We start from the raw sequence: 57,163 nt of genomic DNA, 5'->3' as shown, positions 1-57,163 counted from the left end.
CAAAGGCTTCCTTTGTCAGTATGGTAGCCAACATGGCCCTGGCCTCCACACTTGGGGCATCATCTGCAACAGGCCCTTGCCCGCTTAATTTCTTGCTTTCATTTCTTGACCTTCCTGTGCAGCCAAGCCCAAAGCCAGGGCATCCTGTGTCCCACACTGTTTCCTGTTGTCACCCACCTCCACAGCCCCAGCCTTTGAGCTGAAGGCGGAGGTGGACATGGAGTGCCAGCACCAGTCAAAGCCCCTGGGGTCTAAGCAGGCCGAGCACCCTTCCGCCACGCTCTGGTACTGGGAGGCAGCCTCGCTTTTTGCTGACTGGCCTCAGGGTCACCTCCTTGCCGCCCACAGGCTCCTCCATCTTTTTATGTGAGCCAGTCTCCTTAGCTGCCCCTGTGTCCTAGTAATGGCTGGGCTGGTGTCTACAGCCTTGGCCAGTATCACAGCCCAAGACTGGCATCCAGTGGTGCTCAGAGGCCTGCACACAACCCACAGATTCCCCTTGCCCTGTTTCCTGTCCCTTCCAGAGGCTCTCTGGCTGTGTGTCCCTCCTGGTCCAGTAGCTGGAACAGGCCCAGGGATAGAGCTGGCAGATGAAGACTCAGAAGGAGACACACAATGCCAGGGTTTATTGCAGGGCTTGGGGCTCCCCTCCAGCCCACCCTTCAGCCATTTTTAGAAGCCCCCAGGTCACCTCCAGGGTCCAGATATGGACCAGCAACCCCCTGGGCAGCTGGCAGAAAATCCTACTTCTCAGAGTCCTGTGGGTTGGGCCACAGGCTGTGGTGAGGGATAGCAGCAGCAGGTGCTCCATTTTGCTTCAGGGCATCTTGAGGCCACCAGGAAGGTGTAAGGGCAGTCCTCCAGTTCCAGGGTGGGGCCTGATAGCCAGTGGCCCAGACAGGCTGGAGGGTCTCTGAGAGCAGGACACCTGCCTGTGCCCTCTCAAGTGGATCTTCACTGGCCACTCTGCTCCAGGGCACTGGTTTCCTGGCAGGGTGGGAGAAGTAGGCAGAGGCAGTGGGAGCCACAGGCCCACCGAGGTTTTCACGGTCAGCAGTGCGTGTTCTGGCTCCAGGTACAGGGGCAGAGGGATGGGGCCAGGATGTCCTCCACCAGTGGCCCCTAGGTGTGAGTGTCCATGGGAACCTGGACCGAGAGGCAGGCTGGGGAGCAGCTGCACTCATCCACCTGGGTGTAGGTGTGCTGAATGTCGGTGCCGTCGGGACACCGCATGGTCACGGCCTCCTGGTGCGTCTTCCTCTCCTGGCAGCAGGTGCACTGGTGCTGCATGGCCTGGGCCTCCATCAGGTACCTGTGGACATGGCACTGCCCTCAGGACGCCCCCATTCCTGAGGTTCCTCTCAGCAACTGCAGTGTTCATGGGCTTCTGGGTTTTCGATGGCTGCCCCGTCTGGTCAGCTCCCCAAGCACACAGCTTCGCCTTGCTGGGCTCTCTGGGTGTTCAGGGCCATTTTGAACCCTGTTTTGCCTTCTGTAGCCCCTGTGGCTCCCTGACCCTAAACTAGCTCCTCCATCTCACTAACTCTGGGCAGACATCTTTGGACCTTCCCCAGGCCCTGGAGTTGGCCCCTGGCCTGTTCAGCCTCAGCCTTTGTGCACATGGATATGGAGAGCATGGCCCTGCTGGAAGCCCGTTCCCTCCTTCCCGTAGCAGGTGTGGCGTCCTGACCTGCAGCAGGCCAGCAGACAGGCCTGGTGGGGCCCTGGTGACTGTGGATGGCCCATTAGCTCTGCCATACTCTTGGGAGACCAAGTTGCCACTCACTTGGACACTCCAGGACAGGAACCCTCGCAGAAGGTGACATTGACCACGGTCCCCGTCTCACAGCCTCGGTACCGCAAGATGGTCAGGTTGCCACGGACTTGGCACAGGTCTGAAAGGTACAGTCCAGATCCTTCTGCAAGGTCCTGGCTGGGGGAACCTCCCCTCCATGCCTGATCACCCCTTCCATTCCCAGGGATGGAGCTGGGGTCCAGGTCCCACCGCCACCTCACGTGAGAGGCCTGGCGGCTTCTAGCAGGAACCAGGGCGGAGCTGGAGGGGGCGAAGGCAGCCTCGACTCACCCCTTTCCTCACAGGCGTAGCAGCAGCCAGCTTTCCTGAGGATCCCCTAGGGGCCAAGGACAAGGGGTATTCCTGGAGTGGGGTGGACTCCAGGCCCAGACCTCCTGGGCATGGCAGGGGTGGGTTTTTTTGGGGGGGTGGGGCTTCCCTGTGGGTGGGGCTTCAGGGTGGGTAGGGTCTCTTGGGGTGGGGCTTCCCAGATACGCACTCTACAGTTGGACACATCAGGGCAAGGCTTGGGCTGTGGGGTCAGCATGGGGACCCCACTCTTGACCTCACAGCGGTACTCGGTGCAGTTGTCCACCTGGCTGCTGATCCAGCTTTCATTGGGCTGAAATGCAGGGAGGGAAGGCACTGTGGGCGTTAGTGCCTGGGGCTAAGCCCCACTGAGGTGAGGGTCTCCTGGGGAGGGGCCCATTCCTGAAGCCCTCGCATATTACCTGGACTGACTGGCCCTCTGGCGTGAAGCAGGTGATTGGTACGCACTGCTTGACTGCCCTCGAATACTCAAAGCCCTGAAGGACAGGGGTGGTCAGGTCTCTCCTTCAGGTAGGCCTGCCCTCCCACCAAGCCCCAGGGGCCCGCATTGTCTCCGAGGCAGCCACCTTCAGTGAGTCCGCGTCCTCTCTGTCCAGTGCTGTATCCCTCTTCCTCGTTGTCCCTGCTCAGCCTGACCCATCCCGGTAGCCCACAGTTCTTGTCCTCCCAGCTCCCTTCCACTTTTTCCTACTTCATACCCTCCCTTTGGGGAAAGATGAGGCCCCAGTGAAGGCTGAACTGGAGGACCCTCCTGGTGGTCACTGGGAGGCACACTGGGCTGGGTCTCCATGTCTCAGGCTCACCTCAGGGCAGGTAGTGGTGCAGGCGACCTTCTCACACTGCACGGTGGGGGCCTGGGCACCCGTGGAGAGGCAGGCGCAGGTGTGGCAGGGAACGACCCCTGGAAAGGTGGCTCCGACCTACAGTGGGCCGGGGGTGCATCGAGGGCACTCGGGGGAGCCCAGTGCTAGGACCCCCGTGGCCAGGTGGGGCGCACAGGGACTGCTGCTTCCCCAGCAGAACGCGGACGCGTCCCTGGGGGAGCACGGGCCTGGGCGGCCCGGGGCTGTGACGGGCAGGGACCCCAGAGGTGCATCCTGCCCGCCTTCCGCAGGGCCCCTGAAGCTGAAATGTGTGAGCAGGCATGGAAGCCAGCCTTCACTGCTCTCGAGAGCAGGGCGCAAAGCCCCTCTGCAGACGCACCCTCGAGGCAGGACTGTGGAGGTGAGGAAGGGACTGAGGGAGGTAGGCATCCCACCTGCCACCCGGCCCTGCCAACACCTGCCTGGGCCAAGCCCTTACCCCATAGACGGTGCCATTATAGTTGCAGAGCTTAGGTCCTAAAAGGAAAGAGGGCTGAGTGTACCTGGGCCCCTCCCTGCCCTGTCCCCACCCCCAGCAACAATGTCCCAGACCAGGGGGCCCAGCCTGGCCTTGCCCCGCCCACTCCACTCACGGCAGCTGAAGTTGGGGCAGCAGTTGCCCTTTTCCTGGGTGTAGGTCAGCTCCTGTTCTGGCCCACACTCAGGTGGGTCCTGGGGGCAGGTGGTCACATTGCAGACTGTGGAGAGGGAGCCTGTCAGGGGAGCTGCCCAGCAGCCCTCTTCTGTCCCTTCCTGGATCCAGTGCAGGTTTCTAGTTCTCAGGGACTTCTGTGCTCCTCCCTGTCACCCTCAGCCCTTCCCAAGCTGGGACCATCTCTGAGGTCAAGCCAGAGGTCTCCAGCCTCATCTTCAGGTGGAAAACCGAAGCACCCTGCCCTGAGGCTGCCCCACCAAGAGGCCCAGCCAAGGTCCGGCCAGGACACTCATCCCCTCTGCTCCCCGGACCCCAACTCTTGCTGTTGGGTGCTCACCGCACAGCGTCTCAGAGCAGCAGGGGTTGTTGGCCTGGGGCCTGGTCAGGGCCACAACACCAGGCTGCCCGCACTCCGGGGGCAAGTCCTGGGCCTGGCACTGCATTGGTCTGCACCGCACAGATGCTGAGCCCTCATCACACACGCAGGACTGGCAGTTGCTGACCCACTGCTCTCCCAGCTGCAAAAGACCATGCCAGGGTGCCCCCAGGCTACAGAGCTGGCCCCAGCTGAGGTCTCTGCTTCCCCAGCTGCACACAAGCAGGCCAGGTCCCCCTCAGCAGGGCTGGCCTTTTGCAGCCCGAGGAACAGGGCAGGAAGGATGCCAGTCCCAAGATTGTGGCCAAGCTGGCCTCTCGGGAAAGGGTGCCCCTCCCTCCCTCCCTCAGCTTGTCAGGGTGGGGGCAGACACACTTACAAACTTGGGAGACCCATCCGGTCCCACGCAGGCTGGAAGAAAGGGAGGAATCACTGAGGGTGCTAGGGTGGATGGACTGTGTGTGCTCTCAGGACTGGCTGCCCACCCCCTCCAGGCCTCTGTCTTCCCACCAGGATGGGACAGGATCTCTGGGAGAACTCTTGGGCATGGTGCTGCCAAGGCAGGTTTTGGGGTGGGGAGCTCTCCAGGGGCTCTTGCTACTCCAGTCCTGAGCAGCCCAGGATAGGGGCAGTAACAAGCACAGGTACTCTATGCCTTGTGCAGCTGGCTTCAGGAGGCCACCAGACCTCTATAGGGCTCTAGACCTTGCTGTGGCCACCTCATGCTCTGGCCTAGCAGAGTGGGGCCTGTGACACGGAGCCCTGTCTGTGCAAGTGAAGACAGGCCCCATGTTCTGAAGCAGGTGAACATGCTTACAGCATTCGTGCACACAGATGTCTGTGCTCAAGCTGAAGAGGAGCTGGTCCTCAGGACAGAAGCAGCCCTCAGCCAGTCGTGAGCTCAGGGGGCTATGGGTCCTGCAAGGCAAGAAAAGCAGGATTCTGAGCCCTTTAGGGGCAGCCAAGGAAGGGTGGGAATGACAAGAGTGGCCAGTATCAGAGTAGAGGTAGACATCCTCCCTAGTGTCCTGCCTTGCCCAAGGGATTGGGAGCCCTGGAGGAGTTCCAGGGAGTCCTAGAGTTGGGGCTACAGAACCCATGCTCAGAGCCCCAACGTGCTCCTGGCTCCTTTGAACCTTCTGGCTGGCCTTACAACCAGAGGAGACCACTGCCCTGCTGCTCCCACTGCCCAGCCTGGGCTCACCTGGAGTCACAGGAAGCAGGCTGCATGGGACCACATGGCCTGTATACCTTGGTGAGTGGGCAGGGGAGGTCTGTGGGCAGAGACAGGTGTCAGATGGGCATCAGGCAGGCCCAGGAGGCTGGAAGCCTGGGTCTGCTCCACTCACCGCACAGCCCGCTGGTGGCATTGCGCCAGTCCACACATACGCCCCGGTGGCGGCACAGTGCTGCATAGACCTCCAGGTTCCGGCAGAGCATGAGGGGGTCATCCTGGCAGCCATCACTCACACAGGTTTGAAAGAAAGGGCCAGGTAGGATGAGGCTGTGGCACTCAGCAAAGACCCTAGAGACAGAGGTCATCAAGGCTAGGTGCTCCGTGCCCAGCAGAGCCTGGCCCAGCAGGGGTCATTGCCCCAGACCCAGCACACCCCAGAGCCAAGGACTCACGAACTCAGCATCAGTTTGCAGAGGGGCGCTGGGGGGCAAGGGGTGGAACTGGGTGTGCTGCCTGGCAGGGGCTGGGGGCTGGTGCTGACGGGAAGGCTGCCTCCTGCCTGGCAGTCCTCTGTGCTGCTTCCAGGCACCACCCAGGTCTTGGCCATGTCCTGGCAAGTGGGGGCTATGGTGCCATCTGGCCGGCGGCAGTCATCACTCTGGCTGTTGGTGCAGGTACCTGGGGAGTCGGGTAGAGGTCACTGCCCGCTAGAGCCCAGGTAGCCTCTGGCTGTATCCTCCATCCCAACTCCTTCCACTCATCAGCAGAGGTCAGAGATGGCTCTGGCCTAGGGAGGTGGTTGGGAAACCCAGAGCGGGCAGCTGGTAGCCAGGCCACGCCTACTCACCACACTGGCCTTCCGTGTTGTGGCCAAAGTAGCCATAGGGCAGCCGGATCTGGAAGTCATGCCCGTTGAACGTGACGCTCATGCCAATAGCAGGAATATGGACGCCCATCATGGTGGCTGCAGACACTGACACGCTAATGCCATTCTTGCTGAAGCCCCGGCTCACCCGCATTTGGTTGAAGAGGATCTGGGGGGTGTTTGGGAGACCCATAACCAGGGGCAGGTCCAGACAGCTCTTGGGGTTCTGACTCCCAAGCACTGGAGACCATCCTGTATGCCCCCATCCTAGAGACTGGATTTTCCTACAGGGACGCTGGGCCTACAGGGGTGCTCTGCCTCAGGCCTCCCTGCACCCTGGGGGACTGCCTGAGGCAGAGCAGAAGGCACAACCCTGGCCTCCGCATGGGGAGGGCCCACTCCACCTGCCCAGTGACTCACAAGGCTCTCCTCCCCAACTCTGTCGGTGCTGGTGGTGGTGGTGAGGATGATCTCTGTGGATTCATAGTACACTTGGAGGGCACGGGGGCAACTGGTGGTGTTGTGGGCCTTGCAGTGGTGGTTGTCAAGGAGGATGCTCAGGTTCCCATGGCGAGGGTAGATTTCCCTCAGGAGGGTGTAGGTACAGCTGCCCATGAAGGAGTACCAGGTCCCGTCGAAAGTCATGAAGTTCCCATGGCCCCATCTGCTGCACAAGCCTGTGGGACACACAGGCTGGAGACACCGTCCTCAGCCCCTCTGTGACTGCGGGGCAGCCACACAGGTCCCCAGGCCTCAGTTGCCTCATCTACAAAATGGGTGTCTTAGGTTGAATTGTGTCCCCATAAGCCATGTGTCTTGGCACCCGTGACTGTGACCTAATGGGAGAAGGAGTGTTTGTAGATGATTCAGAGAAGGATCTTGAAATGGGATCAACCTGAATTACCTAGGTGGCCCTGAATCCAGTGGCCGTGTCCTTGTAAGTGAGAGAGGAGAGGACACACAGAGGAGAAGGCCATGAGAAGACACAGGCAGAGACTGGAGTTGGGCCGCAGGACAAGGACGCCTGGGGCCCTAGAACTGAGGAGGCAGGAAGGGTCCTCCCAGGCCTCAGAGGGCCTGGCCCTGCTGCCCTGATCTGGGACCTCTGCCAGGCCTTGAAACATCCCTTATGGTGCCCGGTGCCCTCTGTAACAGAGCTACTCGTCAGGACCCCCAGGAAAACCTCCCTGTGCCCCCGGCTGACATCCTCAGCCCTTCCCTGTGGACAGGCGCCTGCAGGCTCACAGCAGGCCTGGCACTGTGTGCGCACTGTCCGTGGTCTGGATGGCCAAGCTCCTCCTAGCTGCACTGCTGACAGGGTTCGCATGCCTGCCTCTGCTGCCCCGCGCCCCACTGCCTGCTCACACTCGCACTCATAGTGGAAGAGGCAAGGCTGGCTCTGGCTCCACACTTTGATGGGCAGGTGCTGGTTCACACAGGTGACGCTGGCCACGGGCATTGGCTCTAGCAGGACAACACGATTGTTGCCCTCACACCTGGCCACTGTGCAGTTCTCCAGGGTCCAGGACTCATTCACCTGGAACAGGAAACAAGAAGGTGCTCACCTGGGGCGGCTGAAAGAGGCCCAGTACCGAGTGGACAGAGAGATGGAGGTCCCAGGCAAGTGAGCCACCGGAAGGAAGACAGCCTGTGCACAACAGCATCCTGGATGTTGGGTGGCTCCTCTCAACCAGGCATACCAGGACAGGATTAGGAGGATAGGCCCTAGGAGCTGTGGGTGCTGGGTATGGCCACAGCTCACCCCAGTGGACTTATTGCAAGACTTGCACCTGCGCAGGCCAGGCCCCAGGACATTCCTAAAACACAGGGTTGGGGGAGGCCCACCTGTCGGGGAGGCACAGCATTATCACATCCCAGAGGCTCTGATGGAGAGGACACAGGGGTGTAGGACGTGGTAGAGGAGGATGTGGGACAAAAGCCAGGAAAACGCTCAATGCCACACGCCTGAGTGCAGACGGCATAGAAGTTGCATCCGGCTCCATCCGTCTCGTTGTAGATGACATCACCTATGAGACAGAAATGGATAAGAGGACCAGAAGCCCCAGATGAGGTCGGCACCTAAAGACAGCGAAACCACCTGGGGAAGCAGTAATGAAGGAGGGAAGGGACGTGGGCAGACAGGACTGAAGAAAAATAGAGGCAACAGAAGAGTGCCCTCAAACCCATGAATAAAACGCACAACAGATTTCTCCAAAGGAACCAGGACCACTACTTACCAGCTGAGAAAATACGACCAAATGCGGAACAGAAGCATGGAGAAGGGGGAGTGGGAGAACTATATAAGCCAGTAGGCCACACAGGAGGGATGTGAGATGGAGAAGAATGCCAGGCCGAGGAGGGCAGAGGAGTGGCCGGGCCGGGGCAGTGGCTGGAGTCGCAGCAGAGAACTCGCACGTTGTAGTTGAAACACACGTTAAATTCTCCCGACTGGTCCTTGTTCCTGCAGAGCAGGCCCACCTGGGGGTTGCAGGTCACCACCTGCCCGATCTGGTCGATGCTGACCTCGGGGTAGCTCTCTGCCCGGCACTCTATCTTCTGGGGCTGCTGGCACATCTTGCCCCCTGCGGCCCTGATGTTCTCGAAGGTCTCCATGTCGCCGCCGTCCACGCCCGAGGTGGGGAAGTCGGAGTCAAACCACTGGGTCCACTCACACTTGGGTTGGCAGAGCGTGGTGGCCTGGGTGGTGGCCGGCGTGGTAGGCCAGGCCGAGGTGGGCAGAGGAGTGGCCGGGCCGGGCAGTGGCTGGAGTCGCAGCAGAGAACTCGCACGTTGTAGTTGAAACACACGTTAAATTCTCCCGACTGGTCCTTGTTCCTGCAGAGCAGGCCCACCTGGGGGTTGCAGGTCACCACCTGCCCGATCTGGTCGATGCTGACCTCGGGGTAGCTCTCTGCCCGGCACTCTATCTTCTGGGGCTGCTGGCACATCTTGCCCCCTGCGGCCCTGATGTTCTCGAAGGTCTCCATGTCGCCGCCGTCCACGCCCGAGGTGGGGAAGTCGGAGTCAAACCGCTGGGTCCACTCACACTTGGGTTGGCAGAGCGTGGTGGCCTGGGTGGTGGCCGGCGTGGTAGGCCAGGCCGAGGTGGGCAGAGGAGTGGCCGGGCCCGGGCAGTGGCTGGAGTCGCAGCAGAGAACTCGCACGTTGTAGTTGAAACACACGTTAAATTCTCCCGACTGGTCCTTGTTCCTGCAGAGCAGGCCCACCTGGGGGTTGCAGGTCACCACCTGCCCGATCTGGTCGATGCTGACCTCGGGGTAGCTCTCTGCCCGGCACTCTATCTTCTGGGGCTGCTGGCACATCTTGCCCCCTGCGGCCCTGATGTTCTCGAAGGTCTCCATGTCGCCGCCGTCCACGCCCGAGGTGGGGAAGTCGGAGTCAAACCACTGGGTCCACTCACACTTGGGTTGGCAGAGCGTGGTGGCCTGGGTGGTGGCCGGCGTGGTAGGCCAGGCCGAGGTGGGCAGAGGAGTGGCCGGGCCCGGGCAGTGGCTGGAGTCGCAGCAGAGAACTCGCACGTTGTAGTTGAAACACACGTTAAATTCTCCCGACTGGTCCTTGTTCCTGCAGAGCAGGCCCACCTGGGGGTTGCAGGTCACCACCTGCCCGATCTGGTCGATGCTGACCTCGGGGTAGCTCTCTGCCCGGCACTCTATCTTCTGGGGCTGCTGGCACATCTTGCCCCCTGCGGCCCTGATGTTCTCGAAGGTCTCCATGTCGCCGCCGTCCACGCCCGAGGTGGGGAAGTCGGAGTCAAACCACTGGGTCCACTCACACTTGGGTTGGCAGAGCGTGGTGGCCTGGGTGGTGGCCGGCGTGGTAGGCCAGGCCGAGGTGGGCAGAGGAGTGGCCGGGCCGGGGCAGTGGCTGGAGTCGCAGCAGAGAACTCGCACGTTGTAGTTGAAACACACGTTAAATTCTCCCGACTGGTCCTTGTTCCTGCAGAGCAGGCCCACCTGGGGGTTGCAGGTCACCACCTGCCCGATCTGGTCGATGCTGACCTCGGGGTAGCTCTCTGCCCGGCACTCTATCTTCTGGGGCTGCTGGCACATCTTGCCCCCTGCGGCCCTGATGTTCTCGAAGGTCTCCATGTCGCCGCCGTCCACGCCCGAGGTGGGGAAGTCGGAGTCAAACCACTGGGTCCACTCACACTTGGGTTGGCAGAGCGTGGTGGCCTGGGTGGTGGCCGGCGTGGTAGGCCAGGCCGAGGTGGGCAGAGGAGTGGCCGGGCCCGGGGCAGTGGCTGGAGTCGCAGCAGAGAACTCGCACGTTGTAGTTGAAACACACGTTAAATTCTCCCGACTGGTCCTTGTTCCTGCAGAGCAGGCCCACCTGGGGGTTGCAGGTCACCACCTGCCCGATCTGGTCGATGCTGACCTCGGGGTAGCTCTCTGCCCGGCACTCTATCTTCTGGGGCTGCTGGCACATCTTGCCCCCTGCGGCCCTGATGTTCTCGAAGGTCTCCATGTCGCCGCCGTCCACGCCCGAGGTGGGGAAGTCGGAGTCAAACCACTGGGTCCACTCACACTTGGGTTGGCAGAGCGTGGTGGCCTGGGTGGTGGCCGGCGTGGTAGGCCAGGCCGAGGTGGGCAGAGGAGTGGCCGGGCCCGGGCAGTGGCTGGAGTCGCAGCAGAGAACTCGCACGTTGTAGTTGAAACACACGTTAAATTCTCCCGACTGGTCCTTGTTCCTGCAGAGCAGGCCCACCTGGGGGTTGCAGGTCACCACCTGCCCGATCTGGTCGATGCTGACCTCGGGGTAGCTCTCTGCCCGGCACTCTATCTTCTGGGGCTGCTGGCACATCTTGCCCCCTGCGGCCCTGATGTTCTCGAAGGTCTCCATGTCGCCGCCGTCCACGCCCGAGGTGGGGAAGTCGGAGTCAAACCACTGGGTCCACTCACACTTGGGTTGGCAGAGCGTGGTGGCCTGGGTGGTGGCCGGCGTGGTAGGCCAGGCCGAGGTGGGCAGAGGAGTGGCCGGGCCCGGGCAGTGGCTGGAGTCGCAGCAGAGAACTCGCACGTTGTAGTTGAAACACACGTTAAATTCTCCCGACTGGTCCTTGTTCCTGCAGAGCAGGCCCACCTGGGGGTTGCAGGTCACCACCTGCCCGATCTGGTCGATGCTGACCTCGGGGTAGCTCTCTGCCCGGCACTCTATCTTCTGGGGCTGCTGGCACATCTTGCCCCCTGCGGCCCTGATGTTCTCGAAGGTCTCCATGTCGCCGCCGTCCACGCCCGAGGTGGGGAAGTCGGAGTCAAACCACTGGGTCCACTCACACTTGGGTTGGCAGAGCGTGGTGGCCTGGGTGGTGGCCGGCGTGGTAGGCCAGGCCGAGGTGGGCAGAGGAGTGGCCGGGCCCGGGCAGTGGCTGGAGTCGCAGCAGAGAACTCGCACGTTGTAGTTGAAACACACGTTAAATTCTCCCGACTGGTCCTTGTTCCTGCAGAGCAGGCCCACCTGGGGGTTGCAGGTCACCACCTGCCCGATCTGGTCGATGCTGACCTCGGGGTAGCTCTCTGCCCGGCACTCTATCTTCTGGGGCTGCTGGCACATCTTGCCCCCTGCGGCCCTGATGTTCTCGAAGGTCTCCATGTCGCCGCCGTCCACGCCCGAGGTGGGGAAGTCGGAGTCAAACCACTGGGTCCACTCACACTTGGGTTGGCAGAGCGTGGTGGCCTGGGTGGTGGCCGGCGTGGTAGGCCAGGCCGAGGTGGGCAGAGGAGTGGCCGGGCCCGGGCAGTGGCTGGAGTCGCAGCAGAGAACTCGCACGTTGTAGTTGAAACACACGTTAAATTCTCCCGACTGGTCCTTGTTCCTGCAGAGCAGGCCCACCTGGGGGTTGCAGGTCACCACCTGCCCGATCTGGTCGATGCTGACCTCGGGGTAGCTCTCTGCCCGGCACTCTATCTTCTGGGGCTGCTGGCACATCTTGCCCCCTGCGGCCCTGATGTTCTCGAAGGTCTCCATGTCGCCGCCGTCCACGCCCGAGGTGGGGAAGTCGGAGTCAAACCACTGGGTCCACTCACACTTGGGTTGGCAGAGCGTGGTGGCCTGGGTGGTGGCCGGCGTGGTAGGCCAGGCCGAGGTGGGCAGAGGAGTGGCCGGGCCGGGGCAGTGGCTGGAGTCGCAGCAGAGAACTCGCACGTTGTAGTTGAAACACACGTTAAATTCTCCCGACTGGTCCTTGTTCCTGCAGAGCAGGCCCACCTGGGGGTTGCAGGTCACCACCTGCCCGATCTGGTCGATGCTGACCTCGGGGTAGCTCTCTGCCCGGCACTCTATCTTCTGGGGCTGCTGGCACATCTTGCCCCCTGCGGCCCTGATGTTCTCGAAGGTCTCCATGTCGCCGCCGTCCACGCCCGAGGTGGGGAAGTCGGAGTCAAACCACTGGGTCCACTCACACTTGGGTTGGCAGAGCGTGGTGGCCTGGGTGGTGGCCGGCGTGGTAGGCCAGGCCGAGGTGGGCAGAGGAGTGGCCGGGCCGGGGGCAGTGGCTGGAGTCGCAGCAGAGAACTCGCACGTTGTAGTTGAAACACACGTTAAATTCTCCCGACTGGTCCTTGTTCCTGCAGAGCAGGCCCACCTGGGGGTTGCAGGTCACCACCTGCCCGATCTGGTCGATGCTGACCTCGGGGTAGCTCTCTGCCCGGCACTCTATCTTCTGGGGCTGCTGGCACATCTTGCCCCCTGCGGCCCTGATGTTCTCGAAGGTCTCCATGTCGCCGCCGTCCACGCCCGAGGTGGGGAAGTCGGAGTCAAACCACTGGGTCCACTCACACTTGGGTTGGCAGAGCGTGGTGGCCTGGGTGGTGGCCGGCGTGGTAGGCCAGGCCGAGGTGGGCAGAGGAGTGGCCGGGCCGGGGCAGTGGCTGGAGTCGCAGCAGAGAACTCGCACGTTGTAGTTGAAACACACGTTAAATTCTCCCGACTGGTCCTTGTTCCTGCAGAGCAGGCCCACCTGGGGGTTGCAGGTCACCACCTGCCCGATCTGGTCGATGCTGACCTCGGGGTAGCTCTCTGCCCGGCACTCTATCTTCTGGGGCTGCTGGCACATCTTGCCCCCTGCGGCCCTGATGTTCTCGAAGGTCTCCATGTCGCCGCCGTCCACGCCCGAGGTGGGGAAGTCGGAGTCAAACCACTGGGTCCACTCACACTTGGGTTGGCAGAGCGTGGTGGCCTGGGTGGTGGCCGGCGTGGTAGGCCAGGCCGAGGTGGGCAGAGGAGTGGCCGGGCCCGGGCAGTGGCTGGAGTCGCAGCAGAGAACTCGCACGTTGTAGTTGAAACACACGTTAAATTCTCCCGACTGGTCCTTGTTCCTGCAGAGCAGGCCCACCTGGGGGTTGCAGGTCACCACCTGCCCGATCTGGTCGATGCTGACCTCGGGGTAGCTCTCTGCCCGGCACTCTATCTTCTGGGGCTGCTGGCACATCTTGCCCCCTGCGGCCCTGATGTTCTCGAAGGTCTCCATGTCGCCGCCGTCCACGCCCGAGGTGGGGAAGTCGGAGTCAAACCACTGGGTCCACTCACACTTGGGTTGGCAGAGCGTGGTGGCCTGGGTGGTGGCCGGCGTGGTAGGCCAGGCCGAGGTGGGCAGAGGAGTGGCCGGGCCCGGGCAGTGGCTGGAGTCGCAGCAGAGAACTCGCACGTTGTAGTTGAAACACACGTTAAATTCTCCCGACTGGTCCTTGTTCCTGCAGAGCAGGCCCACCTGGGGGTTGCAGGTCACCACCTGCCCGATCTGGTCGATGCTGACCTCGGGGTAGCTCTCTGCCCGGCACTCTATCTTCTGGGGCTGCTGGCACATCTTGCCCCCTGCGGCCCTGATGTTCTCGAAGGTCTCCATGTCGCCGCCGTCCACGCCCGAGGTGGGGAAGTCGGAGTCAAACCACTGGGTCCACTCACACTTGGGTTGGCAGAGCGTGGTGGCCTGGGTGGTGGCCGGCGTGGTAGGCCAGGCCGAGGTGGGCAGAGGAGTGGCCGGGCCCGGGCAGTGGCTGGAGTCGCAGCAGAGAACTCGCACGTTGTAGTTGAAACACACGTTAAATTCTCCCGACTGGTCCTTGTTCCTGCAGAGCAGGCCCACCTGGGGGTTGCAGGTCACCACCTGCCCGATCTGGTCGATGCTGACCTCGGGGTAGCTCTCTGCCCGGCACTCTATCTTCTGGGGCTGCTGGCACATCTTGCCCCCTGCGGCCCTGATGTTCTCGAAGGTCTCCATGTCGCCGCCGTCCACGCCCGAGGTGGGGAAGTCGGAGTCAAACCACTGGGTCCACTCACACTTGGGTTGGCAGAGCGTGGTGGCCTGGGTGGTGGCCGGCGTGGTAGGCCAGGCCGAGGTGGGCAGAGGAGTGGCCGGGCCCGGGCAGTGGCTGGAGTCGCAGCAGAGAACTCGCACGTTGTAGTTGAAACACACGTTAAATTCTCCCGACTGGTCCTTGTTCCTGCAGAGCAGGCCCACCTGGGGGTTGCAGGTCACCACCTGCCCGATCTGGTCGATGCTGACCTCGGGGTAGCTCTCTGCCCGGCACTCTATCTTCTGGGGCTGCTGGCACATCTTGCCCCCTGCGGCCCTGATGTTCTCGAAGGTCTCCATGTCGCCGCCGTCCACGCCCGAGGTGGGGAAGTCGGAGTCAAACCACTGGGTCCACTCACACTTGGGTTGGCAGAGCGTGGTGGCCTGGGTGGTGGCCGGCGTGGTAGGCCAGGCCGAGGTGGGCAGAGGAGTGGCCGGGCCCGGGCAGTGGCTGGAGTCGCAGCAGAGAACTCGCACGTTGTAGTTGAAACACACGTTAAATTCTCCCGACTGGTCCTTGTTCCTGCAGAGCAGGCCCACCTGGGGGTTGCAGGTCACCACCTGCCCGATCTGGTCGATGCTGACCTCGGGGTAGCTCTCTGCCCGGCACTCTATCTTCTGGGGCTGCTGGCACATCTTGCCCCCTGCGGCCCTGATGTTCTCGAAGGTCTCCATGTCGCCGCCGTCCACGCCCGAGGTGGGGAAGTCGGAGTCAAACCACTGGGTCCACTCACACTTGGGTTGGCAGAGCGTGGTGGCCTGGGTGGTGGCCGGCGTGGTAGGCCAGGCCGAGGTGGGCAGAGGAGTGGCCGGGCCCGGGCAGTGGCTGGAGTCGCAGCAGAGAACTCGCACGTTGTAGTTGAAACACACGTTAAATTCTCCCGACTGGTCCTTGTTCCTGCAGAGCAGGCCCACCTGGGGGTTGCAGGTCACCACCTGCCCGATCTGGTCGATGCTGACCTCGGGGTAGCTCTCTGCCCGGCACTCTATCTTCTGGGGCTGCTGGCACATCTTGCCCCCTGCGGCCCTGATGTTCTCGAAGGTCTCCATGTCGCCGCCGTCCACGCCCGAGGTGGGGAAGTCGGAGTCAAACCACTGGGTCCACTCACACTTGGGTTGGCAGAGCGTGGTGGCCTGGGTGGTGGCCGGCGTGGTAGGCCAGGCCGAGGTGGGCAGAGGAGTGGCCGGGCCCGGGCAGTGGCTGGAGTCGCAGCAGAGAACTCGCACGTTGTAGTTGAAACACACGTTAAATTCTCCCGACTGGTCCTTGTTCCTGCAGAGCAGGCCCACCTGGGGGTTGCAGGTCACCACCTGCCCGATCTGGTCGATGCTGACCTCGGGGTAGCTCTCTGCCCGGCACTCTATCTTCTGGGGCTGCTGGCACATCTTGCCCCCTGCGGCCCTGATGTTCTCGAAGGTCTCCATGTCGCCGCCGTCCACGCCCGAGGTGGGGAAGTCGGAGTCAAACCACTGGGTCCACTCACACTTCGGTTCGCAGTGTGTGGTGGTCGTGGTGGTCATTTTCTCTGTTATTCTCGGGGTCACCATGCTTGGCTTAGAGGACAATCCCTGAGTCCTCTCTGTTGTCCTACCCTGCGTGGTGGCCGAGGGCCCGGTGCTCTCCTGTCCTGCGCAGTGGCTCTTGGTGCAGCAGAGCACCCTTATCCTGTAGTTGTAGCACATGGGGAACGGCCCCTCCTGGTCCTTGTTTCTGCATTGTAGGCCATAGCGTATGTCACAGTTTACTCGCTGACCCACTTGATCCAGTGTATATCCTTGGTATAGTTCAGTTTCACACTGAATATCCTGTGGCTGCTCACAGATATTTCCCCCCTTCTTCTTAATCCTATCATAAGTCTCCATGTCCCCCCCGTCCTCCTCAGATTTGGGGTAGTCTGTATCGAACCATTCCGTCCACTTGCATCGAGGCTGGCAGGTGCCCTTTGCCGTTGAGTGGGAGCTGAGGGGACTGGTACTTGGGGACGGGGAGGGGCCGCAGGGTATGTGCATGCAGCACAGAACCCGCAGTTCATAATTGTGGCAGAGCTGGGTGCTCTGCTCACTGTTGGCACAGGTCAGACCCCTCCGTGCGTCGCAGGTTACCTTCTGGCCCAGCTCCTGCAGGGTTGTGCTGGGGAACAGCTCTGCACGGCACTCGATGGCAGCAGGGGCCAGGCACACTTGGTACCCCTTCTGCCTCAGGTTCCCAAATGTCTCCATGTCACCACCTCCTGCCCCAGGCTCTGGACGGCTGCTGTCGTACCAACTGGACCAGTGGCACACCTCACGAAAACACAGCGTGGATTCCGTGGGCACTGAGCCTGCATTGGTGTGAGAGCCCCACTCAGCCTGTACCTCACCATGCCTCTTAAGGGCAGGCTATGGGTGGCCCTAGCGCAAGGACAGCCCACGCCTTAGGGCTCCTGCACACTAGCCATTGCTCCACCATTGAGCCACAAGCCTGTCCCACCTGGGAGTCTTTAGGGTGCCCTGGGCATTTCTCTCCGCCATTGTGCCTAGACCTCTGAGACCCTGGTTACATGCAGGGGATGGGATCATGGACCCTGGGCCGTTCCTAGCCAGTAGGTCATGGGTCAGGACCCAGGGTCCTCTACAGTGGGGTCTCCTACACCAAGTGCCCTGCGGTCTCCCCTTATCCGGAAATGACCAAGCCTCACCTTGGCCACAGGCTACCTAATAGCCCAGGGTCAGTGTCTTCTGGGGAGCCAGGTGGGGCTTACTTGTGGTGGAGGGTGTGAAGGTGAAGGGTGTCGTGGATGGGATCCCAGCACATTCCTCAGCCCTTCTGATGATAGTGCCATTTTTTCCACAGATGGCCGTTAAGCAGGCGCCCAGGCCGTCGGTGGTGTTGTAGATGATGTCCTGGTAGCCGTAGGTGCGGCCCTCGTAGGTGCATGTGCAGGCTGCGGGTCACAGGCAGGGGCTCACTCCAGGCTCTTGCCTGCGCAGTCCCTTCCCACCAGCCCTTTCTTACCCGAGGGACTGTGAGAGCACTGGAGGCCTCCAGGGGAGCAGCGACTGCAGGAGGGAGGGAGGTTGAGTGCCTACAGGGGCCACCTGCTCCCTGCACCCCCCCGCAGCCCTGCCTCACCAGCTCTGGCAGTTCTGGGTTGTGGGGACCTGTGTGCCAATGTCATAGTAGTTTCCATCCTCATCATAGCAGCCACACTGGGCCACACACTTCATCTGGTCCTCGTCGAAGAAGGGCTGACTGGGTGGGCACTTCGGGTAGCAGCCTAGGGTGGGCGGGGTTCTCATTGAGTCTCAAGCCCCCTCAGGTCAGGTACAGGGCAGCCTAGCACCCCACCTCTGGCAACAGAGACACCTCAAAGTGGCTGGACTGCCCTGGCAGTGGGTCCTGGACACTGCACTCACCTTCAAGGCCCGGCATGTCGAATAGGCAGTGTGCACTTGGGTTCCGGCAGGTTCTCAGGCAGGGGGCCCCGCAAGGCTGGTAGTGCCACTCACACTCCCCGTGGGGGTTGTAGTAGTCGCAGAACAGCGCTGGGCACAAAGGGTGGAGGCTAAGCGGGTGCCTGCCGGCTGCCTCCCTTGGAATGTCCCCAGGGCCTCTCCTGGGCTGGGCCCAGGTGTACCAGCCTGAGATGCCATCCCCAGCCCTGCCTTTGCAGCTCCTGTTTATTGAGAACCACCTCGTTTTGGAGAAGGCTGTCTAGTTCTGCACTGATTTAGATCTGTGCAGATGGATGTGCACACACGTGCACACGCGCACACATTGGGTGCCTGTGTGCTGGTCAGTCCCAGAGCCTGCCTGCAGATGCAGAGGCTGCAGCCTCCCTGCCCTTCAGCACCATGGACAGAGCCCCACTCACGGCAGACGTCGGGCGTCCTCCAGGACACACACACGCCGGCCTCGTGGCAGGCCCGGGCGTAGGCGGCCACGGCGGTGCAGAAGCACTCGCAGTCTCCCCCTGTGTCACAGGCACACGCGTCGTGCATGCAGGCCTCGTAATACTTGGTGGAGTCGACCTGGAGCACAGGGGGAGGGCAGCATCTGCCCTGATCAGGAACCAGCAGGCCCTGGGCAAGTTCCTGCAGCCAGTGGTGGGTCAAGATCCTGGGTCCTGGGCTTTAAGTGCCTTCAGAGTATCCCAAATGGGAGCTGCCCCAGCACTGCCTCTCCAGCCCACCTGGGCACCTGCCCACTTGGGCACCCTCACCCATGCCTCTCAGATCCTCTTATAGTATGAATCTGCTCATGTGGCCCAGTTTCCAAACCCACCTGGGGCCACATCCCTGGCTGCCCCTCTGCCCTTGTGCTCTGGCTTACTCTGCTCCCACACACAGGCCTCTTGTCCCTCCTCTGCCTTCCTCCTGGCTGACTCATTCCCTGGGCCACTGCTGCCCATGGCCCCTGATGGCTCCCTGCTCAGACTCCTGCACAGAGCCCACCCTGACCACCTGGCTGTCTCACTCCCAAAGGTGAGTTCCCCTTTGCCGGGCTGAGCTGGGCACCCAGGATGTGCTCTGAGGACGTGCTGGTTGACAGCTCACACTACATTTGCAGGTGTTGCTTAGCTCCAAACTGTGTACCTATTGTTCAGGTCAAGAAGGTAGCCCCAACCCCCAGTGCTATGGGCAGTAGACCCATAGGTGGATCCAATTTCTCATTTCCCCCACCACAGGCAGCCTTTGAAGCTGAGGTCAACCTTGTCAGCCACTAAGGATCTTCTAAGCCAATGGCCAGGGGCATGTGGCCTCATGCTCCAAAGGGTGGGCCATGGGGAGTGACCTGGACCTCAGCAGAGGCAAAGGAGTGTTAGCTAGCAACTGTTCCTGCAAGAGCCACCCTCCTCTCAGCACCATGGAGGGTCCTGAAGGAGGAAGCTGTGCTGCTGAGTGGACACACGATCTTCGTTAAAGCCACAGGAAGTGGTCTTTGGAAATCTCCACCAAAAACTACCACCCCTTCTCTAGGAGACTCCCTGCTAGCCTCCTGTTAGTGTTGTGGCCTGTGCAGTTCTGGAGATTGCCAAGGGTCCCTCACTGGGAAGCTTTGATGAGAGCTGTGCTCAAGAATGGGCCCAAAACAGTGGTGAAGATTCCATGCTGGGCACAGAGATCGCTGGAGCCTGCCTGGTGGGACATCCAGCCCTGGGACCCCAGAACGCAGGGCCACGTGCCATGTGCTGTAGAGTCAGGCCAAATTGTCCTCGGAGGCCTGCTGCACCCCAGCCCTACCGGAGGCTGTAACACTGCCACCCCTGCTACCGGGTCCATGCTCGGGGCCTTTTGGAGCCCCACCTGGGAGTGGCAGGTGGCGAAGGTGGCACTGTGGATGATGCTGCACTGCTTCTGGGCCCAGGCCTTGCGGTAAGGGTTGGTGGTGCAGGGGTCCTTGGGCACCAGGGCGTCCGGGCAGGACGGGGAGAACTTCCAGCTGTTGCCAAACTCCAGCGCGTCGCTCACCACGGCCTGGCTCCGTGTGGTGAAGTCATTGAGGGCATTGCCGTCGAAGTTCCCGCACAGGCCGCAGACCCTGCCCTGCAGAAGCCAGGGAGAAGAGCCTGGGCAGCTGGGGCAGGCAGCACAGAGCCTGGCCCAGGAGCAGAACAGGGAGGGCACCCAGCTCCCCTGGGCAGCACCCTGGGAACTTGCAGGGGCACAAGGTGTGAAGCAGGTCTTGGAGTGGGCAGGTGGGCAGCACCTACTCCCCACAGTCCTCTGCCATGGCAAAGGCCAGCGGACTGAGCCAGTGGCCTTCCCAGGCTCCGAGGCACCTGTTGGTGGTTGTGACTCAACTGTTCACTCTGGAACCTGGCTGTGTGGGTGGTCTCTCCTACCAGACCAGGTGAGGAGGAGTCCTTGACTGGCCTTCACTTACCTTGTAATGCTGATGCAGACCAAGGAACACACTGGTCTTCCGGTCCCAGGACACAACCAACCCGCTGCGGGTCTCGATGACCAGGAAGATGCCCATGTAGCGGATCTTGTAGGGCAGATCCCCACCCTGCCCCCTTTCCACCACCTTGAAGGCCCCCTCATGGAGGATCATCTCATAGCTCTGCAGTGGAGGTACACAGGGGCAACAGCTGCAGGTTGCTAGGGGTCAGAAGCCGTCCCGTTGACCCTGAGGCCCCTCTCCAGCCAGGGAGTTCTCTCACAAAGGGGCTTGTGGTGTAAGGGACCCTGACTGGGGTGAGACTGGCCAGAGGATGGCAGGGGAGGCTGCAGGAGTATCAGGCCATATGCTGGCTGAGGAGCCCCAAGTTCCACTCTGTCATGCCCCATGCCCCGTGCCACTCCCTTGCTCCCCTCATCTGTCCTGCTGCTGCCTTCCTCAGCTCCTCCCACCCTTTGAGGGGGAAGCACCCCTGATTCAGCAGCTCTTCTTTCTGCTGCATGAATGCTGATCTCCTTTTTCTGGAAGTGGGTACCCAGGCATGATAGGGTGAATTGCAGCCCCCAGAAAAATTGGTGAATCCCCAGACTATGTAATGGGAGAAGGAGTGTTTGCAGATGATTCAGAGAAGGATCTTGAAATGGAATCAACCTGAATTACCTGGGTGGCCCTGAATCCAGTGGCCGTGTCCTTGTAAGTGAGAGAGGAGAGGACACACAGAGGAGAAGGCCACGAGAAGACAGGCAGAGACTGGAGTTGGGCCACAAGACAAGGACGCCTGGGGCCCTAGAACTGAGAAGGCAGGAAGGGCCCTCCTAGGCCTCAGAGGGCCTGGCCCTGCCGCCCTGATCTGGGACCTCTGCCCAGGACAGAGGCACCGGGTGTCTGCTGTCCTGAGTCTTGGGCTTGGGTGTGTTCATTAAGGCCAAGCACTGTGGGAAGGGTGTGGTGGCTGGAGAGCCTGGGGTTCTGTCCCCAGGCCAGGGTTGCTTGTGTGCTCTCACCCCCAGGAAGAGTCTGATGGCCTTGGAGCAGGTGGTCCCTGTGGTCCCGCAGGGAACGTTCTCAGTGGTGATGCGGAAGGTCCCACTGGGGCTGCCACTGCCCCCACAGTAGTCCTAGACAGGAAGAGATGACGCTGGTCATGGGCCCCAGTGACCAGCCTGGGGGAGAGACGAGGGCACCCACCTGGGCCAGGGTGTATTGACAGCTGCCTTCGAAGCTGTAGCGCTCGCCATCGAAGGTGATAAAGTGGCCGTCCCCGTAGGCTATGCAGGTGCCCAGGCAAGGCCGGCTGCTACACTCCCACCGGCGGTCCCTGCAGGTGCTGTAGGTGGTAGGGCAGGGGTTGCTCCCAGAGCTTGCCTTGGGAAGCCACTGGCCATCCCTGTCCTGGCGGATCTGCCCTCTCCAGGCCCAGGGCACAGTGGTGGCAAGAGCAGCCTTGCTGTGAGCATGCATCTAGTCACCTTGGGTCAGAGACCCAGGACCCTCCTCCAAAGAATGGGGTCCTGTGCGTGTGAGCCCCTGGGCCACCTGCCAAGGCCTCCACCACACCCAGGCCAGTCCAGGCTACTGTTCCTATGGAAACCTCCAGGCCTGTTGCCTCTGAGGGACTAAGACTTACCAGGTATTGCACTCGACCCGGATGGTGGCCCCGGGCTTGTAGGATGCCTCATTGTGGATACAGGGGCAGTCCTCCTTGGCAACGCAGCCCCCACTCCCATCTGCCACCAGCCCTGGGGGACACACGCAGCCCGAGACACAATGTGTGCTGAACTGTAGGTCATAGGGGGTCCTGGTCAGGGACTAGGAGAGTCCTGTCCATTTGCCCCAATTCAGGGTTTTAGGATACCAAGTGGACACTGTCCACCCTAGGAGTGTCCAGGCAGAAGCCATATGCACAGGTATGGTGCATATGGGTCCACAAAGCTCCTAGCCACTGGCCCCCCAGAGGCATCAGGACCCAGGATCATCACAGGCTGCATCCCCCTAGCTCACCACCTGGACTGGGGCTGTGGGCTGGGCTGTGGGCTGAAAGACTCACACAGTCCGTGTCCAAGGAGTGGCAGCTTCGGAGGCACTCAGCCCCCGGGGTGCCTGCTGAGACATTGCTACAGTCCAGATACATCATTGGTGCCAAACACCCTGGAAAAACCAAGCATGTGGGAAGGGCTCAGGGATGGGGTGGCCCTGGACCCCTAGTCTGCTGACCTCATCCTGCTGACCAAGCTTCTGCCCCAGGGCCCAAACTGCTGCCAATGCTGCCCAGGTGGTGCAGCCCAGGACCCCAACTTCAAGGGCACCCACCACACGGTGGGACAGACCCCTTTCTGCACCTGGAGCACTTCTGTGCTGTGCCTGTGGCAGGGTCCAGGCAGGGACTGATGGGCCTTGGGGGTGCTGGAGCAAGGCAGGTCCTTACCAAACGTGGTCTTCTGCGTCAGGGCTCCCAGGCAGCTCAGCTTCCCATCTGCACATGAGCTATGAGGAACAGACACCCTGCCCTGGACCCGGTGTCTCCCACAGACCCCACCCCAGACTTCCTGCATCCCCCAGGTGCTGGCCCTTTCCAGGCCTCACCACCTCCTGAAGAGGCAGGAAGCACCTGCTGCTGGACCTCTGTGAAGGCCCCGGATCCCGAAAAGGCAGGTGCATGTTCAGGAAGGCAGCTGCACACAGGGAAAGGACATGGCCCTCAACTTGTCCTACAGTGTGGACCCAGAATGTCACCCAAAGGCCTGCATGCTACAGACTTGGCAGCCAGTCTGTGGTGCTGTGGGGAGGTGCGGGAGCAGGAAGGTCGCTGGGGCTGCCTCGAAGGTGGCGTTGGGGGCCTGGCTGCTCTCTCCCTCCCCGGTTCCCTCTTCACGCAGGGTGCAAGTTTGCCACAACATGCTGCCTCACAGGGCAGCGGAGCCAGCCCGGCCTCCCAAGCTATGAGCCAGAGGAAGCCTCTTCCTAGGCCGACTGACTTAGGTTTGCCACAGTGAGGGAAACTGACCAAGTCCAGGGAAAGAGCTGGGTCAGGGCACACCCTGCCACCCCAGCCCCTCTCTGGACCCCGAGATCCCCACACAACCTCCAGGACTTCTGGGTAGGGGGCCTGGCAGGTGTCCTCCCCAAGCCTGGACCCCTCATTTCTCAAAGCCCTTGGGGGTGGGTCAGGACACAGAAGTGTCCGGTGTGGACAGACCTGCAGCCAGACCCTTCCTGCCTGGAGGTGGCGATGAGGTGTGGGGTAGCTTGGAGGGTGGGTGGTTTAGGGAGCGCCAGGTCCTCTGGGTCCACGGTGCTTACCACACCATGCCGTGTTCCTGCACAACCTCCCCGGGGGCCACCACAGTGCCGTGCAGGTAGCAGGGGCACTCCTGGGCCGGCACACACATGCCTGCCTCATTCAGGAAGGTGTCCTCTGGGCAGGTGCAGCCGTCCACAGGCACAAAGCTGACGCTGCAGGTGGCATCAGCCTCACTCAGGGCCCGGCAGGTGGGCGGGCAGGTGTCCACCGCGTACTCATAGCTTTGAGACTTGGGGCAGTTGCTCATGTATTTGGCTGTGTGGACAAGGACGAGGCACAGGTCAGTGGCTGGCAGCCCGGCCCGACACCCACCCACCTCCTCTGACTGGAACAGTGAAGGTCCTCGCAAGGTTGGGTGGGGACATGCCAAGCTCCTGGCCAAGAATCCAGTAAGCAATCGCTGTCCCCCACCAGGGCCCCCAAACCCCACTCTTACCAGTGAGGCCCAGATGGCTGTCGAGGGGACAGCCCTCCACTGAGGGGTACCCAGCTAGCACTCACCGCAGACGCCGGCCCTCCAGCCATGCAGCAGTATACCCTCGGCCGCACAGGCCTGCACGTAGGAGGACAGGGCCGCACACAGGCAGTCCTCGCTCTTCTCGCAGTTGCAGGTGTCGAACACACAGTTCTGGGGCAGAACCGCGGGCGTCAGGCCCCCAGACCCCAGTCCCTCATCCCCACTCGTTCTTCCCACCCTCATCCACCAGGGTCAGGACTCAAAGACAGATGGCCATGTGGGGGACTTGACAGAAGGGCCTCCCTGAGGGGTGGCCAGGCCTCATGTTAGGGACAGAGTTTGAGGTCACCTGGAGAAGTGGCAGCAGGCCAGCAGAGCAGTCCGCCCTGAGGGCCAGGTGGGGGCTGGGTAAGGCCAGGTCCATGGGACAGGGACAGGCCCAGCTTGCATGGAGGTACTTCACTCATCCTGAACCGCGTATGGGGAACATGGATAGGTGGGGAGGGGATAGGATAGGCAGGATCTGGTGCGAGGGAATGTTAACAGGATGGGTCTGGAGGTAAGCCTGGCCCTGTCACCCAGAGAATACCCCAGGGCTAGAGTCACGTGTGCTTTGGAACTTTGGACTTAAAAGTGTCCCCAAGCTACCCTTTGTGGGTTGAATTGTCTGCAAAACGATGCCCGGAGCCCCTCCCAGTTCCTGTGCACAAGCCAAGGGTGCAAAGGGGGTCTTTGCAGATGGAACAGAGTAAAGTCAAGGCAACGAGGTGGCCCTCTTCCCATGATGGTGTCCTCATGAGAGTGGAGTTGGGACACAGAGCAGACATCCACATGGAGCCTGAGGCCAGGAGGACCCTCTCCTAGAGCCTTCAGGACTCTTGCTTCTAGCCACATGCCATGTCCTCCGTCAGCTCCAGGGTGGACAGTCCTCACTCCAGGGCCCTCCCAATCCGTGGGAGGCAGTGGTGGGTGGGCCAAGTCCCTGGATGAGGCAGGGTGCTCCCAGAGCCCACCCCAGCAGCTCATGGAGGCTCACCGAGTAGAAGGCTGAGGGGTTGACAGTGGAGTGGCAGGCTGAGAAGGTGCCTGTGCGGTTGGTCAGCAGTGAGCACCAGTGCTGGGCGTAGTTCTCTGGAGAGGGAGGGAGGTGGCCACTGCCCTCACTGGCCTCTCGGCCAGGGAATGGGGCTGGAATGTGGGGCTTCCACTGTCATGCCCCGGGCGCCTCCCTCCCTAGCTCTAACCCCCATGCTGTCCTGCCCGAGGTAGGGCCACTCAGGCCCTGCTGCAGTCCCTGTAGCCAAGGGGTAAGGCAGGGCTGCCCCAGGAGGTCTGTGGGGAAGAGGGTACCATTCTCCACGCTGAGCGAGCAGGGGTCCTCGAAGCTGCTCTTGGCATTGGGGCAGGCAGCCTGGGTCTTCCAGGTGTTGGCAAAGGCAGCCCCCGTGCCCTCCACCACCCCGCTGAGGGCCATGAAGTCGTCAGCCTGGTTCTGGTTGAAGTTCCCACACAGGCCTGGGGGCAGGAGCCAGGCAACAGGTATGGCAGGCTGTCCCTCCTATCCTGTCCTCCCTGGCCCTCAAGGCAGATAAAAGGGAGAGCCCCCCTAGGGTTTGCTTCCAGACCCTTCTGCAGATAAGCTGTGTGGAGGCTGGCCTGTGTTGGGGCAGCACAGCTTGCTCTCTATGCTTTCTGGCCACTTCCCTGGCCACCAATCAGCTGTCAAGTGTCCTGGGTTAACACTGGTCTTCACCACTCCCTGTCCACTGCCAGCCTGTGTCCACCCATGGCCTTCAACTGTGTCCAGACCTTGTCCCCAGCACAGCCCCAAAGCTGCCAGGGCCTCACCGCACATCTGGCCATGGTGGATGGGGTCCAGCCTGACATACACCTGCATGAGAGGCACCAGCTGCACCTGCACCTGCAGGCCAAGGCCCGTCTGCACCAGGATGAAGAAGGATGTGGGTCTGAAGATGGTGATGTTGGCTGTGGTGGAGGGGTGGCTTGTCAGGGGTGCCAGAAGCCTGACTAGCCAGACAGGAAGTGCTGCCTGGGACAGGTGGCAACTGGACCCAGCCATGCCGCTAGCTCCTGAAGCATGTCAGGCGCTCTCATGCCCGTGACCCACAGCATTCACAGGTCATGAGTGACTGCTAACCCCCCTTGAAAGGGCAGGAGTGACCATGCTAGACAGGGTCCCCACAGCATCCTGGGGCAGGACACTTCTCACCCCCAAGTTGTAGATAAGAGACCCTGAAGGACTTGCTGAGGCAGAGCTGGACCCCGCAGGGCTCGGGGACTGACCCTACTTGGGAGGCACCAACCCTGACCCAGCTGTCTCAGGAAGCCACACACCTGCTGACACGGGCAGCTGGGTGTAGATGGAGTTCACAAACACGCCACCACTGGCCTGGATCCGGATGTTCTGGAGGGGCAGGGCTGTGGTCAGTGCCCGGAGGAGCTCTTGTGACAGGCAGGCCCACGGGCCACCCAAAAGGAAGCAAGCTCTGGTCTGGGGACCCCCAGGGATGGAGCCAGGAGGAGAGTTCAGGGTGACAGGTGTGATGGGCCCCAGAACTGTCCACCTGGAAAGTGGCTGCCCTTGGGGCTAAAGTGGGGGATCTGACTCATCTCCAGGGCCTGCCCACCTCTGCTGCTCCCAGCCAATGCATGCTGTTGCACAGGACAGGTCTCTCACCGTGTCCCCGCCGTGGAGGCTGAGCGTCACTGCTCTGAGGCAGTTCTCTGTGTCTGTCAGGCCACATTTCCGCAGCTCGGCCAGCACAGTGAAGCTGCCGTCAGCACATTTCTGTTGGGAGACCATAAGTGTGTGGGCTGGGCATGGGCAGGGGCGTCCCCGTGCCCAGTGCCCATGAGGGCTGTATGTGACCCCATGGAAAAGTGGCCTCGGGCACCAGGTCACCTCCAGGCAGCTTGTCCCAGGGCCTGGGCTTCCCTCCCAGCAGGGGAGTGCCCCCAGCAGATGGCCATCAGGGAGCCCTCCCAAAGGTGGAAGGGCTGAGGGTCCCCGGAGGCCTGCTGGGGGCCGCACCTTGGACAGGATGTAGCTGCAGTCCCCGTGGACGTCATACCGCTTCTTGTCGTAGGTGGACACGTGGGACCCGCCCTGCACGGAGCAGGTGCCAGGGCATGGCTGGTGCTGGCATTGCCAGAGACCCCCAAAGCAGGTGCTGGGTGGGGAGACCATAAGCAACAGGGGTGGGGAAGAGGCATGCCCACCCCTCACACCCTGTCGAGGCCAGGGGCCTACCAGGAGCTGCAGGTGGTAGTGAAGGAGGTCCCGGGCATGTAGGTGTGGCCGCTATGGGTGCAAGGGCACTGTGCCAGAGGCAGGCAGCCAGAGTGTGTGATGTCGTCCAGCACCATGCCTGGGGAAGGGTGAGGGGCTGGTGAGCACAGATGGGGACAAGAGGCACAGAGAACCATCACCTTCCCAGGGCGTGGGGGCACCTTATCTCTAAGAAGACCACAGCCTCAGGGTGGGAGAAGAGCCCCAGACCAGGGCACTCCCCCTGCCTGACCCCAGTGGCTTGGGGAGAACACCGTGTCCCTTGGCCTGCTTCTCCACCTGGTTCCTGGGCTCTGTGACACAGGCCATCAGGTCTCTGGCTTCTTAATAGTGTCCACCCCAACCTTGACCCTAGGCAGGGCCCACCCGCCCTCCTGAGTGAGGAGGGTTTGTCCTGGGCCCTCAGGGAATGCTGGGGCCAGATGTTGGAGACAGGGACCCCGAGGCGTCCGGGGTGGGGCAAAGGGCACAGGGCCTGCCTGGAGGGCAGAAGCAGCCGGCCACACAGTGGTCCTCGCAGAGCTGGGAGCGCTGGGGGTTGGAGCAGGTGTCCACGCAGGGCGAGCCACACTCCTGGTGCTGCATGTTCAGCGGGCACATCCGCGCTGCCAAGGAGAGGTGGTGCTGAGCCCGGTGTCCCATCCCAACCTCGCTGGTCCACTGGGGCTGCCCCTTCCCTACCTCCATGTCCACCAAGGTCTCCAGCATGCTGTCTTCTGGGAGAGGCAGGAGGTGGGGTGTACCTGGACCCAGTGCCTCCCACTTGCCCTCCTTCCCACCCCAACCCAGTCCTGAGGCAGTGTCTGCTTGCTGTGCCTAGGGTCAGGACCCCGCTGTGCCCCCAGCCCGCAGGCCTCATGTCTGTGTGGTTCCCCTGGCTCCCCTGCCCTCCTTTCTCCTCACTTGCTCCTGAATGACCACTGTGGCCCCTGAATGACCTCTTCTGCCCTGTCTCCAACCATGCCAGGCACTGGCTCCAGTGTGGCCTTGCCCTGGGCCCTGTTAGAAGAACTCACGACAGAGTTTGGGGCCCCTCCAGTTCTGTGGCTGGCCCCCTGCTTGGGCACACTGGCGGGAATACTCAGCAAAGGTGGCACATGGGCACGTGGGGCAGTGGCACAGGTCCTGGACACAGGCAGCCACATATGCGTTGGCATCCACCAGCTTATTGCACTCAGTGAAGGCCGGGCCCAGCAGGGTGCAGTGGCAGATGTCCTCCTGGGGAGCACAGGGAGGCTGTAGGATTGCCACTGTGCTTATCTGGGGACACTGCCCCTTACAGACCAGGCCAAGGAGCCCCTCCTTTCCTTCTAATCCCTTCCGCCCACCCATCCGCCCACCTACCCATTCCAGGCCACATCCAAAGGAGGAGTCCTCTGTGCTATTGGTAGCAGGTTCTTGTTCCAGGATCTCCGAGTGCCTCCTTGGCCCGACCTTGTGAGGCAGGCACACATCTGCTTCCATGGATGGGCACACAGGCTTCTTGTGCATGCCACCCGCCTGGAGTGCCTGTGCCCTGGGTGCCCGTGACTTCCCGTGCCCATCCTGTCCTGCTGCTGGGAGCTGGGCTGCCTGCCTCCCTGGGGCCCAGAGACCCGCTCTCCTCCATCACACAAGGATGCTCCTCACACCTCAGCCTGCCTGCACCATGGCCCCACATTCGTTGCGCAGGTCTCCTGCCATCCCTAAGCCCTGGAATCACATGGGGAAAGTACGCACCTCGTATGTGCAGTTGTTGGCCGGCGAGGGCAGGGGGTCCTGGCACTGCTCCGTGGGACCATCTAGTTTCTGCAGGTTCCCAAACTGCAAAGGGGTCAGCCTGGTGTCTGGCAGAGGGAAAGCATGGTGTGGGCAGACCTGCAGGCGTGGGAGCTGGGCAGGTGGGCGCTGCCCCCTGAAGCAGCTGATAGGAGACCTTCTGCCCACACCCAGAATCCCATGTCCCCTAAATGGCATCCCCACCCTACCTCCCTCCATGCCAGTGCCCCTGCCCAACTCTGCCCTCCCTGGCTTCCCTGGGGCTGCCGGCCCTTGGCTGGCTGGGCACCCTGGTCCTGGTTCCTGGCCTCCAGACAGCACTCACTGTGGACAAAAAACTCATCGCTGGCTGGGAACCCGTTGAAGTCACCGCACAGCCCACACGTCTGGTTGGCATACTTGGAGTCCAGCTCCAGCTGCAGGCAGAACAAGGCCAGCTCTAGCCACAGGTCCCTGCTCCAGGGCCTGCTGGGATGCCCTCCCTCGGACCCACCCTGGGGGCCAGAGAAGTTCCCTTCAGCCTCATAGGTCCCTGTGATGGGGCTGCTCACCAGGGCACTGTCTTTCCCATTCCACAGAAAGGTCAGCAGCAGCTGGACGCTGACCTTCACATAGTCACCGCTATGCTCTACCAAGAAGCCGGCTCGGCTGTAGGGCAGCTCCTCCCTGGGCAGAAAGTTCCGGTCCTCCCTCAGCAGGGCATGGCTGGGTCCCAGCGCCCCCCCAGCTCTGATCCTGGCCCCACCCGGGAGTCTTGTGGCGGTGGGTCCCCAGGGCCCTGCTCACCGCTGCCCATCGATGAGGACAGAGCTATTGGACAGCTCCAGCACCAGCCCCTGGACCTTGAGGACGATGCGGCTGATGGTGGAGCTGGAGCCCTCGCGGCTGCGGCGCAGCTGCAGGTTGAAGTCCTCGTAGGCGGCTCCGCAGTGGGCGGAGAACACATAGTTGCAGAGGCCGGGGAAGCGGAAGACATCACCATCGAAGGTCTTGTAGTGGAAGTCGCCCCAGGTGCTGCACACCCGCCCATTGTGCGCCGGGCTCAGGGCTGCGGGGAACCACTGCACGTCACCACCCCACACCCCACTGCCCACTCTGTGCCACCCCACAGAGACCAGGCGCCTGTGTTGGAGCAGGGAAGCTGGCCACCACACTGCCCCCCAGCTGCGCTGACTCACCAGCCCTCCACTTGTGACAGGGTGCTCAGCAGCTGTCCACAGGGCTGTCCACAGGGCTGTCCAGGGCTGCCCAGCTGCCCTACACCATACCACCCTGACCCCCAGGTCTGCAACCCCCACCCCCAGCTGATGGGGGTGCCACCTACTTACAGCTGGTGCTAGGTACCACGGTGATAGGTGGAAAGGTCACAGGCCAGGCGGACGAAGATATGAGGTGGGCTGTGAGTGAGGGCCAGGTCACTCAGAGTGGCTGGGGATACCCTTCCCAAGCCCTGCCCTCTGCAATACCCACCCTGGGACATCAGGAGCCCAGCACTAATGGGCTGGTCCAGGTGGTGGGGCTGTCCTGTTCCTCACTGCTCATCACTGGACCCTCCTGGACCCTGTCTGCCCTGGAACTGCTCCTGCCCTGTGTTTCTGTCTGCAGGAGTCGTATGTGACTGTGTGCCTGAGCACGTGCATGTGCACATGAGCCCCTGAGCCTCTGTTCCATACTGAGGCTTCTCTGGACCCCCTTATGCCTGGCCCTGTCCAGGAAGGTCTCAGTGGGACACCTGGCTATGTGAAAAGGTATCTCCCTGCCTGGCCGGAGCCCTCTGCCTGTTCAGGAGCCCTCACACCCAGAACCTGGGACACATACCACCATTTCTCCTGTGATTGTCCCTGGGGGGTTCTATGTTTCCCACGCTCAGCTCCTCATGGCCCTGGGTCTCTGCAGGAAAGGGAATGGGAGTCAAAGAGAAGCCAGATATCAGCAGCCTTGGCAATGCCAGGCTCTGGCCTGAGACCGGTCTCCATGACGCAGCTCTGGGAACCTGAAGGGGATTTGACCTGGCAACCCCAACCCTACTGCAGTATGCCCCAGCCCTGCCACTCAACACACAGAGCTGGCTGGCTTCCTCGGAGCTCTGTGCTGCCCCCGGGCAAAGTCGGCTCTGCCGGTGACACTCCTCTCTCAGTGACAGGGCAGATGCCCTCACTGGCTCAAGGAAGAGAATGGAATCAGGAAATGGTCTTGGTCCTTGAACCATGGCTGTCCAAGCAGGGAGGTTGCCCATGCCTCCTGTCCCAAGGAAAAAGGCCAGCTTTCTCAGGGTGGACCATAGCTGGAGGCTTCTGGTGTGAGCAGAAGCCTAAGACCAGCCCAGGTCCTGATGGGACCCCAAGCCAGAGTCGGGTGGCACAGGGTCTTCTTCTCCAAGTGCAGGAATGGTTGCCCACAATGGTCTGAACTGCCAGGCTGCCTCACCAGCCCAAACGCTGGGAGCTTGACGAGGGGCAGGTTCAACCCCACAGGCTCCGGGCCCCAGGGCTCAGGCCAGGCCAGCTGCTCTGCAAGGGACCATGTCCGCTCTCTGGCACTCAGGCCTGGACACAGCCACACGGCACTACAGCAGCTCAGCTTCCTGTTTGATTTTCCCAGCCAAGTCCTGCTGGAGTCTGGAAGCCACAGGGACTGGCCATGCATTGATACTCGAGGACCCCGCTTGACTGCCTTTCCAAGAAGCACGGCCACTCCCTCTCTGTAACCCTGGCCCCAGACCCACAGCCCCTCCCCAGAGCAGCTGGCCCAGCCTGGCCCCTGCCACCACCTGCTGGTTCAGCCCCAAGAATGAGGATTCAGGTGTCTGAACGCACCTGGACCAAACCACCCCAAACATGTGGGCATCCACCCCAGGCAGGCCCTCCTCAGGCCAGGCAACCTGCGTCTCCATTGCCTGGGCAGAGAAATGCCAGCTGTCAGTCACCCACAACAACTGGTCTGGATGCACACTTCCCATCATGAGCCTAAGGAGGCCAGGAGAGAGAGCCCTGAAGCCCTCCAGGTGACCCAGGTTATTCCACCAGCCACAGCTGTGACAAAAACAAGCCTACTTCTGGGCTTAATTTGCCCCCAAGAGCCAGTGAGTTAGAGGAGGAAGCCACTCATAAGTCAGGCCCACCCTCCTCAGGGGATGGGCCCAGGCTACGTGGCCCCCAAGAGCCTGGGGGGGGGGGGGCACATGGCTGAGCTGAGCAGGCCAGCATCCAAACCAGCAGGCAGGGCCTCCACAGCTTTCCCAGGCCCTAGGGAAGGAATCACCCCAGCGCCAGTCCTGCAAGAACCCCCTGCTCCCGGGAGCCGGCCTCATGTCTGCCCAGGCCCCGAGCTCCAAAGGTAGAAGAGCAGAGGAGGTTGGGCCCCAGGCAGTCATGCCAGCTCTCTGCTGGGCCCTGCCAGGGGTCGGCCAGTCCCTGGGGCCACATCTTCCCCTGTTGACAGTAAGTATTGGCACTGTGACTTTCCCAAGAAAGAGCAACAGCTAAGAACAACAGCTGGCTGACAAGGTTGTGCAGCCATGTGGCATCAGATGCCTGGCAGGGGGCAGGATGGTAGGAACCCAGTCAGTCCTGGGTTCAGCCAGCAACCTGGGCACCTCACTCATCCACCTGGCTCCAGCCCTATTACCCAGACATAGTGTCCCCCTTACCAGGAAGCTGCAGCCCCTGTGGGGGCGCTCTGCTGACTCTTACCCCAGCTGTGGAGGACAGGCTGGTCCTGGGCAGAGGACCATGTGGGGGCTGCCCCTCCACACTGTGAAACTGGGCCTCCCAGAGTCCCAGAGAGACCCCAGCCATGTCCCCTTGCTCATGGCCCTCTTCTGTCCCATCATGAGGCCAAGACCCCAAGGGGTTTCCCCGAGGGCCCTGCCCTGAGGCTAAAGGACACACCTTCTCCCCAACACCCCCATCCGAGCTGGCCTCTGCGTTCCTGACACCATGTTGGCCTAAGTGGGACATGGGCTGAGGACCCAGGAGTCCCGTAAGGCCAGGAGGCCATGGTGTCGGACACATGGGGAGGGCAGTGTGTCCAGCTGATCAGGACAATGCCCAGGTGGGGCTGCCCTGCTGGGAAAACAGCATAGAGAGGGCGAGGGGCTTTGGCCTTACCTGCCGGCCACACCATGAGCAGGGCTTCAAGGGCCCACACCAGTGCCCAGCTCCTGCTCCCGGTGCCCATCCTGGGGCTGGCACGGTGGGCCGGCAGGCGAGGAGAAAGTGGGGCAAGGTGCGCCTTCCCTGGGGGCCTGGGCTTATGTAGTGGAGCACCTTGGCCCAGCCTCAAGGCCAGGCAGGGCACTGCCCGCTCCCTGAGCTGCCACGTGTGTTTGCTCTTGGGGAGGGGCCCGGGCAGGAGGAGGAAGGATTTGCAGCTCTACGCCACCAGACAAGGATGCCCCTCGCCCCCTGCAGCTTCTGAGGATTGGGAGGGAGAAGGCAGGGCCCTGGTCAGGGCTGCTCTGGATGCAAAGCCCTGGGCTGTGCGGAGGGCAGCTGCAGACCTGCCCTATCTCAGCTCCTCCTGGAAGCCGGCCAGCAGAGGAGTGGGCTGGAGAGGTGGAGGCCCCAGCCTGTGTCAGCTCAGGGTCCCTGAGGAGTGACGAGGCTCTTTGGGCTGGACTCACTTCTCCAGGGTCATGGCTTGGCTTGGCCCTGGGGCCCCTACTCAGCTCGGGAATGTCCCTTGGTCATGTGTACCTGATCTGTGTTGCTGGCTCATGAGCTTCCTGGGTGGAGGGCCCATGTGCAGAGACCCCAGGGAAGGCACTGGGCTTCACTCGGCTGCAGGGTTGAAGCTGAAGGGGAAAAAGGCCCAAGGCTGGCCGACCAGGGCAAGACAGAAGCTTCCCACGTCCAGCATCCTGTTCAGCTCCACCTCCTCCAGCGCCAGCTTGCGACACCTGTGTGGGTAGCAAAGGGTCTTCCAGTCTCCTGGGGTCCCAGAGCCACTGCAGCCTCAGTAGGTGCCAGGTGCTGCACACAGGCCACAGAGTGGTGGTGGGAGCCCTTGGGGGCCGCCGGGGTCTGCTGGTCCCACTGCCCACCCTGCCGGAACAGGGGCCTCGAGCGCCTGCCCCAACTGTGCTTGCCGAGCTTCCTGGGCACAGGGGGGCGCTGCCGGCACCCTGTCCTGATGCAGTGTACGCAGGGCTAGCGCTTCTTTCCTGTCTGACACACACTTGGGCTTTCTGTTCTGTCTTGCAGTCTGAGAACCTGCCCTGCAATGGACCCTGGGTCGGGAGCACCCAGGCCTGTGGCCTCACCACCCGGCTCTCGGGTGTTTTCTAGGCTTGCGTGGTTTGCTAGCGCGACGTCAGCACCTCTGGAGACCCACACTCTCCCCCGTGTCTGTATTTCTGAGGATGCATTTGAAGAGGCGGGATTGCTCAGAAAACGATAGCCCATCCTGAAAACTTGGAACCACGTCACACCCCCTCGGCTGGCTGTGACGAGAGAAGACAGTCCGTGCTGGCCAGGACCTGGAGAAACAAGCCCGCGTGCCAAAGGTGGGCTGGCGAGGCCTGTGGCCACTGTGGCGAACAGCCCAGCGCTCCTGATCCGGTGTGATCCGGGACTCCACTCCTAGGCACTTGCCCCAGAGAATGGACAGCAGGGACTCAGACCCGTGCGTACCTGTGGCCCTGATAACATCACCCACAGCGCCAGGAGGTGGGAGGTCCTCCGGAGGTCCCTTCTGTGGTGATTCAGACACGAAGGAGGAGGGGCTGCAGCGGGAGCAGCGTCCCCTGGGGAAGAGCTCCAGCTGGGCAGGGTGACAGGCACACAGCGTCAGTGCCCAGTGCCCCTGTGCACAGAACATGGCTGAGACGGGAACTTCTGTCTTGTGTTTTACCACAATACTATTTTCAAAAGGTTTTGACACGTTTTGCTGACTATCATCCCTTGCTTGGCCAGTGGCCCCACAGATTGCCCCTGGGCTCACCAAGGCTCTGGTCAGGCTGGACCTGCCCTCCCCTTTGTCCACTGTTCCTTTAATGCAGGTCTACTATGGGGAGGCCTCAGGATCCCACATGGCAGCCTGTCCTGGTCCTGGGCTGTCCCAGGTCAGAGCAGGCTCTGGCCTCTCCTCCCCAGGACCCCCAGGCAAGTGTTCCAACTGGCCACTCCCCACCCCATCATTTCCCAAGTAGCAGGTCCCAGGGTCAAGTTTTGCAGGGTCTCCAAAGTTCTCCTTCATGTCCAGCTCACTGCCAGGGTCATTGCTGCAGAACTGGAAGGACCCCACCCGTGGCCTGGGCCGTCTGTGCTCAGGGGCTGCTCACCTGCTGGACCCCATTCTCCTCAGGCTCCCCACAGGCTGGGAAAGCAGCTGGTGCCCAGTAATACCTGGGTACTGCCCCAGGTGTTGGGTAGGCATATGTCCACAGCCTGGCTGACTGGCTCCCTCTCCCCTGCTCAAGCCCTTTGTGCCTCACCCATTCTTGGAGCCAGGATGTCCTGCCCGTCCCTGCCCACCTTCTCCTAGATGGCACTTTTCTGGGGCCTAGCACTGAACAAAGGCTCATGGTGAGGGGGCAGCTGCAGCCCCCAATCCAGGTCCTGCCCTCGTCCCACCTGGCACCCTCAGGTGGACAGGGCAGGACAGGCCCAGTGTGGCTGGTCAGGGTCACGGCTATTGAGACTCCCGGATGTGGCTGGCCACCTGGCCTGTTTGCTCAGCCTGCGGGGTCAGTTTACCTCTTCACAGTTGAAGGAGCAGGGAGCAGAGGTAAGGAGGAAGGGACAACGGCTGTTCCTGCTGGGAAGGGGGAGCTGGCTAGCAGCCCCAGGGCCGTGCCAGGATCCTGCCCTGTGGCCCTGCCCTGGGGCGAGTCCCTGTCCATTATTTGAGCCTGTGAGCCCAGACAAAGCAGGACAAAGGGGCCTATGCAGAGCTAGGCCCCCTGGACAAAGACCCCAGGGTCACGCAGAGGCCACTCTGGAATCATCCCCCTAGGAGTGAGGGCCTGCCAGACCCGGGGGGCCATAACACATCCCCAGTCCCCTCCAGAGGCCATCCCCAGCATAAGCCACCTCTTGCCGCAGCTGCCACCAGCCCAGGCCACCACCCATTGTCACCAGCTGCTCAGCCCTGCTCAGCCCTCGGCCCCGGTGGACAGCCCTTGAGGGCTCAGCCGCCATGAGGGGCTGTCCACATGGCCAAGGGCCCTGGTGCTGTGAATAGTGCTGGGGTGACGGCCTCGTGGCTCCAGCTCTTGCACCTGCCCCTGGGCCGCACTGTGGGTTCTTGAGCCCACAGGGGTGAGGTGAGGGTCTAGCTTGCCTCTTCACGTGCACTTCCAGTTTTTCCAGGACTGTGTGTTTGTTGGAAAGACGGAGAGGTCTTGCAGACAAGTCTGGACTCAACGGGCCATAAGAGGTGTAACTCCTGCTGAAATCAGCAAGTTTGAGTCCTCCAACCTTGATCTTCTTCCTCGAGAATATTTTGGCTCCTCAGGGTCCTAGGAGATCCCATATAATTTTAGGATGGATTTTTCTAGTCCTACACAGTGCACCTTTGGAATTTGTTTCGGGCTGCATGGAATCTGTGGAGTCTCTGGGTAACATCTGCTCCTATTAGTTTGAACGGGCCTTTGTGGAGTTTTTAGGGTGTTCTGCCTACACACTCACGTCACTTGCTTGTATTTGGTGGCGGGTCCTTCCTTCTGCCTTGTTGCCCCCAGCTAGAGCTCCGCTTCTGCTGGGACCCTGGAGGAAGAGGAGTGATCTCAGCCATGGAAGTCTGTGCATTCAGCGCTCGCCTCCCAGGTCGGGGCTCTGCATAGCTGCTGCCCTTCGAGGACTCGGACTTCCGGCACGCAGCTTTCGGTGTGGGTCCTCTGGCCTTCCTTCTGTTGAAGGGTGCCTGTTGTTGGTTGATCCCCTACTGCAAGCCACCCTTGCCTCCCAGGGATAGAGCCACTTGACCACGGCGGTCGCTGCTTTAAATGCTGCTGAGCTAGTCCACTAGCCGGGCTCTCTGCATACACGTGCGGGGGATGCTGCTCTCTCTCCTCCTTCCTGCAGCGCCCTGGGAGGGTTCCACCAGCGGGCTTCGAAGCCTCCCTTCTTCTCAGTGTTCTGGAAGGCTTGAGAAGCACTGGCGTCACTTCCTTAAACAGTCAGTGGTGTTCCCACAGAGCTGTGGGGTCCCGGGACCTCTCCTGGAGGGTTCCAGCTTGGTCTCCCTGGTAGCTGCGCTTCCGCTGTTTGTCCCCCTCAGAACTGACCGTCAGGTGGTGTCCTGGCCAGGCTGTCTGATGGTTGGCCTGTGCTGCTCACCGTGCCCTCTTGGGATCGTTCTATCTCTGTAGAGTGGGCAGGAGAGTCCCTTTTTGCATGACCTGCACAGTTGAACCCAAGACACCAGCAAGGGGTGATGGATGTCGAGAGAAAGCTGGGTTCAGGTGGAGCAGTGCGCTGGAATGGAGACACTGACCACAGAGCCGGCCCAGCAAGTTCTCTCGCATAGGTCTGGTAGTTGGGAAGTCAGACTCCGGGCACTGCTCTCTGCGCCCAGGGCTACAGGGCTGGAAGGCCCGTGACCTCTTCACAGCCGTCCTCTCTGGGGCTCCCGTGGCACCAGGAGCCCGTTGTCAAGAGCTGCTGCCCAGCAAGGCTTGGAGGTGGGCAGCCCTGTGCAGGGGGTAGTCTCTGCTGCGCTCAGGTCCCTCCATCCCTGCCTCTGTCCCTGGGAACTGGCACTTGAACTCAAAACTATGAACTAAAGGATTCCACGGCAGGCACAGATCCGCCCTCTGAGCAGAGGCCGCCGCACCCGTCTTCAGCTGGCAGATTCCCCCGAGAAACACCCGGGAGCAGGGTCAGCCCCATCGGGGGCTGGCCGAGCAGCCGTCTGCCCCCCGTCCCGTCTGCCTTTCTTTCCGCTCCTGCCCTTTGTTCTCAGCCTGTCCACCCAAAGCTCCTGCTTTCCTGGTCTGTTCAGAGCACTGGCTCCTGGTCCTGCCGCTTCCCCTGCAGCTGTCGTTGTCACTGCCGGGACCCCGGCCGCCCACCTGCCCACCCTCCAGCCTTAGGTCCAGTGTCCCTTCCTCTCGGGGCTCCCGCAGGGGCAGGGCGGGGCAGGTGGCCACTGCGAGGCCTCCCCCACGCCTCCCCGCACTCTCCCTTCTTCCAAGCTCAGAATCCCTGGACTTCTGGGCCACCTTGTCCCCTCCAGCCTGAGTTAGGGGTGGCTCCCCTCGGGACGCCTCCTCCACCTTCTGGGTGCTGGGTGCGAAGTTCAACCTGCATTGGCAACAGCCTTTGTCCTTCCCTGTTCTGTTGCTTCATGCTCTGTGGTCGCAAAGCCTACTCTATGGTCTCGCTGGGCCTTGGGCGCGTGCCTGTGTCTCGTCCTGGAGCGTGTTGCTTGTGGCTCTGCTGTTGGGGAGGGTTGTGTGTGCGCTCTAGCCACTGGCCCCCCAGAGGCATCAGGACCCAGGATCATCACAGGCTGCATCCCCCTAGCTCACCACCTACTGGGCTGTGGGCTGGGCTGTGGGCTGAAAGACTCACACAGTCCGTGTCCAAGGAGTGGCAGCTTCGGAGGCACTCAGCCCCCGGGGGCCTGCTGACATTGCTACAGTCCAGATACATCTTGGTGCCAAACACCCTGGAAAAACCAGCATGTGGGAAGGGTCAGGGATGGGGTGGCCCTGGACCCCTAGTCTGCTGACCTCATCCTGCTGACCAAGCTTCTGCCCCAGGGCCCAAACTGCTGCCAATGCTGCCCAGGTGTGCAGCCCAGGACCCCAACTTCAAGGGCACCCACCCACGGTGGGACACAGACCCCTTTCTGCACCTGGAGCACTTCTGTGCTGTGCCTGTGGCAGGGTCCAGGCAGGGACTGATGGGCCTTGGGGGTGCTGGAGCAAGGCAGGTCCTTACCAAACGTGGTCTTCTGCGTCAGGGCTCCCAGGCAGCTCAGCTTCCCATCTGCACATGAGCTATGAGGAACAGACACCCTGCCCTGGACCCGGTGTCTCCCACAGACCCCACCCCAGACTTCCTGCATCCCCCAGGTGCTGGCCCTTTCCAGGCCTCACCACCTCCTGAAAGGCAGGAAGCACCTGCTGCTGGACCTCTGTGAAGGCCCCGGATCCCGAAAAGGCAGGTGCATGTTCAGGAAGGCAGCTGCACACAGGGAAAGGACATGGCCCTCAACTTGTCCTACAGTGTGGACCCAGAATGTCACCCAAAGGCCTGCATGCTACAGACTTGGCAGCCAGTCTGTGGTGCTGTGGGGAGGTGCGGGAGCAGGAAGGTCGCTGGGGCTGCCTCGAAGGTGGCGTTGGGGGCCTGGCTGCTCTCTCCCTCCCCGGTTCCCTCTTCACGCAGGGTGCAAGTTTGCCACAACATGCTGCCTCACAGGGCAGCGGAGCCAGCCCGGCCTCCCAAGCTATGAGCCAGAGGAAGCCTCTTCCTAGGCCGACTGACTTAGGTTTGCCACAGTGAGGGAAACTGACCAAGTCCAGGGAAAGAGCTGGGTCAGGGCACACCCTGCCACCCCAGCCCCTCTCTGGACCCCGAGATCCCCACACAACCTCCAGGACTTCTGGGTAGGGGCCTGGCAGGTGTCCTCCCCAAGCCTGGACCCCTCATTTCTCAAAGCCCTTGGGGGTGGGTCAGGACACAGAAGTGTCCGGTGTGGACAGACCTGCAGCCAGACCCTTCCTGCCTGGAGGTGGCGATGAGGTGTGGGGTAGCTTGGAGGGTGGGTGGTTTAGGGAGCGCCAGGTCCTCTGGGTCCACGGTGCTTACCACACCATGCCGTGTTCCTGCACAACCTCCCCGGGGGCCACCACAGTGCCGTGCAGGTAGCAGGGGCACTCCTGGGCCGGCACACACATGCCTGCCTCATTCAGGAAGGTGTCCTCTGGGCAGGTGCAGCCGTCCACAGGCACAAAGCTGACGCTGCAGGTGGCATCAGCCTCACTCAGGGCCCGGCAGGTGGGCGGCAGGTGTCCACCGCGTACTCATAGCTTTGAGACTTGGGGCAGTTGCTCATGTATTTGGCTGTGTGGACAAGGACGAGGCACAGGTCAGTGGCTGGCAGCCCGGCCCGACACCCACCCACCTCCTCTGACTGGAACAGTGAAGGTCCTCGCAAGGTTGGGTGGGGACATGCCAAGCTCCTGGCCAAGAATCCAGTAAGCAATCGCTGTCCCCCACCAGGGCCCCCAAACCCCACTCTTACCAGTGAGGCCCAGATGGCTGTCGAGGGGACAGCCCTCCACTGAGGGGTACCCAGCTAGCACTCACCGCAGACGCCGGCCCTCCAGCCATGCAGCAGTATACCCTCGGCCGCGCAGGCCTGCACGTAGGAGGACAGGGCCGCACACAGGCAGTCCTCGCTCTTCTCGCAGTTGCAGGTGTCGAACACACAGTACTGGGGCAGAACCGCGGGCGTCAGGCCCCCAGACCCCAGTCCCTCATCCCCACTCGTTCTTCCCACCCTCATCCACCAGGGTCAGGACTCAAAGACAGATGGCCATGTGGGGGACTTGACAGAAGGGCCTCCCTGAGGGGTGGCCAGGCCTCATGTTAGGGACAGAGTTTGAGGTCACCTGGAGAAGTGGCAGCAGGCCAGCAGAGCAGTCCGCCCTGAGGGCCAGGTGGGGGCTGGGTAAGGCCAGGTCCATGGGACAGGGACAGGCCCAGCTTGCATGGAGGTACTTCACTCACTGAACCGCGTATGGGGAACATGGATAGGTGGGGAGGGGAGGATAGGCAGGATCTGGTGCGAGGGAATGTTAACAGGATGGGTCTGGAGGTAAGCCTGGCCCTGTCACCCAGAGAATACCCCAGGGCTAGAGTCACGTGTGCTTTGGAACTTTGGACTTAAAAGTGTCCCCAAGCTACCCTTTGTGGGTTGAATTGTCTGCAAAACGATGCCCGGAGCCCCTCCCAGTTCCTGTGCACAAGCCAAGGGTGCAAAGGGGGTCTTTGCAGATGGAACAGAGTAAAGTCAAGGCAACGAGGTGGCCCTCTTCCCATGATGGTGTCCTCATGAGAGTGGAGTTGGGACACAGAGCAGACATCCACATGGAGCCTGAGGCCAGGAGGACCCTCTCCTAGAGCCTTCAGGACTCTTGCTTCTAGCCACATGCCATGTCCTCCGTCAGCTCCAGGGTGGACAGTCCTCACTCCAGGGCCCTCCCAATCCGTGGGAGGCAGTGGTGGGTGGGCCCAAGTCCTGGATGAGGCAGGGTGCTCCCAGAGCCCACCCCAGCAGCTCATGGAGGCTCACCGAGTAGAAGGCTGAGGGGTTGACAGTGGAGTGGCAGGCTGAGAAGGTGCCTGTGCGGTTGGTCAGCAGTGAGCACCAGTGCTGGGCGTAGTTCTCTGGAGAGGGAGGGAGGTGGCCACTGCCCTCACTGGCCTCTCGGCCAGGGAATGGGGCTGGAATGTGGGGCTTCCACTGTCATGCCCCGGGCGCCTCCCTCCCTAGCTCTAACCCCCATGCTGTCCTGCCCGAGGTAGGGCCACTCAGGCCCTGCTGCAGTCCCTGTAGCCAAGGGTAAGGCAGGGCTGCCCCAGGAGGTCTGTGGGGAAGAGGGTACCATTCTCCACGCTGAGCGAGCAGGGGTCCTCGAAGCTGCTCTTGGCATTGGGCAGGCAGCCTGGGTCTTCCAGGTGTTGGCAAAGGCAGCCCCCGTGCCCCTCCACCACCCCGCTGAGGGCCATGAAAGTCGTCAGCCTGGTTCTGGTTGAAGTTCCCACACAGGCCTGGGGGCAGGAGCCAGGCAACAGGTATGGCAGGCTGTCCCTCCTATCCTGTCCTCCCTGGCCCTCAAGGCAGATAAAAGGGAGAGCCCCCCTAGGGTTTGCTTCCAGACCCTTCTGCAGATAAGCTGTGTGGAGGCTGGCCTGTGTTGGGGCAGCACAGCTTGCTTCTCTATGCTTTCTGGCCACTTCCCTGGCCACCAATCAAGCTGTCAAGTTCCTGGGTTAACACTGGTCTTCACCACTCCCTGTCCACTGCCAGCCTGTGTCCACCCATGGCCTTCAACTGTGTCCACACCTTGTCCCCAGCACAGCCCCAAAGCTGCCAGGGCCTCACCGCACATCTGGCCATGGTGGATGGGGTCCAGCCTGACATACACCTGCATGAGAGGCACCAGCTGCACCTGCACCTGCAGGCCAAGGCCCGTCTGCACCAGGATGAAGAAGGATGTGGGTCTGAAGATGGTGATGTTGGCTGTGGTGGAGGGGTGGCTTGTCAGGGGTGCCAGAAGCCTGACTAGCCAGACAGGAAGTGCTGCCTGGGACAGTGGCAACTGGACCCAGCCATGCCGCTAGCTCCTGAAGCATGTCAGGCGCTCTCATGCCCGTGACCCACAGCATTCACAGGTCATGAGTGACTGCTAACCCCCCTTGAAAGGGCAGGGAGTGACCATGCTAGACAGGGGTCCCCCACAGCATCCTGGGGCAGGACACTTCTCACCCCCAAGTTGTAGATAAGAGACCCTGAAGGACTTGCTGAGGCAGAGCTGGACCCCGCAGGGCTCGGGGACTGACCCTACTTGGGAGGCACCAACCCTGACCCAGCTGTCTCAGGAAGCCACACACCTGCTGACACGGGCAGCTGGGTGTAGATGGAGTTCACAAACACGCCACCACTGGCCTGGATCCGGATGTTCTGGAGGGGCAGGGCTGTGGTCAGTGCCCGGAGGAGCTCTTGTGACAGGCAGGCCCACGGGCCACCCAAAAGGAAGCAAGCTCTGGTCTGGGGACCCCCAGGATGGAGCCAGGAGGAGAGTTCAGGGTGACAGGTGTGATGGGCCCCAGAACTGTCCACCCTGGAAAGTGGCTGCCCTTGGGGCTAAAGTGGGGGATCTGACTCATCTCCAGGGCCTGCCCACCTCTGCTGCTCCCAGCCAATGCATGCTGTTGCACAGGACAGGTCTCTCACCGTGTCCCCGCCGTGGAGGCTGAGCGTCACTGCTCTGAGGCAGTTCTCTGTGTCTGTCAGGCCACATTTCCGCAGCTCGGCCAGCACAGTGAAGCTGCCGTCAGCACATTTCTGTTGGGAGACCATAAGTGTGTGGGCTGGGCTATGGGCAGGGGCGTCCCCGTGCCCAGTGCCCATGAGGGCTGTATGTGACCCCCATGGAAAAGTGGCCTCGGGCACCAGGTCACCTCCCAGGCAGCTTGTCCAGGGCCTTGGCTTCCCTCCCAGCAGGGGAGTGCCCCCAGCAGATGGCCATCAGGGAGCCCTCCCAAAGGTGGAAGGGCTGAGGGTCCCCGGAGGCCTGCTGGGGGCCGCACCTTGGACAGGATGTAGCTGCAGTCCCCGTGGACGTCATACCGCTTCTTGTCGTAGGTGGACACGTGGGACCCGCCCTGCACGGAGCAGGTGCCAGGGCATGGCTGGTGCTGGCATTGCCAGAGACCCCCAAAGCAGGTGCTGGGTGGGGAGACCATAAGCAACAGGGGGGGGTAAGAGGCATGCCCACCCCTCACACCCTGTTCGAGGCCAGGGGCCTACCAGGAGCTGCAGGTGGTAGTGAAGGAGGTCCCGGGCATGTAGGTGTGGCCGCTATGGGTGCAAGGGCACTGTGCCAGAGGCAGGCAGCCAGAGTGTGTGATGTCGTCCAGCACCATGCCTGGGGAAGGGTGAGGGGGCTGGTGAGCACAGATGGGGACAAGAGGCACAGAGAACCATCACCTTCCCAGGGCGTGGGGGCACCTTATCTCTAAGAAGACCACAGCCTCAGGGTGGGAGAAGAGCCCCAGACCAGGGCACTCCCCCTGCCTGACCCCAGTGGCTTGGGGAGAACACCGTGTCCCTTGGCCCTGCTTCTCCACCTGGTTCCTGGGCTCTGTGACACAGGCCATCAGGTCTCTGGCTTCTTAATAGTGTCCACCCCAACCTTGACCCTAGGCAGGGCCCACCCGCCCTCCTGAGTGAGGAGGGTTTGTCCTGGGCCCTCAGGGAATGCTGGGGCCAGATGTTGGAGACAGGGACCCCGAGGCGTCCGGGTGGGGCAAAGGGCACAGGGCCTGCCTGGAGGGCAGAAGCAGCCGGCCACACAGTGGTCCTCGCAGAGCTGGGAGCGCTGGGGGTTGGAGCAGGTGTCCACGCAGGGCGAGCCACACTCCTGGTGCTGCATGTTCAGCGGGCACATCCGCGCTGCCAAGGAGAGGTGGTGCTGAGCCCGGTGTCCCATCCCAACCTCGCTGGTCCACTGGGGCTGCCCCTTCCCTACCTCCATGTCCACCAAGGTCTCCAGCATGCTGTCTTCTGGGAGAGGCAGGAGGTGGGGTGTACCTGGACCCAGTGCCTCCCACTTGCCCTCCTTCCCACCCCAACCCAGTCCTGAGGCAGTGTCTGCTTGCTGTGCCTAGGGTCAGGACCCCGCTGTGCCCCCAGCCCGCAGGCCCTCATGTCTGTGTGGTTCCCCTGGCTCCCCTGCCCTCCTTTCTCCTCACTTGCTCCTGAATGACCACTGTGGCCCCTGAATGACCTCTTCTGCCCTGTCTCCAACCATGCCAGGCACTGGCTCCAGTGTGGCCTTGCCCTGGGCCCTGTTAGAAGAACTCACGACAGAGTTTGGGGCCCCTCCAGTTCTGTGGCTGGCCCCCTGCTTGGGCACACTGGCGGAATACTCAGCAAAGGTGGCACATGGGCACGTGGGGCAGTGGCACAGGTCCTGGACACAGGCAGCCACATATGCGTTGGCATCCACCAGCTTATTGCACTCAGTGAAGGCCGGGCCCAGCAGGGTGCAGTGGCAGATGTCCTCCTGGGGAGCACAGGGAGGCTGTAGGATTGCCACTGTGCTTATCTGGGGACACTGCCCCTTACAGACCAGGCCAAGGAGCCCCTCCTTTCCTTCTAATCCCTTCCGCCCACCCATCCGCCCACCTACCCATTCCACGCCACATCCAAAGGAGGAGTCCTCTGTGCTATTGGTAGCAGGTTCTTGTTCCAGGATCTCCGAGTGCCTCCTTGGCCCGACCTTGTGAGGCAGGCACACATCTGCTTCCATGATGGGCACACAGGCTTCTTGTGCATGCCACCCGCCTGGAGTGCCTGTGCCCTGGGTGCCCGTGACTTCCCGTGCCCATCCTGTCCTGCTGCTGGGAGCTGGGCTGCCTGCCTCCCTGGGGCCCAGAGACCCGCTCTCCTCCATCACACAAGGATGCTCCTCACACCTCAGCCTGCCTGCACCATGGCCCCACATTCGTTGCGCAGGTCTCCTGCCGTCCCTAAGCCCTGGAATCACATGGGGAAAGTACGCACCTCGTATGTGCAGTTGTTGGCCGGCGAGGGCAGGGGGTCCTGGCACTGCTCCGTGGGACCATCTAGTTTCTGCAGGTTCCCAAACTGCAAAGGGGTCAGCCTGGTGTCTGGCAGAGGGAAAGCATGGTGTGGGCAGACCTGCAGGCGTGGGAGCTGGGCAGGTGGGCGCTACCCCCTGAAGCAGCTGATAGGAGACCTTCTGCCCACACCCAGAATCCCATGTCCCCTAAATGGCATCCCCACCCTACCTCCCTCCATGCCAGTGCCCCTGCCCAACTCTGCCCTCCCTGGCTTCCCTGGGGCTGCCGGCCCTTGGCTGGCTGGGCACCCTGGTCCTGGTTCCTGGCCTCCAGACAGCACTCACTGTGGACAAAAAACTCATCGCTGGCTGGGAACCCGTTGAAGTCACCGCACAGCCCACACGTCTGGTTGGCATACTTGGAGTCCAGCTCCAGCTGCAGGCAGAACAAGGCCAGCTCTAGCCACAGGTCCCTGCTCCAGGGCCTGCTGGGATGCCCTCCCTCGACCCACCCTGGGGGCCAGAGAAGTTCCCTTCAGCCTCATAGGTCCCTGTGATGGGGCTGCTCACCAGGGCACTGTCTTTCCCATTCCACAGAAAGGTCAGCAGCAGCTGGACGCTGACCTTCACATAGTCACCGCTATGCTCTACCAAGAAGCCGGCTCGGCTGTAGGGCAGCTCCTCCCTGGGCAGAAAGTTCCGTCCTCCCTCAGCAGGGCATGGCTGGGTCCCAGCGCCCCCCCAGCTCTGATCCTGGCCCCACCCGGGAGTCTTGTGGCGGTGGGTCCCCCAGGGCCCTGCTCACCGCTGCCCATCGATGAGGACAGAGCTATTGGACAGCTCCAGCACCAGCCCCTGGACCTTGAGGACGATGCGGCTGATGGTGGAGCTGGAGCCCTCGCGGCTGCGGCGCAGCTGCAGGTTGAAGTCCTCGTAGGCGGCTCCGCAGTGGGCGGAGAACACATAGTTGCAGAGGCCGGGGAAGCGGAAGACATCACCATCGAAGGTCTTGTAGTGGAAGTCGCCCCAGGTGCTGCACACCCGCCCATTGTGCGCCGGGCTCAGGGCTGCGGGGAACCACTGCACGTCACCCACCCCACACCCCACTGCCCACTCTGTGCCACCCCACAGAGACCAGGCGCCTGTGTTGGAGCAGGGAAGCTGGCCACCACACTGCCCCCCAGCTGCGCTGACTCACCAGCCCTCCACTTGTGACAGGGTGCTCAGCAGCTGTCCACAGGGCTGTCCACAGGGCTGTCCAGGGCTGCCCAGCTGCCCTACACCATACCACCCTGACCCCCAGGTCTGCAACCCCCACCCCCAGCTGATGGGGGTGCCACCTACTTACAGCTGGTGCTAGGTACCACGGTGATAGGTGGAAGGTCACAGGCCAGGCGGACGAAGATATGAGGTGGGCTGTGAGTGAGGGCCAGGTCACTCAGAGTGGCTGGGGATACCCTTCCCAAGCCCTGCCCTCTGCAATACCCACCCTGGGACATCAGGAGCCCAGCACTAATGGGCTGGTCCAGGTGGTGGGGCTGTCCTGTTCCTCACTGCTCATCACTGGACCCTCCTGGACCCTGTCTGCCCTGGAACTGCTCCTGCCCTGTGTTTCTGTCTGCAGGAGTCGTATGTGACTGTGTGCCTGAGCACGTGCATGTGCACATGAGCCCCTGAGCCTCTGTTCCATACTGAGGCTTCTCTGGACCCCCTTATGCCTGGCCCTGTCCAGGAAGGTCTCAGTGGGACACCTGGCTATGTGAAAAGGTATCTCCCTGCCTGGCCGGAGCCCTCTGCCTGTTCAGGAGCCCTCACACCCAGAACCTGGGACACATACCACCATTTCTCCTGTGATTGTCCCTGGGGGGTTCTATGTTTCCCACGCTCAGCTCCTCATGGCCCTGGGTCTCTGCAGGAAAGGGAATGGGAGTCAAAGAGAAGCCAGATATCAGCAGCCTTGGCAATGCCAGGCTCTGGCCTGAGACCGGTCTCCATGACGCAGCTCTGGGAACCTGAAGGGGATTTGACCTGGCAACCCCAACCCTACTGCAGTATGCCCCAGCCCTGCCACTCAACACACAGAGCTGGCTGGCTTCCTCGGAGCTCTGTGCTGCCCCCGGGCAAAGTCGGCTCTGCCGGTGACACTCCTCTCTCAGTGACAGGGCAGATGCCCTCACTGGCTCAAGGAAGAGAATGGAATCAGGAAATGGTCTTGGTCCTTGAACCATGGCTGTCCAAGCAGGGAGGTTGCCCATGCCTCCTGTCCCAAGGAAAAAGGCCAGCTTCTCAGGGTGGACCATAGCTGGAGGCTTCTGGTGTGAGCAGAAGCCTAAGACCAGCCCAGGTCCTGATGGGACCCCAAGCCAGAGTCGGGTGGCACAGGGTCTTCTTCTCCAAGTGCAGGAATGGTTGCCCACAATGGTCTGAACTGCCAGGCTGCCTCACCAGCCCAAACGCTGGGAGCTTGACGAGGGGCAGGTTCAACCCCACAGGCTCCGGGCCCCAGGGCTCAGGCCAGGCCAGCTGCTCTGCAAGGGACCATGTCCGCTCTCTGGCACTCAGGCCTGGACACAGCCACACGGCACTACAGCAGCTCAGCTTCCTGTTTGATTTTCCCAGCCAAGTCCTGCTGGAGTCTGGAAGCCACAGGGACTGGCCATGCATTGATACTCGAGGACCCCGCTTGACTGCCTTTCCAAGAAGCACGGCCACTCCCTCTCTGTAACCCTGGCCCCAGACCCACAGCCCCTCCCCAGAGCAGCTGGCCCAGCCTGGCCCCTGCCACCACCTGCTGGTTCAGCCCCAAGAATGAGGATTCAGGTGTCTGAACGCACCTGGACCAAACCACCCCAAACATGTGGGCATCCACCCCAGGCAGGCCCTCCTCAGGCCAGGCAACCTGCGTCTCCATTGCCTGGGCAGAGAAATGCCAGCTGTCAGTCACCCACAACAACTGGTCTGGATGCACACTTCCCATCATGAGCCTAAGGAGGCCAGGAGAGAGAGCCCTGAAGCCCTCCAGGTGACCCAGGTTATTCCACCAGCCACAGCTGTGACAAAAACAAGCCTACTTCTGGGCTTAATTTGCCCCCAAGAGCCAGTGAGTTAGAGGAGGAAGCCACTCATAAGTCAGGCCCACCCTCCTCAGGGGATGGGCCCAGGCTACGTGGCCCCCAAGAGCCTGGGGGGGGGGGGGGCACATGGCTGAGCTGAGCAGGCCAGCATCCAAACCAGCAGGCAGGGCCTCCACAGCTTTCCCAGGCCCTAGGGAAGGAATCACCCCAGCGCCAGTCCTGCAAGAACCCCCTGCTCCCGGGAGCCGGCCTCATGTCTGCCCAGGCCCCGAGCTCCAAAGGTAGAAGAGCAGAGGAGGTTGGGCCCCAGGCAGTCATGCCAGCTCTCTGCTGGGCCCTGCCAGGGGTCGGCCAGTCCCTGGGGCCACATCTTCCCCTGTTGACAGTAAGTATTGGCACTGTGACTTTCCCAAGAAAGAGCAACAGCTAAGAACAACAGCTGGCTGACAAGGTTGTGCAGCCATGTGGCATCAGATGCCTGGCAGGGGGCAGGATGGTAGGAACCCAGTCAGTCCTGGGTTCAGCCAGCAACCTGGGCACCTCACTCATCCACCTGGCTCCAGCCCTATTACCCAGACATAGTGTCCCCCTTACCAGGAAGCTGCAGCCCCTGTGGGGGCGCTCTGCTGACTCTTACCCCAGCTGTGGAGGACAGGCTGGTCCTGGGCAGAGGACCATGTGGGGGCTGCCCCTCCACACTGTGAAACTGGGCCTCCCAGAGTCCCAGAGAGACCCCAGCCATGTCCCCTTGCTCATGGCCCTCTTCTGTCCCATCATGAGGCCAAGACCCCAAGGGGTTTCCCCGAGGGCCCTGCCCTGAGGCTAAAGGACACACCTTCTCCCCAACACCCCCATCCGAGCTGGCCTCTGCGTTCCTGACACCATGTTGGCCTAAGTGGGACATGGGCTGAGGACCCAGGAGTCCCGTAAGGCCAGGAGGCCATGGTGTCGGACACATGGGGAGGGCAGTGTGTCCAGCTGATCAGGACAATGCCCAGGTGGGGCTGCCCTGCTGGGAAAACAGCATAGAGAGGGCGAGGGGCTTTGGCCTTACCTGCCGGCCACACCATGAGCAGGGCTTCAAGGGCCCACACCAGTGCCCAGCTCCTGCTCCCGGTGCCCATCCTGGGGCTGGCACGGTGGGCCGGCAGGCGAGGAGAAAGTGGGGCAAGGTGCGCCTTCCCTGGGGGCCTGGGCTTATGTAGTGGAGCACCTTGGCCCAGCCTCAAGGCCAGGCAGGGCACTGCCCGCTCCCTGAGCTGCCACGTGTGTTTGCTCTTGGGGAGGGGCCCGGGCAGGAGGAGGAAGGATTTGCAGCTCTACGCCACCAGACAAGGATGCCCCTCGCCCCCTGCAGCTTCTGAGGATTGGGAGGGAGAAGGCAGGGCCCTGGTCAGGGCTGCTCTGGATGCAAAGCCCTGGGCTGTGCGGAGGGCAGCTGCAGACCTGCCCTATCTCAGCTCCTCCTGGAAGCCGGCCAGCAGAGGAGTGGGCTGGAGAGGTGGAGGCCCCAGCCTGTGTCAGCTCAGGGTCCCTGAGGAGTGACGAGGCTCTTTGGGCTGGACTCACTTCTCCAGGGTCATGGCTTGGCTTGGCCCTGGGGCCCCTACTCAGCTCGGGAATGTCCCTTGGTCATGTGTACCTGATCTGTGTTGCTGGCTCATGAGCTTCCTGGGTGGAGGGCCCATGTGCAGAGACCCCAGGGAAGGCACTGGGCTTCACTCGGCTGCAGGGTTGAAGCTGAAGGGGAAAAAGGCCCAAGGCTGGCCGACCAGGGCAAGACAGAAGCTTCCCACGTCCAGCATCCTGTTCAGCTCCACCTCCTCCAGCGCCAGCTTGCGACACCTGTGTGGGTAGCAAAGGGTCTTCCAGTCTCCTGGGGTCCCAGAGCCACTGCAGCCTCAGTAGGTGCCAGGTGCTGCACACAGGCCACAGAGTGGTGGTGGGAGCCCTTGGGGGCCGCCGGGGTCTGCTGGTCCCACTGCCCACCCTGCCGGAACAGGGGCCTCGAGCGCCTGCCCCAACTGTGCTTGCCGAGCTTCCTGGGCACAGGGGGGCGCTGCCGGCACCCTGTCCTGATGCAGTGTACGCAGGGCTAGCGCTTCTTTCCTGTCTGACACACACTTGGGCTTTCTGTTCTGTCTTGCAGTCTGAGAACCTGCCCTGCAATGGACCCTGGGTCGGGAGCACCCAGGCCTGTGGCCTCACCACCCGGCTCTCGGGTGTTTTCTAGGCTTGCGTGGTTTGCTAGCGCGACGTCAGCACCTCTGGAGACCCACACTCTCCCCCGTGTCTGCATTTCTGAGGATGCATTTGAAGAGGCGGGATTGCTCAGAAAACGATAGCCCATCCTGAAAACTTGGAACCACGTCACACCCCCTCGGCTGGCTGTGACGAGAGAAGACAGTCCGTGCTGGCCAGGACCTGGAGAAACAAGCCCGCGTGCCAAAGGTGGGCTGGCGAGGCCTGTGGCCACTGTGGCGAACAGCCCAGCGCTCCTGATCCGGTGTGATCCGGGACTCCACTCCTAGGCACTTGCCCCAGAGAATGGACAGCAGGGACTCAGACCCGTGCGTACCTGTGGCCCTGATAACATCACCCACAGCGCCAGGAGGTGGGAGGTCCTCCGGAGGTCCCTTCTGTGGTGATTCAGACACGAAGGAGGAGGGGCTGCAGCGGGAGCAGCGTCCCCTGGGGAAGAGCTCCAGCTGGGCAGGGTGACAGGCACACAGCGTCAGTGCCCAGTGCCCCTGTGCACAGAACATGGCTGAGACGGGAACTTCTGTCTTGTGTTTTACCACAATACTATTTTCAAAAGGTTTTGACACGTTTTGCTGACTATCATCCCTTGCTTGGCCAGTGGCCCCACAGATTGCCCCTGGGCTCACCAAGGCTCTGGTCAGGCTGGACCTGCCCTCCCCTTTGTCCACTGTTCCTTTAATGCAGGTCTACTATGGGGAGGCCTCAGGATCCCACATGGCAGCCTGTCCTGGTCCTGGGCTGTCCCAGGTCAGAGCAGGCTCTGGCCTCTCCTCCCCAGGACCCCCAGGCAAGTGTTCCAACTGGCCACTCCCCACCCCATCATTTCCCAAGTAGCAGGTCCCAGGGTCAAGTTTTGCAGGGTCTCCAAAGTTCTCCTTCATGTCCAGCTCACTGCCAGGGTCATTGCTGCAGAACTGGAAGGACCCCACCCGTGGCCTGGGCCGTCTGTGCTCAGGGGCTGCTCACCTGCTGGACCCCATTCTCCTCAGGCTCCCCACAGGCTGGGAAAGCAGCTGGTGCCCAGTAATACCTGGGTACTGCCCCAGGTGTTGGGTAGGCATATGTCCACAGCCTGGCTGACTGGCTCCCTCTCCCCTGCTCAAGCCCTTTGTGCCTCACCCATTCTTGGAGCCAGGATGTCCTGCCCGTCCCTGCCCACCTTCTCCTAGATGGCACTTTTCTGGGGCCTAGCACTGAACAAAGGCTCATGGTGAGGGGGCAGCTGCAGCCCCCAATCCAGGTCCTGCCCTCGTCCCACCTGGCACCCTCAGGTGGACAGGGCAGGACAGGCCCAGTGTGGCTGGTCAGGGTCACGGCTATTGAGACTCCCGGATGTGGCTGGCCACCTGGCCTGTTTGCTCAGCCTGCGGGGTCAGTTTACCTCTTCACAGTTGAAGGAGCAGGGAGCAGAGGTAAGGAGGAAGGGACACGGCTGTTCCTGCTGGGAAGGGGGAGCTGGCTAGCAGCCCCCAGGGCCGTGCCAGGATCCTGCCCTGTGGCCCTGCCCTGGGGCGAGTCCCTGTCCATTATTTGAGCCTGTGAGCCCAGACAAAGCAGGACAAAGGGGCCTATGCAGAGCTTAGGCCCCCTGGACAAAGACCCCAGGGTCACGCAGAGGCCACTCTGGAATCATCCCCCTAGGAGTGAGGGCCTGCCAGACCCCGGGGGGCCATAACACATCCCCAGTCCCCTCCAGAGGCCATCCCCAGCATAAGCCACCTCTTGCCGCAGCTGCCACCAGCCCAGGCCACCACCCATTGTCACCAGCTGCTCAGCCCTGCTCAGCCCTCGGCCCCGGTGGACAGCCCTTGAGGGCTCAGCCGCCATGAGGGGCTGTCCACATGGCCAAGGGCCCTGGTGCTGTGAATAGTGCTGGGGTGACGGCCTCGTGGCTCCAGCTCTTGCACCTGCCCCTGGGCCGCACTGTGGGTTCTTGAGCCCACAGGGGTGAGGTGAGGGTCTAGCTTGCCTCTTCACGTGCACTTCCAGTTTTTCCAGGACTGTGTGTTTGTTGGAAAGACGGAGAGGTCTTGCAGACAAGTCTGGACTCAACGGGCCATAAGAGGTGTAACTCCTGCTGAAATCAGCAAGTTTGAGTCCTCCAACCTTGATCTTCTTCCTCGAGAATATTTTGGCTCCTCAGGGTCCTAGGAGATCCCATATAATTTTAGGATGGATTTTTCTAGTCCTACACAGTGCACCTTTGGAATTTGTTTCGGGCTGCATGGAATCTGTGGAGTCTCTGGGTAACATCTGCTCCTATTAGTTTGAACGGGCCTTTGTGGAGTTTTTAGGGTGTTCTGCCTACACACTCACGTCACTTGCTTGTATTTGGTGGCGGGTCCTTCCTTCTGCCTTGTTGCCCCAGCTAGAGCTCCGCTTCTGCTGGGACCCTGGAGGAAGAGGAGTGATCTCAGCCATGGAAGTCTGTGCATTCAGCGCTCGCCTCCCAGGTCGGGGCTCTGCATAGCTGCTGCCCTTCGAGGACTCGGACTTCCGGCACGCAGCTTTCGGTGTGGGTCCTCTGGCCTTCCTTCTGTTGAAGGGTGCCTGTTGTTGGTTGATCCCCTACTGCAAGCCACCCTTGCCTCCCAGGGATAGAGCCACTTGACCACGGCGGTCGCTGCTTTAAATGCTGCTGAGCTAGTCCACTAGCCGGGCTCTCTGCATACACGTGCGGGGGATGCTGCTCTCTCTCCTCCCTTCCTGCAGCGCCCTGGGAGGGTTCCACCAGCGGGCTTCGAAGCCTCCCTTCTTCTCAGTGTTCTGGAAGGCTTGAGAAGCACTGGCGTCACTTCCTTAAACAGTCAGTGGTGTTCCCACAGAGCTGTGGGGTCCCGGGACCTCTCCTGGAGGGTTCCAGCTTGGTCTCCCTGGTAGCTGCGCTTCCGCTGTTTGTCCCCCTCAGAACTGACCGTCAGGTGGTGTCCTGGCCAGGCTGTCTGATGGTTGGCCTGTGCTGCTCACCGTGCCCTCTTGGGATCGTTCTATCTCTGTAGAGTGGGCAGGAGAGTCCCTTTTTGCATGACCTGCACAGTTGAACCCAAGACACCAGCAAGGGGTGATGGATGTCGAGAGAAAGCTGGGTTCAGGTGGAGCAGTGCGCTGGAATGGAGACACTGACCACAGAGCCGGCCCAGCAAGTTCTCTCGCATAGGTCTGGTAGTTGGGAAGTCAGACTCCGGGCACTGCTCTCTGCGCCCAGGGCTACAGGGCTGGAAGGCCCGTGACCTCTTCACAGCCGTCCTCTCTGGGGCTCCCGTGGCACCAGGAGCCCGTTGTCAAGAGCTGCTGCCCAGCAGAGGCTTGGAGGTGGCAGCCCTGTGCAGGGGGTAGTCTCTGCTGCGCTCAGGTCCTCCATCCCTGCCTCTGTCCCTGGGAACTGGCACTTGAACTCAAAACTATGAACTAAAGGATTCCACGGCAGGCACAGATCCGCCCTCTGAGCAGAGGCCGCCGCACACCGTCTTCAGCTGGCAGATTCCCCCGAGAAACACCCGGGAGCAGGGTCAGCCCCATCGGGGGGCTGGCCGAGCAGCCGTCTGCCCCCCGTCCCGTCTGCCTTTCTTTCCGCCTCCTGCCCTTTGTTCTCAGCCTGTCCACCCAAAGCTCCTGCTTTCCTGGTCTGTTCAGAGCACTGGCTCCTGGTCCTGCCGCTTCCCCTGCAGCTGTCGTTGTCACTGCCGGGACCCCGGCCGCCCACCTGCCCACCCTCCAGCCTTAGGTCCAGTGTCCCTTCCTCTCGGGGCTCCCGCAGGGGCAGGGCGGGGCAGGTGGCCACTGCGAGGCCTCCCCCACCGCCTCCCCGCACTCTCCCTTCTTCCAAGCTCAGAATCCCTGGACTTCTGGGCCACCTTGTCCCCTCCAGCCTGAGTTAGGGGTGGCTCCCCTCGGGACGCCTCCTCCACCTTCTGGGTGCTGGGTGCGAAGTTCAACCTGCATTGGCAACAGCCCTTTGTCCTTCCCTGTTCTGTTGCTTCATGCTCTGTGGTCGCAAAGCCTACTCTATGGTCTCGCTGGGCCTTGGGCGCGTGGCCTGTGTCTCGTCCTGGAGCGTGTTGCTTGTGTGCTCTGCTGTTGGGGAGGGTTGTGTGTGCGCCCTGGCCGGTGGTCCGCCAGCCTCCCCCCGGCGTCCGTCTTGTCTCTCTCCGTCTGCTGCTGAGAGTGAGGCCCGGAGGCCCACTGGCATCCCCTCAGCCCAGGTAGCGCCGTGTGGCTGGCACACACTCATTCACAGGCTGGGCCGACTCTCCTGAGTGGCACGCCAGGTCCTTCTTGGTCTCTCGTAGCCTGCGTGCGGGCTGTCCTGCCCCTTAGCCCGGCCTTGCGGCTCTCTTTCCGCGACACTGCAGGGAGCATCTTTCTTCCTTTTGTCCTGCCGCGTCCTGCCTGTCTGAGCGAGGTGCTGGGCTCCCTTCCCAGGCCTGCCGGTCCTGCCCTCCCAGTGGAGCGCGCTCCCGACGTCAGGCCCGTGACTGTGCAGAGGGTGCGCTCCGTGTGCCTTCACCGTGCTGCCTGTGTCTGCTGCTCTTTTGGAGCCTCATTCCCTTTTTGTTTACTTGAATTTTTGAACTGATGAATTTTGAGTCCCACCTGATTTTCTATATTCTGTAGACTTCTTTTCGAGATTACTCTGGGGATCACATGCTACAGTTGTCTAATCTGAACTAATAACAGCTCCAATTACATACAAAGGGACTCTGTGGCACCTTCCCTTCCATGTCATGCATTCCGTCTTTAAACCGTGGATAGCCAATAGCATAGATCTAGAATTATTTTTATGCATGTGCCTTTTTTGAAATTTTGCTCCTGGGGATAGAACCCAGGAGCACTCAACCACTGAGCCACATTCCCAGCCCCCTTTTTGTATTTTACTTAGAGACAGGGTCCCACTGAGTTACTTAAGGCCTCAATAAGTTGTTGAGGCTGGTTTGAACTCATAATCCTCCTGCCTTGGCCTCCCAAGTCGCTGGGATTATAGACATGCCCTACTACGCCTGGCTGCATTTGCCTTTTAAAGCCTGTTGAAAATAAAAGTGCAGTTATGAAGCAAACTGACAATAATGCTGGCCGTTCGTGTTTTCCCCTGCATTTAGTTTGGCTGGATGTATTTCTTCTTGTACCTGAGTTACTGTCTGGTGTCCTTTCATCTCAGCCTGGAGGACTTCCTTCAGTGTTTCTTGTCGGGAATGTCCCGGAGCCATGCGCCCCTCAGCCTTTGTGGACCTGAAGATGGCGTGACTTTCCCTGGTTTCTGGTGGACATTTTTGCCAGACATAGACTTCTTGGCAAGTGGTTTTTCTCTTGGCGATTTAAACATGCCCCATTGTCCTGTCCTCCCAGGTTCCTTCCTCTCTTTCTTTCTTCCTCTCTTTCTTTCTTCCTCTCTTTCTTTCTTTCTTTCTTTCTTTCTTTCTTTCTTTCTTTCTTTCTTTCTTTCTTTCTTTCTTCACTGGGGATCGAACCCAGGGCCTCATGCTTGCAAGGCAAGCACTCTACCCACTGAGCCATCTCCCCAGAGCACCTTCCCAGGTTTCTGATGGCAAATCCGGTGCTAGTTCCATAGCCCTCAAATACTGCATGTCGCTTCTCCCTTATGGAATTTGAGACTCTGTTTTCTCTTTCGACAGTTTATCATGTGTCTCATGGTGGACCTCTTAGAGTTCATCCTACTTGGAGTTCGCCAAACTTCTTGGATTTGTAGATTCATGTATTACATCAGATTTAGGAAATTGTTGGCCATTGCTTCTTCGGACGATCCCTCTCCCCTTTGTCTTCCCCTCTGGACTCCAGCAGTGTGTGTCGACCCCGGTACTGCTCCCCAGTCCCTCAGGCTCTGTTCTCTTTTCGCCAATCTTTTCTTTCTTCTCTTCAGGTTCGATACCCTCAGGTGTCCTATGTTTTGCTTCACTGAATCTCTTCCACCTGCTCACATCTGCTTTTGAACCCTTTAGCCATGCTTCCATTTCAGTTATTAGGCTTTTCAACCCCAGAATCTTTATGGTCCGGACCTCTTTGTTGATTTTCTGGCTTTCTGCATGCGTTCTCACTGATTTCCTTTGTTCCTTTGTCTATGTTTCCTTCAGTCCTTTGAACATACTTCAGACAGTTGTCTGACGGTCTTTGCCCACTAGGATTAATGTCTGAACTTGCTCAAGGATGATTTATACCAGTTAATTTTGTTCCTTTGAATGGGTCATGTTTTCTTGTTTCTTTATAAGTCTTGTGATTTTGTCATTGTTGAAAATCAGGGATTTGACTATTATGTGGTAACCCTGGATATTGGATTCTACCACTTCTCTAATGTTTGTTATTCTTGTTTCTTCTTTCTTCTTGTTGAAGGCTATAGAAGTCCACTGTTTTTCAGATGTTTTTAATCTAGTTTTGCAAAGACTATTCCTTGTCATGTGTGATTGCTGAAGATACTGTTCCTTTAGCTTGTGTTCCACTAATTTTTTTTTAGCATTTTTAT

At 61.3% G+C, this 57,163-nt stretch overlaps 2 protein-coding genes across 2 annotated transcripts; both read right to left on the bottom strand.

Annotated features, from left to right (window-relative positions):
* Positions 1 to 260: 260 nt before the first annotated feature.
* On the bottom strand, positions 261 to 34,061 carry LOC306638615 (mucin-5B-like). Its single transcript, XM_079101810.1, is given in 50 exon segments — positions 261 to 1,312; positions 1,787 to 1,895; positions 2,087 to 2,132; positions 2,295 to 2,417; positions 2,527 to 2,601; positions 2,929 to 3,045; positions 3,428 to 3,465; positions 3,582 to 3,789; positions 3,865 to 4,161; positions 4,399 to 4,430; positions 4,837 to 5,227; positions 5,229 to 5,293; positions 5,369 to 5,544; positions 5,649 to 5,874; positions 6,044 to 6,324; positions 6,327 to 6,328; positions 6,332 to 6,738; positions 7,427 to 7,598; positions 7,907 to 8,088; positions 8,299 to 8,758; positions 8,851 to 10,257; positions 10,352 to 12,508; positions 12,603 to 16,696; positions 17,117 to 17,299; positions 17,371 to 17,414; positions 17,488 to 17,632; positions 17,772 to 17,900; positions 18,230 to 18,386; positions 19,662 to 19,901; positions 20,242 to 20,421; positions 21,264 to 21,377; positions 21,448 to 21,586; positions 21,887 to 22,038; positions 22,307 to 22,407; positions 22,685 to 22,743; positions 23,560 to 23,815; positions 24,062 to 24,188; positions 25,054 to 25,148; positions 25,368 to 25,532; positions 25,866 to 26,003; positions 26,373 to 26,442; positions 26,716 to 27,208; positions 27,289 to 27,406; positions 27,798 to 28,143; positions 28,333 to 28,545; positions 29,047 to 29,153; positions 29,411 to 29,751; positions 29,872 to 30,133; positions 30,414 to 30,482; positions 30,904 to 34,061. Coding segments are annotated over 50 exon segments (16,116 nt in total). The 5' UTR covers positions 31,322 to 34,061; the 3' UTR covers positions 261 to 1,122.
* Positions 34,062 to 40,023: 5,962 nt separating this feature from the next.
* Positions 40,024 to 43,761, bottom strand: LOC306638614 (mucin-5B-like; the record flags this gene model as incomplete). Its single annotated transcript, XM_079101809.1, has 7 exons — positions 43,003 to 43,761; positions 42,660 to 42,729; positions 42,044 to 42,288; positions 41,651 to 41,816; positions 41,338 to 41,432; positions 40,350 to 40,476; positions 40,024 to 40,103 (listed from the first exon to the last, which is right to left on the bottom strand). The coding sequence occupies exons 1-7, from the start codon at positions 43,177 to 43,179 to the stop codon at positions 40,024 to 40,026; spliced, it is 960 nt and encodes a 319-aa protein (XP_078957935.1). The 5' UTR covers positions 43,180 to 43,761.
* Between the last annotated feature and the right edge of the window lie 13,402 nt (positions 43,762 to 57,163).

The sequence above is a fragment of the Sciurus vulgaris genome (assembly GCF_902686455.1).
Source record: "Sciurus vulgaris genome assembly, chromosome: 11".
Taxonomy (NCBI): Eukaryota; Metazoa; Chordata; class Mammalia; order Rodentia; family Sciuridae; genus Sciurus; species Sciurus vulgaris.
The sequence above is the reverse complement of the archived record's forward strand: the minus strand, read 5'-3'. Positions and strand labels throughout refer to the sequence as shown.